The sequence below is a fragment of the Chaetodon auriga genome, chromosome 17, assembly GCF_051107435.1.
Source record: "Chaetodon auriga isolate fChaAug3 chromosome 17, fChaAug3.hap1, whole genome shotgun sequence".
NCBI lineage: Eukaryota > Metazoa > Chordata > Actinopteri > Chaetodontiformes > Chaetodontidae > Chaetodon > Chaetodon auriga.
This window is the reverse complement of record NC_135090.1, coordinates 12,835,074-12,907,162: the sequence shown is the minus strand read 5'-3', so window position 1 is coordinate 12,907,162 and position 72,089 is coordinate 12,835,074. Positions and strand designations below refer to the sequence as shown.

At 41.6% G+C, this 72,089-nt stretch overlaps 1 protein-coding gene across 2 annotated transcripts; it reads left to right on the top strand.

Moving 5' to 3' along the window:
- The first annotated feature begins 31,230 nt into the window (after window positions 1–31,230).
- triqk (triple QxxK/R motif containing) lies at window positions 31,231–51,192 on the top strand. 2 transcript variants are annotated; one of them, XM_076753776.1, is made up of 4 exons: window positions 31,231–31,414; window positions 33,926–34,000; window positions 42,438–42,523; window positions 49,128–51,192. In XM_076753776.1, the coding sequence occupies exons 2-4, from the start codon at window positions 33,940–33,942 to the stop codon at window positions 49,233–49,235; spliced, it is 255 nt and encodes an 84-aa protein (XP_076609891.1). In that variant the 5' UTR covers window positions 31,231–31,414; window positions 33,926–33,939; the 3' UTR covers window positions 49,236–51,192. The 2 variants fall into 2 exon arrangements, with proteins under 2 accessions (XP_076609891.1, XP_076609892.1); XM_076753777.1 differs by having other exon boundaries at window positions 31,237–31,418.
- Window positions 51,193–72,089: the final 20,897 nt, after the last annotated feature.

Genomic DNA, 72,089 nt, shown 5'->3' with positions numbered 1-72,089 from the left:
CGCTGCAGTGAAAGATAAAAAGTTTTGCCTTTCTGCACTGCTGAATTGAAGCCATGTGCTCAATCGATATGAGGTACCCAACTTTTCAAACTGTATTTCTGACTCTCCCATCATTCCTCCCTATAGACAAAATCTCTCTCCACTCTCTGGCTTTCAATCCACACTTTACCTGCCTCCCTGCACACAAACCTGAATTAATCTCCAAAGTCTTCCCCTCACCTCTTTGTATGAGTGCGCGTACTTTCACATTTTGGAGAATTGTGTTCTGGTGTTCGTGAGGGTGAGTGTGGTTGTGTGTGTGTGTGTGTGTGTGTGTGTGTGTGTGTGTGTGTGTGTGTGTGTGTGTTTGGAGGTGCACGTCTCCTCCTTTCCGCATTAGAGATTCACCGGCTCAACATGATATTGTTCCCCTGCCTGGAGCTCTGGGGCTTCAGGGGGGTTGGTGTTTGCATAGCAGAGGCTGTACTCTCACTCATGTAGCCCCCACGGGGACTTTCTTTGACACTGTCAGCCCTTTGAACCCACTGTGACATCAAGCATCAGGTCACTTGTATACAACCTCTGCACAAAGAGAACTCGCACTAATTGGCCCGCGTGCACCTGAGAGACAGTCGGGACATCAAAGTGATTCGCCGCCCAGTTGATAACAGCTTTGATGGGGTGACTTTGAGACTGTGGGTTTTTGGCTTGTACCGTAGAGAAGCAGTACACATTAGCTGTTAGCTGCTTGTTGTGTGATCGTCGGGAGGAATTAGTTATTTTGCCGTTCCATTTGCATGTGATTGTCTCTGCACTCTCTGGTAATCTAACGAATGCTATTACCAGGCACCTTGAAATCCAATACATTACTGCCTATAGCTGCATTTTGCTACCCTCCCTCGCTTTGCCCTGTGTCCTGTGCCTTTGTGTGGGTTTTAAGGAAACAATTTATTGTAAATATGTCATACAAACATGTAATTTATAAACAGACATAAATCAAAGAGAACAATTCCTAGTTTGTAAAAAAAAAGTGTGGAAAATCAATTTAGCTCAAAGCTTAGAGCACCCTGTCCGGATCTCATTTTGCCCTCCAGACTTATGGATGTCCGCTGTGTCTTTGTGTGACCCTTCATCCTCTGGAAGGTGGACAGGTGGCGGCCACTGGTGGGCCTGGAGGGCCCTGTCAACCCCATACAGTCCAGCAGCTGACCAAAGAGAAAGAGAAAGAGAGAGAGGGCAGGAGGAGTGGAGGGGAGACAAAGGAGATCAGAAAACAGAAAGAAACTTGAAGAGAAGTGACAGAGCTAGAGAGATCTGAACCAGAGAGTCCCGTGTCCGAGTCTGAGCGAGCTCTACTCGCTGTCATAGTTTCAACAGGAGGCTACGTCCCCTCTTGACTCTAACAGGCGTGGCAAAGCGATTGGTTTCGGTCCAGTATAATGGCCAGCTATGAATGCTGAGTGTGACTGCGGGGGACCATTAGGGCCACAATGGCCGACAAGACACTAAGCGCTCCCCAGAGGTCTGAGGGGCCCTTTCATGCCTGTCCTGGGGCTGGGAGGGCTGCTGAGAGCTGGTGGCCAGCTGGTTCTCCGGTCCCCATGCAGTCTAAGGCCATCAGCACTCTCCGCCAGCTTTGAGCTGCCGGGCGTATGGAGACACAGGGGTGTAAGGCCTGTGTGACACATGTGGGCACACACACACACACACACACACACACACACACACACACACACATGCACACATCCATGGCGGCACACGTTTTTAGTTTTAACCAGAGCAGTGGTGGATGAGCCTGATGCTGCAGCCTCATTTGCCAAGTGAAGTCAAAGACAGAAAGAAAGAGCAGATGTATGTATGTGCAACCATTTTTATTTTCAAAGTCAAACTATTACTATTAGTACTACTGCAACTAACTTACTAATTATTCTCTACTGTGCTAGTGTGGTTAAAATCTCACTTACTGCTCATGCCTGCGGTCCTTATGACTTGATTTCAGCTCTGAATGAAAGATTTTGACCTTTCCTTGTTCACATACCTGACTGAAATTAGTGGTGCAACACACAAATGGACAAAGACAGTAGTTCCAATTCTACAAGAGAATAACACTGATTTCAACCATTTGATTCAAACACAAGTTTAACAATTTATTTACCCCTTAATAGAAATTGATTTAGTCATCTAGCTGATTTAGCCATAAGTCATCAGTCTGTCTTCTGTAGAGAAAAGATGTTCATAGGTTATCTTCAGAGCACCGTATAGGAAAAAGAGCCTGTGATGCAAATGTTGTCACACCCAATTCAAGCCTTTTTGGATTCTGTGACTACTGCGTCTTCCCCCCTCTCAGGTCCTAAATAGCTCGCTACTGCCGGCAGAAAACTTGTTTTGTCGACAGCCTGTTTGAAAGGCAAGCGTAATAAAAGGCTTTTCTTTCTGTGCCGGGCGGTGGCAATTTCATAGACTTTTCAGAGCTGAAAGAGGGTTAGAGAAAGAAAAGTTTTACTAATTGACGTGGTAGCAGAAATTCAACCATGATTTCAGTCAGCCACGATGAAAAGCCTATTAAGGAACGTTTTGTCAATTACTTCTGCTCACTTCTATATGCTGAGGCTCTTTTTAGAGGAACTCATTTGTGTCTTATTTATTTCCTCTGCTGGCATGTTTTGCTGGCACCAACACAATGACAAATTAAAGCTTTAGTTTCATGGCAATGACATGGAAGGTCTCAGGCTGTATTATGGGCTTTGAAAGAATGCAAGGGAAGTCAACTCTTGATAGGTCGTCCTTGCTTCACTGCCTCAATTTTGTCGTGATGCACTGAAACAACCACAGAATTCTAACTCCAGACAAGGTTTTTTTTTTTTTTTTGCATGAGCTCGCTCTTTAGTTAGAGTCTTTAATGAATTACAGCCAAAACTAAAACGATACAACTCAAGGTGTCTGTTAATGCAATTCATCTAAACAAAACTAGTTATCTTCGACAATAAATTAAAGTCTTTTAAGGTAAAAAAAAAAAAGACTTATTTTGACAGAAACTTTCAGGAATAATTGCAGTTGTACACAGCAAGAGAAAAGGATGAAACATTTTACTCATATGGTGCTCTGTACAAGAGAAAATGTGTTAGCCTCGGTTTTGCCCATTCAAATGCAAATCCAGTTCAAAGGATAGCAGTCTTGTTCGAAGTTGTCAAATATGTGTCTTTGGTAGTTGCTTCTGACTAAGCGCCATGGAGATCAACAGTTTACTCGAAATAGTATCTTATTCCATCAACTTGATGATATATCTTCAGTTTCTCCTCTTGCTGGGTACTGAAACGATTATATGGCACCATTCTGTCAGAAACACTCCTCAGAGCTTTTATAGTGAGCCTGTCGCTTTGCCTTCGTCTGCATTGTGAAATCCATCCACTTTAAAAACACCTCAGTACGAATTTCCCTGCAATGAAATTTATGCCTTGCTCCCCTCAAAGCATTTGATCAATTACCTCTGAGAAAGGGTTTGATATTCACAGGTCTTGAATACACAAAATGGCTTCTCAGTGCGATACGTTTTTTGGGAGGAGACCTAAATCGAACGGCACTGGTGATGATGTTTTATAAAAAAAAGAAAAATGAGTTCATTCGGAGCAGGAAGCGCGCTACATGTGACAGCAAAAGCTTCGGCAGACAGAACTATCTGACAGAGGTCAGCTGATGTCGAGGTACATCAATTTTATGAACCTTCACTCCCTTCACGAGTTTGCTGCCACTCATGTGTTAAATGGGTCTTGTAGACAGAAGAGAATGTCTTTGTGCTGAAATAAATGGAGGGGAGAGAATGGGGTTAAGATGACTCCTCTCAGGTGCATCAACCTTCATCTGTTCATCCTCTTTCTTTTTTGCTCTTTTTTTACAACAGCAGGGTTTACCGAATCTGAAGGCCTTTCACCGATAAGACAATACAAATCATGTTTTCCACAAAGAACGCTATGTAAATTACTTTATTTATAGTTGCTTTTACGAGGCACCGTTGCCATGGCCACTTTCTTCCATCAAACTATCTGAGGCACATTCATGTGACTTCTTGATGGCGGAAAAAGAAAAACATCTTTGACATTAAACATTTAGACATGCGTCAAATTCAGATTTTCTTTATGTGTATACTGTATGTGTAAAATATCATTCCACTACAATAAAGCTGCCAAAATGGGAATATTTTTATTTTCTTTCCGCTAGAGACAGATCGACCTTAGAGCAGGCTGTTGTGACAGATGTTCAGCTCAGCTAAACAGGGACTCTAATAACATACACTTACAGAGACACACATATTATATAGACACATATGTACGCAAGTGTTTCAAAGCATGCGCTTGTACACACATTATGCAGTATGTACACACAAAAATACAACCACCTGCACACAAAAAGGCACACTCAACACCCTGAACAAACCCCCTAATTTAGCCCCTCAACACACATGCACACACGCACACACATACACAAGCAAGCACACACACACACACTGAGAAGAAGAAATTACTTTGAACTTGATGTCAGGCGGCGTGAATGCAGCTGGGAGCAACAGGGTCATGAAGCTCTTTGAGAGGTGAGATGAGGTCCAGCTTTTCCTCCGCTGTCTGTCTCCGCTCTGATGTGCTGATGGCTGACGGGGGTGGGGGGTTGCGGGACATGTTAGACTGTTGGGCCCAGCCATAAGGCTCCCTTTGTTACGGGTGGCACTTTGCCACTGCATAAGACTTTGATGCAGCCCACAGACCCCAGCTAACATCAGACAGTGGTAATTTTGGCATTGCCATGCTTCAAAACCAGAAGTATCTTCACTTACTGAGGATAAAATGAGGACAGAAAATTGTGTGGTGTGTAATATACAAACACAGAGGACATACATGTTTCACTTAGCTTCATGTATTATCACTGAACTATTAAATCTCAGCCTAACAATAATAATCATTCTGGCTAATGATTCATTGATCAGAAATATACTTGAATAATATTGAAACAATCGTACAAAGTGACACCATTTAATGAGGAAAGATGCAGCTGCCTCATATGGTGATGGTTCAGTCGCTTTTCTGGGACTTGCTATAAATTAACAAAGACTTCTAATTAAAGAACTATAATAAACAAAAACACAATCAAACTGATGACTTAATTGGTTCTAACTATGAGAAGTTGGGGTGTTTCATTCCAGGGTTGGTTAGCAGAGCTGGAACTGCTGCCAAGATGTTTAATCATGTTTAATAAATTGCAGCAGACAAGACTGTATCCAATCTATTAATAGGCCCATATCATTACATTGTGATTTGCATCTGGAAAGGATCCAACTGTGGACACACTCTTACTGAACTGAGCTGAGAGGAAGACGCTCACAGCTTCAGCTCATGCAGCGGTGGTACGTTACCTACCAGGGGACGGAGATGTTATTAAAAATAACTTTTCCTGAAATACTTTTCCTAATGCATTATCTTTTGTAAGAATAGTATTTTAAATAAACCCACACTGCCCCCTTTTATGCATATGCAAAACTGTAAGCATGCAAATAACTGATTTCATAGAACAATGTTGTCGAATAAAAACACAAGGCTGAAGATTAGCAGGGGCAAAACAAAGGGAGCGTCAATGAAAAGCGAGCATATGTGTTCATCGGCAACCCCCGAAACACACACACACACACACACACACACACACACACACACACACACACACTGATTAATTGTATTCTTCATTCATTGTGAGGCAGCCTGCTGCTAATTAGCTTAGGCATGGTTTTGCATATTGTATTTATTTAATTTCTTCATGGGATGCACCAAAAGAAGGTGTAATTTGGGATGAGAAAGGGGCCATTTCTTGTCATGGTTTATACACACAAAGAGCTGGAAGTGCTGGGCCTGATTGCTGTTACTACAAGGATGCTTTCTTTCTGCGCCAAATGTAAAACAAAACCTAATAACATCCCTCTGGTGTTTCGCTCTTGATTCTTGGCATAAAGACAATACTGTAAATCTAATGAACAGATTACATTTACAGTTCTCCTCTCAGCTGTTTGCTAGATTAATTTCAGCAGTGCTACAGTTTTATGTGGTTCATCCCGAGTATATTTTAGACATTGCAGGTCTCTTTGGAAGTGTATGAATTCAAAACAGTGGTAGGTGCAGCATCAGAAGATGGAACATTTTCTTGTAGATATGGAAAATCGCTCCTTAAAAGTTATTTCTGGCTGAAGTTGACAGTTTTGCAGAATCAAGAGAAGACACTTTCAGGTGATTGGGCGTCCAGCTGAGTTGGGCTGAAAACACATTCCATATGTATTGCATCTTATAGTGGAGAGCAACTCTCGGCTGCTCCTTTTTCTGTTAAATTGCAGACTTCAGACATCAAATCCCTGTTTTGGCTCTACTTTGCATCTATGTGTATTGTGTGTGTGCGCGTTCTTCTTTGTCTGCCATATTAAATAGAGTGTGCAAGCATGTCTGTGTGCGCATTGTATGCCTAGATATTTGCTAATGTCTAAATGTACATGTATCAGATGAAGGCATAGAATTGTCTCTGTGAAGCATCTAATCAGGAGCCATTTTTCCAACCATGCTCACATCCTGCTGCAAGCAAGCAACAGATGGTAGGACTGGGCACTGTGGCCGATTTAGTCCAGTTGTGTTTGCTAGGAAGTAATTGTGTTTTAACCTGGAGAGAAACTAAATATTACAGCCATGCAGACAAACAAATTATAGTCACCTCGCTGGCAGGTAGATGACTCTATTTGTCTCCTGTCCAGATGGAGTTCGAAGAAAAGAAATTAGCCCATGATGCTACATGAGTTGGATGCGCTTGTGTGCACAGTTTACTGTATGTGTGTGCATCTGACTGTTTGCTTGCCCGTCTGTTTGTCTATCTTTCTACCTGTCTGTCTATCTGTTTATCTCCACAACAGCTGCCTGTCTGCTTCCTCATATATCAGCCTGTCTGTTTTTGTATTGCAGCAGATGTTTCAATGCTTTAGGTCTTCATATCAGAAAGTACAACAGAGGAAAAAATATTCGAGTAGATGAGAGTGTTGGTACGTTTACCTTCGCATTGTGCCACAGACTGTCTTTTGATGCCAAACACTGCCCTGGGGGACAGAAATACTCACTAGAGATTGGTATGGTTTCATGAGAAGCATTCATTAACATGAACATCAACAAAAGATCTGCCATGCTGATCTCTACCCAAATTAAATCACTTTTTCTATTTCACGTCTCCCTGATTTTCAACACTCGCTGTTTATATAAAACATTCTTGAATGAAGTGTTCATTCACTGTCAATTCCTGTGCCATGTGCCAACTGTGTGCATCAGAAAATCCCCTGCAATCTTTGTTTTGGCTAGTGTGAGGCGGCAAGTGATTATCCGGAGTGCTTTCGGAAGTTAATGTTCATGGTCTGCACAGCGGGAGTCTAGGAGTGATGACAGTGGAAGTGCCTCAGGGTGAGCGTCTCTTCGCTGCCATCTCACTTTCACTGTTTCTGACAACGTGTTTACCCCAACAGATGGCTCCAATGCTCACACTGAGCCACTGTGAGGCTATGAAGAACTGCGTGGGCTGATACAACACAAAGATGTGCAGAGAATCCAAAACCAACCAGTGTGAATTAATATAAAATTAACTAATGGGATCTCAACAGTCAGTAATGTGTTGGAATAGCTTGGTCAAAAAGGCACTTTTATGTTTACTTTTAAGCGAAAGCATGGATCCACCATCTCTGGTTTATTATCCCATCAGTTTATTTCCTCTATAATCTGATTTTACGCACTTTTTAATTCAGCAAAATTTGGCTATTTAAAAGTTATCAGACATAAAACAGCAAATAAATAAATAAATAAATAGATAAATAAATAAATAAATAAATAAATAAATAGTTCAAGGAATGGATCCCACGTCATATAGTCATCAGCGGCCCATCATACACTAAAGCAGCAAGTGTTGTGAGGGTAAAAGTGTGTATTAGATCACAGTGTATGGGAAGAGTGTGTGCATGTAGGGAATATGACTCAACAACACCTCCCAAACTGCAGCTCATTCTGTCAAGTGATGCCTAAAGTGTTTTCTTTGCATATCAAAGAAGAAGAGTTCAGCTTTGCCTTCAGGCCTCTGAAATGACACACAGCACGGCGTCAGGATATGACTTACTGAGTAGTTCAGCAGGACGGAATAGTGTGTCTGTCAGATCCAATCATCGTACTGCATCCAGAATTCCCAAAAAGGCCATGTTGGAGAATTTTCAATTATAAAAAAAAAAAAAAAATCTTTTATGTCTGCTTAATTCAGTCCTAAAATTCACAAAATCAAACAAATGTGAAGAAGTATTTGATGTGGTTGTTTGTATTCCTATCGATGTGCATGCGAAAGAAACAGGAAACAGACCATACCCTCTGTGAGGGTACGTAGATCATTGTTTCTCTTGTTTTTTTTGTCTGTTACAACAAATTTGAAGACATCCTATATGGCTTTGAGTATATGTGATGAGCACATGATGTTTTTCACTGTTGACCCCAAATGTTGGTTAAATAATGGTTGCAGTGGTTGGATCTGGAAAATGAAAGGATTCTCATTATATGCATGTCATTTGTAATCTGTTGACAGTGGTATCCTCCTCCAACCACTCAGAAAGTGGTGTCTCCAAAGGGGGTAGGTCTTGTTTTGTAGTTTTTTACTCACACATAAATCTATTTACACAGTCACATTACGGGGACTCACTTTCCTTATGGGGACAAAACGCAAGCCACCATAAGTTGAATCATTAAATTTTAAGGTGACGTCTTGGAATAAGGTTAGACTAAGGGTTAGGGTTAAACAAGTAATGTTTATGGTCATTGCAATGTCCCCAAATTCGATGGATACAAGGCTGTGTGTGTGTGCGTGTGTGCATGCATGCAGGTGTGTATTTAAGTGTGAGAGTGTGTGGGCAGGTAAGTGGACATCCAGGTTATCGCCTTGTAGCAATGCCAGCTACAGTGCATCATTACCTGTGCACTTTGATGGGTGTGACATTCACCTCACACTCCACTGTGGTCATTCACCCACTCAAGGCACATACGCACACACACACACATGAACAGAGTCCCTCGGGCTCCCTTTCACACTAACCTGGCATCCTTTCACAGGGCCCAGTGGAGCGTGCTGGTGTGACTCTACTCTGAAGCTCTACTGATGGAGGAAACTGCTGCAGAGAGAGAAAGAGGTAGTGGGTGGTGGTGGTGTTAAAGGTTAGGGATTGCACATGCACAAGCACTGGCAGGATGATAATTGCCCAGTGGCATTTGTGTTTAGTTAGACATACTTTTATTTAGGAGTTTGATTCCAGTCTGCTCTTTTTCTGTATCGAGAAACATTAAGTTTTATTATTTGAAGTATATTGAGCAGGGTTAGTTTTGATGCCCTTAATGTAAAGATACAATACCGTCCAAAGTGATGCATTAAGCACAGGAGAATGTCAGTGCATGTTGATTAGATATTGCTCAATTACACAAGGCTAGAAAGAAAGTGCAAGTAATTATTTCACATGTGTTTCTTGTCTTGTGATCATGACGTAACTCGTTCATGAGCTTGACATAACAAACTCTATATTCTTAAGATTGTGAGAAAAGACTCAGACATTACATTAAGTAGACAAAATAACTATCCCATGACCACAAGTTTTGGCATCTTGGAATATCCAGACCATGAAATAATCACACAACTGTTTCAAATGATCATGAAGAAGTGATACTGTAATCTCAAGATAACAAGCTTTGTATGTTTATGTATGCAAAAATGAACAGGACATTAATTTATTCTTCAGTCCTTCCACTTCAGATTCAATTCGATAAGACATGACTCATGTTACATTGATCTACAGGATGACATGCAAGCAGACACAGGGATAATCAAACACTTGATCACTGCAAAGGACGCAGACGTGCATTTCAACGCAGCACCACAAAGGATCAGCAAACATGTGTAGATGTGTTTGCATTTATCTATATGTATGAGCATGTCGGGTGCATGCACGCTCATTTGCGGATCTTTTATGACTTCAGATTGTGAACTGAAAACTGTCCTTGAGCAGAGAAGAAGTCAGGGCCACAGAAAAGAAATCAATCATGTTATGTTTTTGCCAGAGCACACGGTGCAAAGAAAGAATGAGGAAGGGGCACCACGTACCACACAGCAAATGGATGTTCACAGTGAAATGCTTTGGCTTCAGCTGACTGTAATTATTCTCACGTGCCCTCTTGCTGTGTGCGGCTATCACAGAAGGGTCAGTGGCAGCTTAATTGTTGCACCTTGGCCCTTTGTTCTCAGTACCATTTCAGACCCTTATTGTTACTTTCTGTGGAAAAATTGTTTCCATCTCCATGGTTATCTGCAAAGTAGGTTCCCATTACATTACATATTGTGTTACCTTTGAGTAGTAACACATAAAAAAAGTCAGATTTAATGAGCTGCAGGGACACTGACTTAGACGATGTCATACATTATGTTAATGCTACTGTGTTTTTGTTCATTTTGCGACTCAGATAATTTATTTGCTCAGTTTTTAATATCTTATACACTGCACACACACAAACACACATATTTAAGATATTATATATATAAAAAAAATACATGTTAATAAATAAGGATAATAAAGCAATTCAGTGTGGCACCGGTGCTTGACTGTTTTCATTTTCAAATATGAGACGTTATCTTACACTGTGGTCAAATTCATGTTCTATTAGCTTCCTCATTCCTGCTTCTAGCATGACTGAACGAGCCTCTGTGTTGGTTAACTGGGCTGAAAACATTCCCCATTAAGGTAAACAAGATTGTACTTTCTCCTATCTCCCACATGACTCTGCCCCTAACCAAATTAAGACACTCATTTGCATAAGCGAGATGGATGAGATAGGAGGAAAATACTTTGCTCTCTGGAAAATAAGTGCACTGTTAGACGAAGTGGGAATCTCAGATGAGATGTCGCAGCCTATTAGAATGGCCATGCTTCATCATTTTTTCATACAACGTATTGCTGTAATAACTTTTAAGTGTGTGGCGCTTATGATAAAAAGCTCTGACTGAAAAAAAAAAAAGGCACAGAGTGTGATTGTAAAATGCAAGTTAGGAGAGTGCACTTTGTTTCATAATGGATTGTCCGTGAACAAACCGGAGCAGTATACAGTGCTTTATTTCACCACAAAATTACATCCGCCATGTGTTTGAATGTTGTAGTAATTACGTATGTATGAATAATTCATTTTGGAAATGTTTCTCTTACTTTCATTTACATTCACAAACGAAGGTTCACTACACCCACAATACAAAATAAAGTACTTTAAAACAATGTCACACGTTACTGATGCCGTTTACTGTCTTACCAAAAGCTTACCAAAAAACAGATGATGTGGAATACCTTACATTACAACCCTAAAATTGACCATGAGGCTCTTCTACCTCTCTTCTGTCCTCAACAAACCCGCTCAGTGAACGGAGCAGCCAGACACACAGTAAGGTTTGTTTGTGTACTAAAAACAGCACCACAATTTACTGCAATCAGACACTGTGTATAGGCCTGGGCACCTGGGGAGCTCTGTGTGTGCTCCTACCCTGTGGTGAAATTGCTGTCAACACTTTTCCCCTCCTTTCAGCATTGGTAGGCTCTGGTAAGCAGCCTTGCTCTGTCCACTATTCACCCCTCCCCCACTGAGAAGAACACCATGCTACATTCTCAACTCCACATTTACTACCTTTGGCTCTCCGACGCACACGGTGAAAATGGCTGTTGTTTTCTGTATATTGTGTGTTTCTTTCCATACCTTGCTGTCTTTAATTTCTGTTTTTATCACTGACACTTGGTTGGACTTGGCTGCACAAACCCAGGAGTCCGGGAGCAAATTGGTTTTCGAGCTTGCTTTAGTTTGGGGGTGAATTAGACAGAAGTGTCTGGTGAATATGAAATATGATTTCTTTGTTACTGTCTGTACTGCTGCAAAATGAAAAGTGCTCCTTTACTGCAGGCAGCTACATTAATATGATAAAAGAAAACAAATGTTGAAAGATGTCGAGCATTTACGTCAAATCAAATCAGTGTTTTGACCACAGTAATATTCAGCTTGTTTGAATTTCCATGCCACATTCTGCATCGTATTCTGCAGAGACAATCAATTTGCTGCTAACTTCGTCTCACCAACCTGTGCGATCCTGTCGCTCTGACATGTGTGAGTGTAAGAGTGACTCATTGACTCAGACCATTAGCGAGATAATGTAGACAGTTGCCAAGGAGAGAGAGCGATAGATAGATAAAGTAAGAGAGAGACATCCACACTTTGCATAAACCCCCCGGGAGAGTGTAGAAGTGGCGTCATGAATAATGCATTACCGCTTAATTTATGGCCAAACTTTAAATAGCGCTGAAACACAGGAGACGCCGCTGTATGAAAATCCATCTTGTTACATTATTTGCTTAGCGACTGTGCTTTGAAACCCACGATCTGAGGCAATGTAATTAAACAATATCCTGACAACGATAAACAGAATAATTTCGCATCTATTGTGTGTTCTTGTTTTGACAACTCATAATTGAGATATGTTTGTTTTTTTTTCTCCTGCATTTATTTTTGCTCTTATACACCATTTCCTGTTCACCAACGCGTGCACACACGCTATCCCAAATGACCTGCCTTGTTAAATACTGCAACATCCAACACAGAGTGCAGAGGAGTTGCTTTGCAGTCAGTGTCTGACAGTCTACCCCCAGGTCGTTAACGGCTGTACAGGCGACATCACAAAATCAATAATCCATAAGACTGACAGTAGACTTACAGAGCAGACATTTAAATCCAAGTCATTAGAGAAAAGAAGGTAATAACCCTAATAAATGACGATGGGCATATGAGTATAACATGACAAAGTACCATGGAGATAGTATTATAGCAGTAAAGAGAATATAGACATCAATGTAAAATCAATAGTAAGTCACTGACCTGCTGATTCAAGCTCATTACTCACACAACTATTGAAGCACTAAAAGTTTTTTATTTTCCTTGTCAGCTTGTGGTAACTTTTGGTAGTGGGGGCTACGGAGCATGCAGAAACTGAAACATGATATGCAGCGTGTTAAATAAAAAAACAGCAACAGGGAGCTGATTGCAGTTTGTGCAGCCTACCTTCACCCATCCTCTGCTCCTCTCCTCCATGGTAATGAGGCGATGAATGGCAGCATGTCTACAGGCAGGGGAAGCAGACGCGCCATGCAGCTGTGGACTCCTACGCGTGAGACACACATGTTTCTTCCCATCTCCTCAGGCTCCCACCTGAGGGCCTGGTACTTAAATGGCAGAGGGGTGGAGGTGGGTAGGATGGATTGGTGGAGACTCTGATATCCTACGGTGGTGGCAGGAAGGAAGAGGAAAGGAGAAGGAGGTGTGACCTGGGCGAGGGAGATAATGTGTTGTTGTCTTGCACCTCTTTTGTCTTCCTTACTGAGTAATAAAACAATGTATGTTCTATGTTCAGTTTGCAGTGTGTGCATAATACCTCACTGCATGATTATTTTCAATGTATGTGCGTATTTTTCTCAAGGAGCACGAGGAAGGTAGATACCCCGCCACCAAACCAGCATCCTGTTCCTTAATAAGACAGCATGGTCTTATTTACCTTACGCATGATCCAATTAAAATGATGGATGCTGTCAGAACTTCAATTAAATTCAGAGCCAGAAGACGAGAAAGGAGAAAGTTACAATCCTTTACCTTGCTGTCATTTGTCATTACATCAGGCTCTCCTGACAATTTGTTTTAATTGTTTGCCATAGAGACAAAGTGCTTTGAGTTCAGCCTTCTGAAGAGAATTGCCTTGAATATTGCTTTGATCCTTCACTGGATCCTCCACCTCCAACTTGCTGCAGCATCCAATGGAGAACATGGAGACACCTTGTGCTCTAGCTGCACTACCACGCAGCAGGAATCCTGTCACTGTCCTTTTGTATTTGCGTGGTTAGGTGGGGAATGAAGGCATGAGTGGGTTGCCAGCAGACAATTACTAAAAGGCCTTAACCTGGAGCGACAACAAAGAAAAAATTGAAAAGCGAGAATAAAGACACAAAGGACAGCGAAGGATCAGAGAGATAAAGAACAGCGAGTTTGAATGGTGGAATTATGGAACAAAAACATACAGCTCGCATATCATTCATTCACACAGCATGACGCCAGAACTGCTTATACTGCTCACATATTGTTAGGCTTTAGATAAGATAAGATAAGATAAGATAAGATAAGATAAGATAAGATAAGATAAGATAAGATAAGATAGATAAATAATACAAACAAGTCTTATAAATAGATAAGACTTTATTGATCCCACACTAGAGAAATTAAGTAATTTAGGAGAAATTTTACATTTGCATTGCAATTACTGCCATTTTTGGACATCAGAAATGAAGATATGGTTTATTATTACCCATATTTATGTTTGTTGTTAGTCTACGACCTCTAGCAGCTATAGTAAGTATGATGGGAGCAAAAGGGACGTGGCAAAATGAGCAGAAAAGTCCTCATATCGAGGATGTGGGGTAGATATATGCGCCAAGCAAAGGACTTCACTCAGGAGCCCTGTGTTTGTGTCCTGTGTGAAACCAAAGGTAAGAGGGATGCTTGAATAGAGCTAGTGAAGAGCTGTTGGGTACGACACACACCTTAAATCAATTCTAACTGTGACCGACAAACTACTGAAAAAGCAAACAATCAAAAACAAATGACTGTATGAAATGATTGGCATCCATTCTAAAGGCACGAGGAGTTATGTAATCAATGTGAGTTCAGACAGAACGGCGTTTTTATCGATTCACTATGCAATTGCTCTGCCTCTGAAATTTGCTTCCCATTCTTTCTGACTTCACACTCAGAAACTTGCAGGCATGTGCTGTGTATCGCATTGGCTTGGTTTTGAATGGATAGCTTGTTGTATCTATCAAATGTCTTTCTCCCAAAAGAGAAAGTTTCTCTCCACAATCTTACCGCAGTTGATAGCTCTGCTCCAAGAACATTGTACAGAGATCAAAAGTGTATCAATCAGCATTCTGGCATTGTCTCCCTGTCTTGCTCCTGCAGTGAGAGGGTGTCTGTGGAGGTTATACTTGTCTTGCCCTTTCTAATCCCAGGAGGATCTCATATGTTTTTGCCAGCTTGATCAATGTAACAGTATCAGCTAGTATGCAAGTCAACATCTACAGCACAAACCTTTTTTTGAGACAAAAGAAAAGCCAGGAGTTTTTCGGGCAATGAAAACTAGACAAACGTGACCGTGAAAAATTCCTCGTTCGAACTCATCTCACAAACATAATCAGCATAAACCTGTTGATTGTGAACCAGTGCGGATTTGAATGTAAAATCTTCCTTAATATTTATTTTTCAGTGAGAAGGGAAGCAAGGGATGAGCTGTACCTTCTTAAGACAAACAAGGCATAATCACTACAGCAGGGAGCGATAGGATGACAAGCAAATCAAAGGAACAGATGGAAACCTCACCGGTTCAACAATGAATACACTGATAACAGCACTGCATGACAAACCTGTCCATCAGAAAAAAAAAAAAAAGTCCTCTCTTCTTACAAGCACTCTTTTAGGTAAATATTGCATCAAAAGATACACCCACCATAAATCAAACATCTCAGGAGTCATCATATTTAATACACAGCTCTTTTTTCCGCCCCTCTGTCTCCCAGTGATGCATTAAAAACACAGGATTCTCTGAGGGGAAACCTGTGATCTCAAAGAAATATTTATTTTCGCATGCTGTGAAGCAGTTCATCTGAGATGCTTCAGAAAATTGCTCCTATTCCCCCTTAGTGAAAAATGTCTAAAAGACTGTATACAGCTTTGCTGCCTTTGAAAATGTATCCCCCGCGGGCTTTTTGGCCACTCCTAAAGCCCGTAGTTACTTTCATTGTTTGTGTTGGTGTTAATATTTCATAAGGATGTTTCAATATTTATTCATCTTTTTTCTCCACGTAGATAACCGTCTCACTAACTCCCTTGTATCATACATTTTAATGCACTGAGTGATCGCGTCCCGCAAGCGGTGTGCTCGAGTTTTTCGACCCCTCCCTCTGTAGTACAAGCATCTTCATTAATAAAACATACTGGATGACTGTGCCAAGAATCACGAGTGTACAATGTGCCTGGCATAAAAGCTCCTATCCATTCAAATGAAAAGGACATACATCTTGTGATCAAGCAATCCAACATTTAAATTTCATACTAAAAATGTTGAAAAGATCACCAGGTACATGAACTAGGCCACTGAATTGGATTTAAATGAAATGAAAATGCAAAAAGAAATGAGCGGCTGAGGAAATATTCAGAAAATGTGAGCGATGATATGTTATAGGATTATTAGCAGGCTGTCAATGCATTCGTGTGGAAAGCACCAATTTTAAACTGGAGCTGGTTGAGGTTGAGCCAAACTTAATTACTTTAAATAAATCTGGGTAGTTTAAATATATTTTCTAAGCTCATATTTTATCAAAGTATTGATTTGTAAACTAACTCAGAATGATTATTATAATCAGGTCAGTTTTATTCTCCGCCTTATTTGACATTAGTAATTATGCCAGTCTATCTCTGTTTTTATGCATTTTTAGCTATTTTTCATCATAAATTTTCTCTCCCTCCTCACATGTTTATTCTGTCTTCGTTTTAATGTGAAGCACTTGATGCATTTGATTTCTTTGTTGTAAAAGCATTTTGAGCTGCATTTCTTGTATGAAAGGTTCTATACAAATAAAGTTTATTATTAGTAGTATTACTATTATTATTAACATTAACAGATTTTATGGCCTATTGGGGCAGTTAAAAGTTGTATTTGCTGTTGTATTTCTGTGCTCCACACAAATACTGTAAGTCCAACATTCACTTCTTTTACCTCTGTTTTTATTCTCCACCAACTCATGAGGGAAATATATGTATTTGTCTATTACTGGCTAGCTGGGTGCAGGTTCTTCTTCTTCTTCTTCTTCTGCTGCTGCTGTGCCTGAAAGTAACACTACAGAGAGCAGTGAAAGTGAACCAAAACAGTAAAGTTGCGGCCAACACATTTAGCTGAAAGATGCTGAAGCTGCTGATCATTTCTGTTCATCATTATGAGCGTCATTTTTACATTACTCACAGACCTTTGAACCATCTTTACTATAAAACTATTGATTACAGCAGCTTAGTTACATTCCACCACTTATGTTAACAGTAAATTTGCAGGATTACATTCTCATCGAAATTCAAGCAATTACAAAAGTTGCCCTGTTCGTGGAGAATAATTCATAGTTGCTTATAACTCGACTTGAGCTTGTTTTGAGCCTGGAAGTTGTGTTTCAGAGATGATACAACATCGAGTTATTGGCTGCACCTGAAGTTGCCTGAGGGCGAGGCAGTTGGCTCGGGGCACAGCTGGGGGACTCAAACAGGGCTGATACTTGCACATTTGCACGCTTACGTCCTTCCTCTCTATCACACCTTCTCTGTTCGCCTTCCTGTGCGTCGATCCCAGCGTCACAGGAATTACGCGTTGTTATTGTTTTCTGATACACACCTGGCTGATGCTAAAAATCCTCTATTCCCCTTTGTTAAAACACAACCCAACACACATCGACTTCTTCAATATTTAACTTCTTCCCTTCATGCATGGCCTGTTGGAGCTGCATTTTTCATATGTGCTCAAAAGCCAAGAAGTGTCCGACACAGGTTTAAATGCAACTATAGCAGAACTCCAAGTTGTGTGGTAAATTATTGAAACCTTTTAATGCTAGAAAATTGGAGATGCATCTGAAATAGAGGCTTTCAGAGTCTCCTAGGAAATTACTTTTATATACAACTATGCAGCAACAACAAATACATTTTTACTTTTGTATTTACTTAATGAGATAAAGTTGTTAATTAACATACCTGGCAAATTGTACGTATTTAATTTATTTTCTGCAGAAACAGGCATACTTGCAATGCACAATCCACTCAGTGACTACAGCGCTATTCAGCTATTTTATGATTATGTTTGGGCACTGACAGCAACTGAATGTGAATGTTAACCTTAACTAAAGCGCTTCTCTTGCCTAAACCTTACTAGAGTCTGGATGCAAATCCTGCATTCTGATGTCAAAGTCCTGCACGTCGTACACCCACCATCCACTCAGACCCCCTCCGGTGCAGTACATAAAAAGTAGTGTTTCAGAAATGTTGACCCTGAACATAATCCAGGCAGAGATTACATCTGACAGCACAGTGTAATTCTGAATGCCTATTAGTCGTATATAAACAGAATTTCTAGATGATGGGCTTGCTCGAGGTGTTCTCCAATGTACATTTACTGAACATTTCTTTGCAAGGCTAAACTAAATTATTGTAAGATTAAATAATGGAATTTAGACAAATTTTAAATTAGGTCTTAATAGGTAAGGAGAAATACCTGCCTTGTCTAAATGAGCGGTTGTCAGCTTCACATAAGAAGCCCTTTGATCACTACACTTATTAAATCTCTAAAAAACTCCAAATCACAATGACAGGCATATTGTTAAGAATTAATCTTTTTAATACCTAAGCACTAGTCAGGCAGAAAACTTTTGACACAAATGGTTACTGGAGGACTGAAAGGGAGGCTGATTGTAAATTATCTGCGGCCCCTATGGCTTGAATCAAAAAGAAGCTCAATCACCAGTCTATTTGTGAAGCCAGCACTAACTCCTGCTTCTATGGCCATCAGTCCGAAAATACCCACTCTGACCTGCTCAACTCTGTGCAAAACTTCGGCAAACTGAAGTATGAACATTCAAGGTGAACGGGAGTTTTCTGCAACATGTCAGAGAAGGTTAGACAATCTCAGGACAGGCCCTCGAGCACTGGAGGCAGCAACGTTACCCCTGCCTCCTCCAGATAATCAGCTGACGAGGGATTACTTCAGTCTAGTGTATATTCTTCTCTCTCTCTCTCTCGCTCTCTCTCTCTATGTATGTATATTCATTTAACTTGCAGTTACAAAAGATAAGTCAATCTTTCCAAAACTGGCAGCACCAGTAAACCAACACCTACCAGCAGACACAGAGAGGAGAGAGAAAAGATGTGAAAAAAGCATAAAAAACACACAAACACACACCACGTCCTAAAAAACTATCAAGTAACAACTTTATTGTCTCTTTAAGTTATTAAAATGTCTTTTGGTTTGTGGACAACATTGAACCTCTCATGAATGCTCTTTTACATAGATTTGCATGTTCCCCATAAAATAATAATAAATGTATGATAGTAAAATGTATAATAATTTATTAATATCAGTCATAAAATATATGGGAATAAAGAACAGTTGCATATTAGATCCTTAACATTGCCAAGATTTTTTTTTTTTGAGTTGAAAAATGACTTTTCTTAATGTTATCTATACTCTGTTCTAATGATTGTGTGATATTTGGGGGGTGTCATTTTGGACAAAATATTCTGCTGCAACGTGCAATAAAATAAAAATGATTGGAAATAGCCACTGGTCTTTTCCTCCACGTGAGTCCATAATTAACCAAAGATCAAACAAATCAAACTGAGACCCAGTGGAAAAAAGGACATTAATATTTCAATTTTTCTCTTATTAATTTAATCACATTTCATATGCTGATTTGAATTGGCCACGCTCCTCCACTCAGAGTTGACTCTAATCCCAATCTAATTACTAATTATACGGTTGGAGGTTGATTGGACCAATCCTCCCAGCCAAGGCCAATTTGACTCCCTCTGATGTTGAGCACCTTTCATGTGCGATGTCTCCCAGGTTTTGAGGACACAGTGTGTGTGCATGTATGTGTTTTAATCAAATCATTATTCAGCACCCTCAGTCAAGAACAAATGAAAATGTTTTCCCACTGCTTTCAGTTGACAAAAAAGAAAGAAGGAAAAAAAAAAAATCACACAAAGCAAAAGATCTGACCCCCAGGTGGTTCCTATTAAAAGATCGGAAAACAAGCAGGTTGATGCTACCCAGGTTTTATGTTAAGAAATAATTAAAATAAATCCTCTAACAGAAATAACTGTGATGTATTGTGATTTTGATCATTATGGATCATTTTACTACTTTATTGGCACTGTAGCTAGCCTCCACATACAGTCTTTGTGAATTGTAGTTTTGACTGTTACGGATACAGACAATCCTCAAACCTCTAATAAGCAACCTGTAAATTAAATTAATAAGCTGATTAAAGTTAATATCAAAAATGGCCATTGTCATCTGTTACATTGCAGCTAAATCTTGAGAATAATGAAGTGGAATTCATGCGCTGTAAATAACATGCAGATGTGTGACAGTGTGTCCTCATGTTTGTTTGGGCCAATCTTCAACTTGATGCACATAATCCGTGCCGCGGTCAGGTCTCGTGGGCATGAACTGTTACAGCTCGTTAACACTCCGGTCACAGTGCCAGAGGAGTGTGATGACGTTCTGAGTCGGGCTTTGGGGTTTTGGATCATTTTTGGGATTGCCTGCAACAGACAAAGACATCAGGCAGCGGCACAGATGGGAAGACCATCGGGTCCTGACATCACTGACGGATGGAACAAATGATGCATTTCAGTATGTGTGTGTGTGTGTGTGCTGCTTAATTCACTGTCTGCAGGTGTGTCTTCCTTTCAAGATCGTTTCCACTGCTGATCATTCTCTTTCTGACACTCCCGAGGTCTTTGCAGTTGATGAGGACATGATGATTTGCTGGACAGGTTTGACGACACGCGCTGTATTTCAGTCTCCTTTAGTAAAGCTGGGCTTCACTTTTGAATCCTTTAACTGCTCTGCAATGATTGAAGTTCATTGAATGGAAACAGAAAAAAACACTGTTTAACTGTAATGATGTTTCACTGTGAGGTGCCTGCTAGAGAGCATTATGCTGCGCGATAAAGAAAATACCTGAGAAGTTAAATGTGGAGGAAGTTAAATGAGTTAGATAATTGATGGCAATACTGTTTGTTTAATGTTCTGGTGGCCTCTCCTGGTAACCCATCAAGTGTGGGTAGCGAGGGGATGTGCTCGATGACAAAACCTCGTTCTCTTTGCTTGTATTGCAAACTCGATATGCTTCCAACAGTGAAAGTGGCATCCCAAAATATGAGCGCAGAGGACGAAGATACATTTTGCAATGTTTTGACTGACTGAATATTCAGCTGTGTTTCTGTGAGCCGAAGAAATTCAGTGGAGAGAGGCCGAGGCTGTGGCTGCATTAGTCGTGCAACAGGATATGGCCAGCGGAGACCAGAACAGCAAACAACCACCGGTGGTGCCTTTGCTCAAATTGCTCTCCGTCGCCAACAAAAACAGAATCATTCTGCTGAAATGAATTTCAGTGTGGGCAGTTTTTGTTGGCTGCTGTCGCCGACACCAACCCCAAGAGAGCCTGCGTGTGCGTTATGCATGGAAGTTTTACTCCTCGTTGGACAGAGGGGTGCCGGAGACCCTCTTGAGAATCCCAAAGATAAACTGGAAAAGACAACCAAGACCAAGAAGAGGGCTGAGAGGGCTACGGTGGTGATACATGTGGGTGTCAGAAGCTTGCACACAATGCATCCTGGTACATGTAGGCACAACTGGCACGGCTCTGCTAGCAGGAGGACTCAGCTTTCTCTGTCAATATAGCACATGCTGATGCGAAATTTCCCTTTAATTATGGGTGAAATAGGAATTTCCTGCAAAGAACTCCATTTGAGTCCAAGCAAATGTTCATTCATTTATTTATAATAGTTAATTACTGAAGTATCTGTAGGTTGCACATGCAGTTAATGCACCAATTTAACATTTTCGCTATTTTCCTAGTGAGTGAAATTATGTATTTTCATGAAACATCTAAATGAAACGTTGGGAAATTATTCGGAAAACACTGATGTGGAAACATAAAGCATTACAATACGACACCCACACAACTATTTTTGTTACCTGTTCTGCAAATGAGAACACACTGGGTTGATTCTCATTAATGCAATCAATGAATTAGCAAGTTTGATCAATGTTCATTTAGAGTAGGACGTCATATATCATACAGTGAAAATTAAAATACAGAAAATTTTCTTCTCAGCACGAATTAATGTGGTATTACATATTGTAATCGTATAAGACGGATATGTGATGGGTGAGGCTTTGGAGGAGTATTTTTTTATTTTTTGGGGGGGATTTCTCAGTACATGACCAAAAGGCCGTCAAAGATAAAGAGAAATTCCAAAAGTTTCAAACGGAAGAAGAGTGTTCATTTGTTGAATGCAGAGGAAAATTACACGGACACTGCAGCACCAGGAGTCCACTCTGCCAGCATAACCTCTAACAAAGGTTTTATGTGGTTGTATGACTACACAGGGCTCCGTATGTGTGTGCATATGTGTGTGCATATGTGTGTGTGTGTGTGTGTGTGTGTGCGTGCGTGCATGGTTGTAACCACTCGCAGCTCTTAGCGGTGAGGGCAGTGTGTGTGTGTATTTGGAAATGTCATCTCAATTAGTTGTTGAGCCCGGAGTCGTGAGAGCTCTGACAGGGCAGTAATGAATGGCATCACACTGGGACAAAAATACACCCAGCAACTGCGAGGACTGACCAGAATATTCTATTTCCTCTTAACAACTTCTCTCTAGTGACTCTATGCAAGACAGAATGATAACCGTGTGGGCGGTTGCTGTGGATGTCACTGGGAAGCAGAGAGGAGTGCAGCTGTTGTTGCCATAAAAACATACATTACATCTTCATCATCTTTAATCTTAGCTGTTGTGTTTTGAGGTGCAGGAGGCAAGCTCGAAATCTATTGGAAATTTCTACCTTCAAATGGTCTGTGTTGTCATTGCTTGGGGCCCCGCAGGCAACGTTTACCTCACGTTTAATGGAAGCTTTAGCTACATATCAGCCATCAGACAAGAACGTCAGATTATCCTCATTCCCTGCCGATGATGGTATAGATTCAAGGTGGCCATAATGAAAGCTTTGCATGCAGACAATTAGGATCTTGTGTAATTAAACTGTCTTATATCTATCATAGTCATTAGATGGGCCACATCTGAAGACAGAATATGGACATTAGGCAAGTCACATTAAAATGTAATTGACTGGTAAATAAAGTAAACAAATAAATTATACTTCACAGCTGTGCACCTCTAGCCAAAGAATAAGTAAGATAAAGACTGTTGACATGGCCTTGACTGCAGATGCATTAGTGTTTGATTGAACTGTTGTTTTGAATCCAGCAGCACAGTTTACCTTCTTTTCTTTTCTTTTCAGCACTTCTTGTGAAAATTGCAATGATTACGATCACTTCTGTCTCTGCTTTTCTTTTTTCTTTCCTTTTTTTTTTTTTTTTTTTAACAGGACAAGTAGTTGAAACCACCAGTTAACTAATATAACTTTGTGCCTCAGCGTCTCTTGACTTCCGTCGCAGCAGTAACCAGTGGTGACGTCAGTGTGTGAAGCAAAGAGGTTGCCAGAGGAAACTGTCAGTAGTGACTTTTGACAGCCTGCGTGATGGAGGTTTCCAACAGAGTCATGGTCTTGTTAATGACAGCACCACACAATGGGCCTGATTTAAATGCACCAATCAACACTTATCTAAATATCAACCCTGATTATTAAGTAGCTCCATATCAGAAGCACTGATTAAATGAAAGACTTTTTTTTTATTATTAATTATTCCAATAATCCTAGCTCAGGGAGACATTGCCTTTCAAAATATCTGTTTTAAGAGTATGAAATTGTTGCGTGGAATTTAATTAAAGTTTGGTTAATTACCATTTGGCAATAGGGTCAAAAAAAAAAAAAAAAAAACCAGAAAAAAAACAGAAAACATCATCCGTTGGAGATTTGGGAACATTTATATTAGAGGTCTGTCTGTTGTGTGTAGGGTGGATAGGACGCAGTTTCTCCACAGTTTAGTTTTAGTTTTTTAGTTTTAAGTCACAACAATTTTGATCAAACAAAGATCATACCAAAAATCTTGAATGAGCTCCGTTAACCATTTATGATGTAAGATCTTAGGCAGACACAAAGTCCTCTGTTAAACCTTAAAGGTCCAGTATGAAGGATTTAGAGGGATCTAGTGGCATTGAATAAAGCCTGATATTCATAATCAGAGCGTAAAATCACTTGAAAATTTGAACCATTGCTTTTTTGTTACCTTGTAATGAGCTCTTTATATCTACATAGAGAGCACCGCCATGTTTCTACTGTAGCCCAAAACGGACGAACCAACACTGGCTCATGAGAGCGCCTCTTGCACTTCAGCAGCCGCCATAGGTTCACCTACACGATTGGAAAGAGAGGGGTGAGGCGAGGCATGTTCAGTTGGTTGCAATCTGCAACCTTGGCACTACATGCCACTAAATCCTGCACACACTGGTCCTTATGGCTGTTTCTTAATTGATGCTATTTATTATAACTATTTAAATAATTCTATCTAAAGCATTTTAACCTTGTTTTTGAAAGGTGCTCAATAAATATAATTTTTATTATTTACACTAAACAGGTCTATGAAAAGCACCAACCTGTGATGTTATTTTACGTTGACTCTCCCAGGTCTGGTGCAGCTGATGGAAACAGCATTGCTATCTGTGTATTATCCATCCCTCCCATCCCATGTGGTTGTTCTTTGCTCCTTCATACAGTGCTCGCCCCAGCAAAACTGATCTGACATCTCCAAATTGCGTGGCGATGAAACCATATCACAGTGTTCAGATTTCAATTCCACTCCTTGGGGAAATATTGTTTCAAGCCATTACTCTTCATCAAGGGGACGTCATACCCACTCTATGCAGCTATTGTCCTCCATGGTCCGTGTCGTCAGCTGTGCCCCTGAAACAATAGCATACGTGATGTACAAGCTGCTCAACGCCTGTCATGTAGCCACAATGGACCATATTGCAATGATCAAAATCCTTAAATGGTGCTTGCATAGAAATTTCATCATTATTTTGCAGAGTGAAATGCATCAAACACCATTCACTTAATGAGATGTTCATATGCTGAAATGGGTGTATCTTACAAAGTACTTATTAAGAAGCAGAGTGTCATGAATCACTTGGATACTGTGATCTTCCCTACTGTCTGCGTGGAATATGCTCGGTTTCAGTGTGACTGGCAGAGCACCAATGATCCATGCCCGTTCCCATTCATCTTTGCAGCTTGCTCTGTGTAAGGAACGCCACAAATTACAGCCCTGGTGGATCCATGCTGCTCTAATTCTCGGCAAAACTGTGAGGGGTTATATGGGGAACCCTGCCAGTTACCTTGGGGGGCGAATGATCTCTCCAACCTACCCCTACTAACCCCAGTGGTCGTACCGCAATGGGAAAAGATCTGTCTCTGCTTATTATTACTTCCACCTCCCACCAGTAGCACAGAAGATGAATCATACCTGTCAATCCTTATCCCTGGTGCAGGGAGGCCATGTTTGTTTATATTGATCGGCAGCATATGTGGCACAGCTGTTGCCGGCGGAGGCTGGTGCTGGCAGAGGTTTGTTCACGCTTTCCCTTGGCAACAGTACAGTTGGCAGGCAAGACAACAAGCGGTACGCACTCGACTAATCAATACAAACAATGAAGCAGCAAATCAACAATAATGTTGGAGCAGACAGAAATGGGGGAGACAATAAAGCTTTTGATTATTTGCTGCTCAGAAATAATTTTGTTTTTGGATCTAGTTAAATGTGTTTTTCATAATGCTTAACCATTCCTTTCTTTCTCTCTGTGTGTTTCAAGGAATACGAACAATACATGCATAGAAAATGATATTTACATCATTTATATATTTACAGTACATACAAACACCATATAGGTGTTTGTATAATGCTATGTGAAACAGTACGTGTGCAGGAAAAGATTGGTTAATAGTCTGTGCCAGGGCTCAACAAACCATAGAAATCCAGACTCATGTGACTGTGTGAAATTGTAAGTGCAAGTGGAGGAAGTGGGGCAAATTACTCAAGGTGCAGCATCTGGCAATGATTAGTGGCCATTAATTGGTGTTAACTGGTGCTACTAGTGTTTACAGAGTTGAAGGATAATTAGCTGGGGGTCAACTCAGGGCTGAAATTAACATGTCAGAACTCTGCAGCTGTCTCATGACAACTAGGTGAGGTAGTCGTGGGGTGTACCAAATTTTGTTGGCAGAGTAGTGTAGGATTATGTGGATGGTTTTGTGTGTGTGTGTGTGTGTGTGTGTGTGTGTGTGTGTGTGTGTGTGCATGTGTGAGAGAGAGATGTGGATTATTATGGGTACTTTACCCAGTGAGTCAGTCTGGGTCTGTATGTGAATGTGTTATGGATACATAGACAAAGAATGACTATTTATGTGTCTGTCCTGGTGTGAATCACCACATGAGTCAAAGTGACAAAAATTAAGCACCTCAAGAATAGCTCTCAGCAGGGCCCAGACTTGACTTGCCAGAGTAAACAGTGAAAAGAAATACTCTAGCCTAGTCAGCCAGACTGCAGTGTGTCCATGGGGGGACCTATAGCAGAGATCCAGCTGCAGCACCTGCATAAACACTAAAACTCAGCGTGGGCAGACACCACACACAGCTGGGGACAGAAGCGAGCACAGTGTTTGGGAGAATTAAGTAGACACTGTGCTCCGATTGGAGTTTGTTGTGGAAAGCCGATGCACCATCCGTATCCAAAAGGGCGAACATTGTCATTTAACTAACTATGAATGAGAGAGACAGGAATAGCAAGGCAGCATGTCATCCCTGGTGTTGGCAGCATCCTTCACAGCACATGTGGAGGTCTGAAGGACCACTTTGTGGAAGCTAATGGGGAGCCAAATAAAGTTTGACAAAACAAAGCTGAGTGTTACTGCCAAAGCAGAAGTCACATAAGATGTAGGTCCTCCATTAACCACTAGATGGTAGTTCCAAAATGACAGAATAATTGGAAATCCAAACCCAATCTATTCTGGAGTATTCATTGATGTTGCATGCTCAATAGTCAATTTCCCTTCCTCTAATCTGTCTTAATTCTGGTGACTGTAGAGATAAGTTACTATTGCCTTGCCACTCCTCATATGGCTAACCTTGTTCCTCTGCTCTGCGCATATTCATCATGCACTATCCCATTCCTTAAAGGAGCTATGCCACTCTTATGACCCCAGTAAAAGACAGAGGCTGAAACTGCGTGTCGTAGGTGAAGAATCTCCGTGTATTTTCACCGTTTTTGCTTTAATTCTTCATGTAGACTTTTGCCAAAACAGACAAACAGTATTTAAGTAACATTTTGTGTAATGATTGGTTCTGAGTATATGCTCAACTTTATTTCCTACCTGGAACTTCACTACATACTATTCTTGTCAGGCTGTAGATGACAAAGGAACATCTGCCGTGATAGTCCTGACACATCCAAACCCTCCCCACACACAGGAGGATAACTACCAGCCATCAGAGTCGCTATGCTCCGATGCAGGATAATGACTGGAGCGAAACGGGACTAAATCCATTGTACGATAACTTATCTCTCTAGGTCTGTGGGACTTTTTTTTTCATATATGAGGTCTTGCGTTTCATAAACCCCAAATTCATTTCACTCTGTATCTGCGCTGATACAGTTTCCCCGTCAATGAGAGGGAACTCTGGGGCTGGGAGATAGAGAGGAGGAGAGAATTCACCGCACACTGCAGGCATAGCGGGAAAACTGAGATAAGAATATTAAACAGGAGAAAGAATTGTGTCGTCTCCTCCAAACCAATAATGTGACTGAGGATAGAAATGAAAAGGGAACACTCATCTTCAGCCTCTAAGAATTCATATGACAAATTTTTGAGGGTAGGGTGTGTTTCTGTGTATAAGCATGCCTGTCGTAGGTCATTGAATTATAAAACATGCTCTATGGAATGATATTTTTATTTTATTTAGACCTCACACTGCAGTTTTTGCAGCTGAACTGAATATGTAAAGAAATGTTGCAGAACACACTGGCTGCATTTTTAAACATAAGAGTGGCGCAGATGTATCACAAGAGTTGTTGAAGCATCTCTGCATACACATTTTTTTCTACACATCAGTTCACTGGGAATTCATGTCATAATCTCACATGCTTGAAATGACACCGCACAGTCTGACAGAGATTGTTACTAAACTTTGTTGGATCTATTTCATGCAGTGTGACAGACAATAAAGCTGTAAGATCTCTGTTATTACACTGTGTGTGGGCTTTAAGCCCCTTATAAAAAAAAAAAAAGCTCTATTTTCTGCATTTAACAATGTCTTAAACAGGTAGATTAAGGTCTGTATCCATGGTGATTGTTGATCACTGCCTTGCTTTGAAACATTTAAAGAAAGACATAAAACCTGTAGAAAGACAGTCTTGGTGTTTACAACTGACACTCAGTCAGAAAATTAATCAGTCCCCCTGATGATGACTGCAAATTGCCCAAGATTATGTTGACACGTCTTCATTGTTGCATGTAGGAGGAGGCGATGGCAGCAGAGCTGCCATTTAGCCTGCCAATGGCCCCTGGGGATTCTTCTTCTCTAGCATTCTTTTTAATGTCTGGCAATTAAAGGCTGTCTAACTGCCTGAGAGAAGGAGAGATGGAGAGAGAGGAATAGAGGCAGTGTAAAAGAGTGAGATTCAAAGAGTGAGACGAGAAGGGAGAGACAGAGTCGAAATGACAGACCGGCACGCACACAAATAGATCTCAAAAACTACATGATCGTCAGGAAAACTGCCAAGTCTTAAATCTATTTCATACCGTCTCTGTGGTGTGGTCACTAAAAACAGCAGCCATTTGTACAGCTGAAATTCTATTCACTTTAACAGGAGTACTCAATTGTTGGTGAAAATTTTCACACCACACTAACAGGCCCTGATGGAAATCCTCTCATCTCCTCTAAAGTGTTATCTATGCATTACAGTGATGTGCACAGTCCATACACTACAACTGCTCATCGGGGAAATCCATCCTGCCTAGTTCTCATTCACACTGGCCGTTGATGCTAATGCTTTCCATATCTATCAATGTGACAGGCACAGCACGTTGGTTTGTTTCACTCAACGGGAGAAATTAATCACACACATTTAGTATAACAAGAGAACATTTGAGCTCTGCATTAACTACACTCATGCTGATTTTGATGGCCATATTAAGATAACCTTTTCAGGTTTCTTACTCAGGCTATTTGTTAACAGCTCTAACTTAGCTGTCATAGCAGCTTCTGGACTTGCACATATGTGAATCACATTCATTTACAGAGTATAAAATTATTGTGCGTAAAGTGCAGTCTACTTTCATGTAATTTCAGTGTCACATTTGTGAAAGCCTTTAATGTGCATGTACAGCATATATTCCTGTTTCCTGAGCAATTTTTCTGAAGTTAAAAATATCATCATTGACAAATGTCATTCAACTACTAGTCCTTCCATCAAGGGGTTGTATTAAAGTGCTCGCTGTCAATGAAAGCTTCACATAAAGTAAAGCATAATGCAGAGACATTATAAACAGATTACATCTATTAGTTACTGCTGTGCTGCATGCAAATGGCATGCCCATGGGAGAGCAGAAAATCATTTTAAACTTCAATAAGTTACAAGCGGTGGCAAGTCTACCCGTAATCTGCACAATGCCCCAGGCAGCAATGAGGCTGGATGCAATTAGGGAGGAAATAAAATTCTACACAGTAAACAAAGAAAAAATGTAAAAAGACTGATGAAAGAGAAATGAACGTCGCAGAGTGAGATTGCCTTGTCTTTGATGAGGTCGGCTGTTGCTTCCTTTAATTGTCACATCATTATGCTACTGTTTTCAACAAGGATAACTGTGCCATTTATTGTAATCTGACAAGGCAAGAATGACTTAAGGCCAACGTCTCAAACTAATATGACTTTTTAATTAATTAAAAGAACGTATGTCTTTGTCATTGGAAATGATAACGTTTCAATTTTGCGAAGATGTGAGGGTGCAGCCAGTCTCGCATGTAGCATTCAGGTGCGCACAAGATGTTTGTGATGATCTATTACAATGGTGGAAGAAGCATTCAAATCGTTCGTTTGAGAAAAAGCAACAATACCACATGATAAAAACAGTCAAAAAATGTACTTGAAGTATCAGAGGTAAAAGTACTCATTATGCAGAGTGGTCCCTGCCAGTGTTATTATATCATATTACATTATTAGATCATTAAAATTGATGTATTCATATGTACACAGTACCCGCATGTTGTGGTTGCTTCAGATTGCGCTAATTCTACTTTATGTTCTGCTGGTTGTTTGATTCTAACTATACATCATAATCATAACCTGATGAACTGTTTAGTATGCACTGTAAAATATTAATCTGCAAAGTAGTAACTTCAGTTGTTAGATAAATGTACTGCAGTAAACACTACAATACTTCCCTTGGAAATATACTGAAGGTGAGAACAAAGAGGCAATAATGGAAAATTACCTTACATTTGTATAGCATTGTATTATTATTGTAATATTGTATAGTATATGAGTAAATATACACATTTACTTAGGGGGAATGCACCACAGTTTTATAGCAATTTGCAGTACTGGAACATACATTTATCTGACAGTTTTCTGATAGACTGTAGGATTAAGTGTTCCTTCATGAGTTGAGAAAATTCTCCTTCTTCTTAAGATAAATTAACTGCTTAAAAACAGTCTTTGATGTGCTGAAAACAGGGCAGTTTTTGAGATAAGTGGTTCTTACAGGAAGGTGACACTACAAACATATGATGATCTTACAGAATATGATGCACTGCTGTAGATTAAACTTCCAAACAGTATATAAATTCCTTATAATTAGCTCAACTTTAGACAAATACAGCAGTAAAACACAACATACACATTGACAGAGCAGAAATATCAATCCAAAAACAGATATAACAGTGAAACATTTTTCTGCTGAATGGCTGCTTTTGCTTTTGATACTTTAAATAAATGGTGCTGATAATACATACTTTTACTTAAGTGTGTTTTTGAATGCAGGACTGTAACTTAGTCCAGTATTTTCACAGTGTTATTGTTACTTTGACTTCAATAAATGATCTGAATACATCTGCCACCACTGATTATGTATCATATTCTATATATTTGTTTTTTTTCCCACAATATATCTTAACTCCGCTGCAATCGTGTGAAATGAAAAGGAGTGTCCCGACTCCCAACTCGTCACGTGCTCCTCTAATGTTTTTATCACAACGCCCCACCCCCGTGCCCGCGCTATTGGTCAGCTCGACAAATACCCGTATCTGATAGGAAGACGAGGCTGTCGGTCACTAGTGTTGACGTGTAAACCAGGAACTCTGAATGGAAGAAGTGGTGTGTTGGCATTCTGGAGAAATTTGGCTCAAAGGGCAATAAAATTGTGAGTTCCTTCGTCCTGCGTGTCCACATACAGCAGCCAGACGTTTGGTAATGCAGAAACACCTCTGCTAAGCGACACAGTCTCTCGATAAACAAGAACAGTAAGTAAGTGTCTTCGTGAATGCGATGAATGAAGGCTGTCTGTAGTCCTTGACATCTCCACTGCGATGTTTATATCCACAGAATGATGTATTTGAGTCATATATCCCTTGTTCAAACGCTAACAAAGGAGAGGCTGCAAAGGTGCACGAGTCCTGCAAGCGTCGAAACTTTCTTCTGCACGTTCGGGGCTGCAGAGGAAAACAGCGCAAATGCATGCGTATAGCGGTCCTTTTAAATGAACTGGTTTGCTTAATACAATTAGAAATAGGCCTACGCAGTGCCCAAAAGCAGAAAGAGTGACATATGTTGGCACAGCTACTCACAGCCTCTAGTGACACCTTCACAGTGCTTTTGTCCAACCAAGAGTACAAAATACAAAATCATGAAAAAAAATATTAAACGGAAAACCACATTTGTGAAATGTTGAAGCATGAAAAAGTGACAAGAGATTTTGAAAATACTTGTGAATTAAATCTGTCAATCCATTAATCGACTAATCATTTCATCCGCATCTGCTGTTGAGTACTTTTAAGTGTGAGATGGCATAAAAAAGAAAAGGTGCAGGTAAAGAACAAGTTTTATTTTATTCAGTCCACCTAACTGAAGCTAAAGTAAAATCCTCCCTTAAAACTTAAGATAACTGGACACTGAGTACTTCATTTATATTCTGTGAATGCAGTCTGCTTCTTGGGTTTTTAGATATTTACAGTTTTTTCCTAGACTGGAATTCGTGGTGTAACCATGTGCAAAGAGCAAATAAAAAATGTGTTTGTCACTTACTTTTCTCAATTACCTGGCATGGAACGGTGCACCTGTACTGTGGGAAGCTTTACTGCACCAGGGATGAAACCTCAGCACGCCACAAGACATTACTAAAAAAAAAATACTTGCCAGACGTAGTTTAGGTCTCCAATAACTGAAGTTATGATAAATTCTATTAATGACCAGAATGTAATAGCAGCCTTGTCATCTATGCATATAAGGCGCAATAGTGGGCAAGAAATTATTTTATCAGAGCCAACAGTGCTCCAGTTACTATGCTCACATATTTTTTCTAGTAGTCAGCTATGACTTTATACCCCACTGCTGCAAATGTGAAATATACTGTAACACATCTGTAGAAATTTCAGACTGGAACGACCACAGGCGACGACAGAGGCTTCGTATGTGTTGCTTTTGGCAGTTTAGATGTACGTGATATTGTCATGTTACTGCACAGAACAACATAGCCGGAAAATCCGAGAGCCTGCCGTGTCCGACTGTAAACATTACACTTGGACAATTTCCTCTCTTCCTCTTGTCCTCCTCTCGCTTCCTTTAATTTGCTGACTCGGGTTTCCAGCAGCTAGGGAACAATAGCTGTGCATACATCCTCGTCCTGTGCTGGCACCAGCAGTGTTTGAAATGTACATAGCTGAAAACAGTGTTTTGAGTGTAAGGTAAAACTCAGGTCTCCCAAGGCGGCAGTCTCCCATGAGAAGGCATCAGTCAGCACAAGCAGCCAGCCACGCTCCTTGAACATGCTAATTCAGTCTCTTTCCTCTATTCCCCGGCTGCACCTCAAGACTCTTCACCACTCCTGTTCTTCTAGGATGCACGTAGATACTTTTTCCCTCTCTGTTCTCCCCTGTGCACACCTGCTTATACATTTCGTTCCCTGTCACACTTAAAAGTGCTTTTTAAAAAAAATTCTTATCATTACACCAGCAGGACGTGGTAGATATTGAGCATTATCTGTCAAAGCATATCGTGCATATCTTTCAAATCCCTCAGGCAGAGAACAGGCCTCTTCAGTATCATCAGAAAGCACAGGCCTGCCCCTCGACTCATACTTGCTTTTTCCACTATTTTAAACAGAAGGCTACGATATTGATTGATGCAGTGCGTTGTTAGGAAGCCTGTCTGGAATTTAGAGCAGAGTGCTCACTGAGAAACAAGTGTCTCGGATGGATGCAAGAAACACACACTGAGTTTTAGCTCTTTGTGAAGAAAAGTGTGACACACAGGTGGCTGTACAAGCCCTATAGACTGGCATTTATTCTGTTCCACAACCGCAGCGGCACACTTCGATACTTACAAGTTGAGCCTAAGGAAACTATTTGTATAATTCCTTGCTCTTTTTCTTCATATCTTCCATGTGAGCTGTCAGGGTAATCAAAGAGAGCTCATGGTGTGAAGGGAAATGGTGTTCGACTAAATGAGATGGATAGGAAGTGCACATACTGTGAAAGTAACACACATGGAAGGTGGTGAGAATTAATTTAATTATGTCTAGCAGATGTATGTGAAAGATAAACCATCTGCCTGATCAAAACTGACTACTCTTCGCCATATATGATTGTGTATTAACTTAAATCCTTCCTGCAGATTTCACACGTTATCTCAGGCTACAGTAACAGGAATGGAGCTATATCCGTATTTGATTAAACTAAATGATCAGGTGTAACATTGAGACGCAGCTGTAAAATTCTCTCGCTCAGAGGGCTGTTTTTCTGCTCGTTTCTCCTCAGGCTGAAGGAGGAGGATGGGGAAGAAGGATGCCAGTGCGACTGGATTACCGGTTGATCAGTACCGAAAACAGATTGGTGAGTCTTCATTCATCCAAGTGCTGCTTAATTAATTCATCGATCCACAATAAATCAGCTGAAATCAAGTGAAGTAACAATATCTAGCATTGTCAGTTGATTTGGTATTTTGACACTGGTTAGAAGCCGAGCAAAAGAAATGCTTAGATAAAATGCATTTACTTGACTCTCGGGGCTTTTTGAATGAATTAAGTGTTTTGTATACTAAATGATTGATAGCGTAATCAAAAACATAATCAATATATTAACTGACAGTTAAAACAATAAGTTCAGTAAATTGGTTCATGATGCTTTTTGACAGTTAAGATTGGTCTTTGGCTTGTTGTGTAACTCCATGTCAACCAAAATCATAACTCATTGCTTGATGGGGGGAAATTGTACCACAACACAGTAATCAGCTTTGTGTTCTTTCACATAAACAAGCTAATGTCACACCCAGTAAATCGCACATGATGCTTGTGTTGCAGTGAGCAGTTCTGGGATCATTTCACATACTAACAAACTGCAGACCAGCCCAACTCTTTGCAAGTAGAATCTCTTTGCACTGTCCTGGAAACATTTCCAGTTGGTCCTGGACTGAAAAGTAACCAGACTCACTGGATTAGAACCAGTGTACGAGCTGTGGAAGTAATTACATTTAGAGACGAACAAGCGGCGTCTAAGGTCACATTACCGACGGACAGTGATTCCACGCTTCATGTCAGAAGCTGTTCTGTCAAAGCTGAATACCACTCTAATCCTGCGGTATTTTGTTTCCCCATCTTTCCCCTTACATCACAAAGGCCTAACTAAGGCAATATGGTCGGTATCAATCAAAAGTTTGGTCCCCTTCAGCATGTCAGCTGTGGTTGCTTGAAGATCACAGCTCATATCATGTCTTTTTGTTTTTGTTTTCCTCTTGTGGAGCAAAACCAAAAGGTTGCCAATGGCAAAACTGAATAATTGCGAGAAGCTATGACTGATGGAAACACAAAGGGAAGCTCTGTTCTCCTCATAGGCTTAAAGATTTTACTTCAAACCCAAGGCTTATTGTGCACATGAAATGTGACTGAGTAGTCTTCTTAGACACAAAAGGCAGCCAAAGAAGAAGAAGAAAGAAGATTTTTGCACCAAATGGTGTGAGGCTCTTACTGAAGACCTGGTCTTGGTCTTGATCCAAGGGTATCTAGGAACATATGTGAGGGCTGAAATAAGTGAGACGAAGGAGAGAATGAGTTCCTTTGTAGAGATGGCAACAATCACAGCTGTCAAAGATGAGCTGAAGAGAGTGAGACAATCCAGAAGACGAGTTATAAAACTAGCAGGACACCCTGGAGTACCAGGTAAATCCATGGTGTCTCCACGCAGGAGACCTCTGGCGATGGGTCTAAGAACCAGGTTCTTTGCAGTAGTGGTCCTCTCATGTCTCATGATCGCGTCGACTTGCTCAGATCTTGTTGACTCAGTTGGCAGGAAGACGTTCAGTGCAGCCGTACCCGCTGGAATCAGGCCATTATAATTCATACTTTGGCTTAGACCACCTGTTTGACTTTGACTAAGATTTTTTCTGTCAGGAGAACAAGAGCAAATGATCCCGTCAGTCAGAACATGGTGATTCAGTGACAGCGTCCAGAGGAGTGCAGTTATAAAACTAGTAAGACAGCTTGGATTACGATGATTCCCGTTCACCCCGTTTCGAGTCTTTCATCACCTATATATTAATATATATATAGATGTGTCAACTATGGTGTTGTTCCTTCCTCCCTGTGGATGGTTGTTGCCACCTGCTGATTCACATCCTCTGGTTATTCCACATTTTATATTTCCTGGTATTGCTTTTATGTTAACAGGACTCATGGCATGGTCTCTGAAGCTAAATGTTAATTCTCCACGATGAAAATGTGACTCTGACAGCAATAACAATCCTTGTCTTTTCCAGGCACACGGTAGCCTGTTGCCATGTCTTGTTTACTTCACTTTGCTATAAGGGCTGGAGTCTCATAATGCAGCATGACAGTCATATATATTTTCATAGCGGTCAGAAGCATAGGATTATTTAGCCCACAGGTATCCTTTAACCATCGGCTATTGTAGAAAACCCTGTATGTTCAACAAATGAGAGACAGACATAACAAAGCTCATCTCCCACTGTCACATCCCCGACCAAGTCTTATTTTTTTCCCTTCCCATTTAACGTTTTGTTTCTCAGGACATCTCATCAATTCGAAAATATGTAAGACAGGTGTTGGGGACACTCTGGTCCTCTCTCTGCCTCCTTCCAACCCCTCAATTTCTACCGTTTTTCCTTCAGTTTGAAAAGAATGGCCATCGGGCATTTTCTGTAAACCACTGTTTAACAGAAAAGGTGGAAAACAGAGAGGGGGGAAAAGACATAGGAGAGGAAAATGAAATCTTCAGAGATAGCATGGGGCTGGGTCTTTTGAGAGCTGGAAAGGGCCACACATGGTAATTTGAATTCGTAATAGTGTTCCTTATTCATGGAACATCAGCAGTAGTCCAGGCTGGTTGTTGAGCTGTACCATCATCTCTGCTGGAGTGCTTTTGTCATGTCAGATGGCCATCAAAGGGCCACTGTTGACACTCTCTTTTAAATACCATTATTAAGCCTGTTATAATTGACTGTGCCAAGCTGCCCTCAGGAGAGGTAAAGCTATAGTGTTCTTACATGAAGTGCAAGTGGTCAAGTAATAATTGCTGTTGCAGTTGTCTCCTTGTGTAAAGACAACGAAAAATTACTGAGTTTTGAGGGCCTTATTTCAAGCCGTAAAGTAGATTAAACCTACAAAATCATACTCCCTTCAATTAAATGTGAGAAATTGATATCAAAGTATCATTTTCTTCTTCTCAAAATGGTCATTTAGTTGTCTTATATGCTTTTGCTGCACATCTCACATGGAGGGCTAGATTTTGCCTCCCCTCTCCTCGCCACACATGATGCAAAGGACAAGGCATGAATATCTCCCATGTGTCTGGCGTCAGCCCTCCAGTTCCACTGCCATGCACCCTGGCAGACGCCAGCGATCCGCACCATGCGGTCACTGACTATTTGGCCGCCGTGCCACATAGACACACAGAAGCAAAGCAAACTATGAGGAACTGTCAGACACGCTGTCAGTCTGTTGCCCGAGTTGTCCCAGAGCTCTCAGAGAGTTCTAGACCGCGGTCTGTCTGTCCAGATCGCTCTGCATGTCGTGCATATGCAGGACGCCACAGACACACACACACACACACACACACACACACACACACACACACACATACACACACACACACACACACACACGCACGCTAGATTTCTCAGGTGGGCTTGTGTTTCTCTTGATTCACTCGTGTGCTTGTTTGTTGCAATTTTGCCTTCATGACCGATGGTGTGTTGTAGCTTTTTAGACATTACAGTTCAGGCTGGATTTTATGTAGACTGACAGCGTTATTGCTCACATCTGTAAATGTTAATGCAGTATTTCTTTGCACAGTAAGGGGCTTTTTTCTTTAGAATAATACAGACCTCAAGTCGCATATCTGCATCCAGCAGAGAAGCACCAGCACCATCTTTTGCGATGCTTGAAACATGGCACAATATAAATAGAAGCCAATCAATGAAGACGTGGCATTAAAATTAATCACCACATTGTTTGCTCCTGTGAAATCATGTGGCTATTTCATTCAAACCTGCCGATTCACTGATTTTCAACGAGGGACGAAACTTAATGCGAACGCATGCCGTGTTAATGCTGCACGTGTTAGACCAATACAGCTAGAGGTGCTTCTGCAGTGTGTGGTGTACTGGGTTGGTAATGCAGCTTTGAGGAGCAGCTTGTTTTTGCGGTAGCTGATTTCAGAGTTGCACAATTGATTGACACATGGAAACATGGACAGAGATGTAAACAAGAAGGCACCAACTTGGAAAACAGCTAATACAACAGTGGGTGTCTCAGATGTGATTCTAGTGGGTCAGCTTTTTATTTACTGCTAATAGTGACATGTATTTTCATGTCACATGATGAAGCAGCAGTTTTTTTTTATGATGAGTGACTGAAATTTAAACGTGGTGAACAGCTGGATGAAATCAGTATCATGAGGTTACTTTTTTTTGTGTACGACAAATAAATGCATTTTTCTATACAAGAATCATGACGTGGCTCGAAGCGAGGGGCAGTTGTACCATGACACTGTCAAAGACGGTTTCCTGCCTGTCAAGCCCATCAGAATATTAACTTTGCGTAAAGGGTCTGTACAGAGTAACCCCTTCAAGCGGGATGTTTCTGCCACGAAATGAGGCAAAGGTGGTCCAGAACCTCAGCTGTGACTTAATGAACCCAGATCCCAAGTTCTATGTAGTTTCTTTTATATTGACAAAATATTTTCTGTCAGTGACACTTTTCCACACAACCAACACTCTAGAGCAGAATCAGATGGGTATTACGACAATAAGTAATTCATAAGGGTCACTAAATGTTATCTTCTGCTTTCAACATCTGTTCCACTCGTACTGAAAAAAGCCACTGAAGCATTCAGGCAAAAGTCAGTAGTTAACAGGGAAACTAGTTGGTCTGTAACAGTGGTACTCTTGACTCCATCATCTGTCTCCTCTGCCTGAAGCCGTTGTCCTTCACTGTGTTTTGTCTTCTTACTGCTTCCTGTTGGTACAGTCATGTACTATGAGTTTTGCGTGTAAGCTATTGTCCATGAAGCCTCGTCACTTTGCGCCCCTTTTGAGTATTCCACTGCTGCAGCTACATTAAGCAGGGATGCATTCAGTGCAGCCTCTTGACGTAGTTTTTATTATACTGATGTGGTCAGGCTTCGGTAAAGGTGGCACAGAATCAGTGAGTATATACGACAGGAATAAACAAGGTTTATTTTGTTTCTTTTCATTCAGACAAACTGCGATACTCTAAGATGTCTACCGCTCTTCAAGCTTCACTTTAATGGACAATTTGTGTGACACACAAATCACATACCTTTCACCCCCTCCTCCACTTGTGATTGAGCGCTCAGTCACACGTGGCTAATTTTAGCTAATACCCCCTACCTGTCTCGTTATGCTAAGCAGAACAATAGCTGAAGATAAAAACTCATTTCTCTGCAGTCATAATCAGACACCATTTGCAGGTAAGTGCAACAGCAAACGAGCGAGGAAAAAGCACCAAACGCACATCTAAGGGAATGTACAGTAAGTGGTGTGGAGGGGAGAGAGGGCCGCTTTCACTTTTCTCTTGTCCTCTTGACATGACATCAGTGATGACTTCAATGAAAGGCACACTTAGGGAAGCCTCTCAGCAGGGACTCTGGGCTGTCTTACAAGGGCTAATGTTGCTCAGAGTCTCAGCATTGTCGTTGCTGTACACGAGGACAGTGAAGCCTTTTCACTGTGGCAGGCAGAAGCAGGGAGTGATGGGAGGACGGCGTGCAGCCCAGCACAGGTAGATAATTGGTGACAGAAAGCGTCTACAGTGTTGGTGCTGCAAGGGGAACAGCAATGACAAATAGGAGTGCTCATAAGCCCAATGCAATATCGTCTGATTGTGTTTGTGTGTGTGCGCACGCACAGTCCACGCAAACAAACCACAGGAGAAATGCAGCTTGAGGCTTTAAGGACTACGCCACTGTAATACAGCATTACAATACCTTACCCAGCCTCGTGTAATTCTCTGGCATTTCTGCTTCTTGGTGTAATTATTTCGATTTTACTCCAGTTTAAGTATTGATTCTCACCAGATGGTCATGGGTGTATTGGGTTGTGATGGATTTTTGCATATAAATGTAATTTCTCCATGTGGACCTGGAGCAAGTTTAGCACCATGAATGAGAGAAGAAAAAAAAACAAAAAAAAACAGCACAGGTGCGTGTTTTGGTAGCGGTTTGTGGGAGACGTTGTAAATGCTGAAAAAAGTTCTGCCTTTACATTTAGACCCCAGTTTGAGGGGACACAGATAGCCAGACAAAGCGAAGTGGTATCAAAACAGGAAGTGCAGCTTGTGCAGTTGTGGCTTCAGTTTTAACTATAAGTGTGCAACGTTTTTCTTAACTGGGTACAGGACAGGAACAGGACATGGGAAACCTGGTTTGCACATTTGATTATTGTTACTGCAAATGAGGAATGCATTTCCCAGATATCCAGGATAAGAGGAAATGTTATGGTATATATAAATAAATGATGGTGATATTTAAAAGCATAAAGGCCCAGTCAAACAGGCCTATAAGACAGTGAAATGAGATAGGTTCAATGGAATTTCTGCAACCAGATTATCTCACAGGGCTGAAGCAAATCTGTGCAATTTTTACGTGTCAAGTTTAAATTAGCGGATGTTCGCCATCGATCGATAGCCAGTTAACTGTCAGTCAGAAAGCTCATTAGCTTGGAGAGCTTTTTTCCCCCCTCTCAGTGGCTCTTTATTGAATGGCATCATGTGCAGTCCTCAGAACAAAATGGGGGTAAACAGATCAGCACAGAGAAAATGGATGATTGTGACCTACTAGCACTAGCATGGCTGCTGTGTCTGTGGTTAGCTCGCCAGCTGCTGTAGTTTTGCTAACTAGCCCTGCTGTTACATGCAAGATAAGATAATTAGCATATGAATATTTCATTTTTTGCACATTTCACAGTCTATTTGGCCTTCTGTAATTGTTTTCCCTTTGATATGGGATTTGTAGCACGTGATGTAACTTCCTGTAGTCTTACATGATCACAACCAGCCGTTTGCAGTCTGAAAGTCCCCGCACAATTTTTCTGTGAATGGTGAGCAACCTGAGGTGCCCTCCAGTCAAATTTCCCCCTTCTCCACTTTCTGACAAGTGGAGGAGACATCCAGTGGCCCTCCTAATGAATTCCCACTAGCTCACTGTCTGCTACTGGCAACATGCTCCCCATTTCTATTAGCCCTCCACTGAGTCAGAGGGAGGTGGAGGAGGAGTGTGAGGCTAGGAGGGATGGAGAAAGAGAGCTGAGTGAAAAAGAAGAAGAGCGAGCGAACGGGTTGAAAAAGCGAAAGCCATGTTAATGATCATCTCCTCCCTCCTCCATGGCTGTCCCCAGAAGAGGAGAACCTCTTGCTCCCCACGAGGCACGACGCAGCTCTGTTTGTTTTCAGGATCACACCACACACACACACACACACACACACACACACACCTCCTTCCTCCTTTCTTTTCCTTTCTCACGAGCTCATTTTCACTCTTTTCTCTCCCACAACCTCTCCGGATGGATGTGGATGTTTTCTGTCCTCTCCTTGCTGCTTCTCTTGTTCTCTCTTTCGATGTAAATGAGGCTTAATTGGCTGGGAGTAAAAGCTCCAAGCGGCCTCTGCATGTCACATCACCAACAGAGAAAACCTTGAAGCTGACCCGGGGGCTTCGTACACACACACACACACACACACACACACACACACACACACACACACACACACACACACACACGTATTCCTCTATTGTACCTCTCTCCTTATGAGGACTGTCCATTTCTTCCCTAGCCAATAGCTGAAATGTTAACCATGTGACCTTCATGCCGAACCTCGACTCTCAATTTAAACTAATCCTAATCTTAAATTTGACCATGAACTACATTTCTGAAACAACATCTTTAAGGACTCATTATGTCTACAGTCCAAACTGGTTCTCACAGAGATGGAAGTACTGGGCCTCTCTCTCTCTCTCTCTCTCTCTCTCTCTCTCTCTCTCTCCCCCTCACACACACACAAACACACTGTTCAGCAAGCTGTTGCCTTTCCACCCTATTGTTAGCAAAGTTCTTTTTCCTGCAGTGTGTTGTTTCTAATTAGACCAAAACAGCCGGTTCTGCCTCATGTGAAGGGCGCACACACACACACACACACACAAACACACACACACATTAAAAACACACATGCTTTGCCAGGTGGCCGGTTTGCCCACAATACTCACCCATGAGAGCTGAACCCAAGGGACGTCAAACAAGCACAGGTGAGCTGTGTGCAGCTCAGGCCACTAAGGATTCTTTGTGTTTTGGATGCATGTAACGTGTGGCTAATTGAAATTGTAGAAATGGTTAAATTTCAATGATACATTTCACCTTTTTGTCTCACGTGTCTCATTTTGTCAACTGTGTGATCACTGTGACATTGCATTATACAGTAGAGGTCAGCAGTCACATGAGTTGTAGTAGGAACTGCAGCAGAACTGCAGACAAGCTTTGACATTTTGGGACAAATGCTCATTTGCTGTCTTGCAGAGAGTTAGATAAGGCGATCAATACCTCATATCTGTTACATACTGAACTATATGTTATGTATTGTTTGTTTAATCTTTGCAAAAACTGTGTAAAAGTGGAAAGTTGTGGTTTCCAGGGGCTCGAGATGGGGGCTCTGCTTACCTGGAAACAATGAATGAAACCTGTTGCTCAAAACGATGATTTTCCAGTCGTTTGATTGGTGTGCCCAACTTGTTTTCTCTCTTTCAGGTAAGCAGGACTATAAAAAGACAAAGTCAGTCCTAAAGGCCACGCGGCTGAAAGCTGAAGCAAAGAAGAATTCCTCTGGATTGAGGGTGAGACTGGCCTGGACCTCCTGTCTCTTCTATATCTACATGTCCTCCACTATTTCCTCTTGGCCCATCTGTGATTCTGCTTGTCTGTCTGCCTGCCAACCATCTTCTTTCCATTTGTCTGTCTGTCCGCCTGCCAGCCACCTTCTTTCCATTTGTCTGTCTGCCTGCCTATTTGAGAGCGTGTCTCACTAGATCACTTTTCATATCCCAGACTCGTAGCTCTCGTACAACTTACCATTGGTCTTTGGGGAATGCGATAATATCTATCGGCCTGAAATGAAGCGTTGAAAACCATCGTTAGGAAAAGGAAAGAATGGGAGAGTCTGTAGAATAAAGTTTACAATACTCCACCATGCATACAAAGAAGAGACGTAACAGTGATTCAACACAATTCCTGGAAGGATTTTAATGGTAAAGGAGCAATGAAAAGGGACAAAAGTGAGAGAGACGTGGGAAATATAACAAGCAGAGAGGAAAAATACAATGAAGCGATAAGGTAGAGTTGGGGAATGTGAAAATAAAGAGAAGTGAGGGTGTTGCTCCGATAGAAAAGTGCATCTCTCTCCTTTGCTTTGTCACACTGCAGCGATTAGGAGCTGTTGTGCAGGCAAAGATGGATGACTCCACGTTTATCACTCTGGCAAACGTGGCACCGCTGTTTATGCTTTTCCTCAATCAGTTGGCTTCCCAATAAACAGTTTTACTATTTCAAGGTTTCTCCATATAGAGTCAGCCCTTGCCAGTCAAATAGCTTGTGAATTCTACCGTCATAGGTTTTTTAAATCCCCTTTGAAATTTGAAATACCATCAGATGAAATCAGGTCCTCAGTGATTTTTATAGCTGTTAAAAATGTAAATTGGTTGTAAGAAAATGTTCAGCGTTTTCTCTCTTTTTTTTTTTTTTGCATGTTTATTTTCTTCCATTGCATTGAAAATTGGTTCTGTTTACACTACATCAAAAGCCAAAAGGATTCACTTCCTCATTAAGCTTCAGTTGGCACGTAGTACACAGAGATGAACAAATCATAGTGAGGATTAAACATTGGGTGAAATGGTCAGGTTTTAAAATATGCATCTCTTAGACACGCAAGGCCTCATTAAGCACGTCTTTAATCCAATTAGATTAGTCCATATCTTGAAATATTGATATTGCTTATGAATAATTCAGGTTTTTCACACCCAAGACGAGGGGAATTTTCAGAGGTCGGATTAAAAATACCTCTGGGACGAGCATATTAAACTGACTTAGACCCTTTGGCCCCTGAGTTCGATTGAAATTCAGCCTAAATGTAAAGGATATTTGGTCACGCTTCCTTTCCCATCGAGTCCTTTTAGCATTACATAAACTTGTGGTTTTTACACCGCTCTGTGATGACAGAAGAAAGCCCCCCATCTGCCTCTGAACCTGCGCTTTACAGCGATGATTTGGCTGCAGTTTTTGAAGGAATGTTGCTGTGTGAGGTGTCTCTTCCTCCTTTCTTTCTCTCCCTTCCTTGTTCTCTGTCCCTGGTTGAGATGCTGGTCTCAGATGCAGCTGGCATCTCAGAAGGGCCAGCAGACATGCGGGCACAGAGAATCTGGCAGCTGCCAGGGCAGGCTGTCTTGGGGCTGTCCTCGTAGCAGGGCAGTCTGGGTAAGTTGGCAGAGGGGAGGATGGAGAGGCTCAGAAAGAGAAAGTGAGAGAGGGAGAACTTCTGTTCCCACAGCAGCGATCAGTTGTCTGCACAAAACATTGACCTCAGCCACTTGTTGTGTCGCGTGCGCGTTCTCATACACGCGTCGAGTCACGGTGTGTTTACAGAAGTAGCTTGTTGCTGCCGGGATGCTCGTGCGGACATATTTCCTGTCCAGATGCTTCAAACTCTGGGTGGCATGGGGTGAAGACGGCAGAAATGAAGAGACTGGCAGGAAGTCGGCCGCGGTCTCTCCTCAGTTTGCCCAGAGAAGAAGAAGAGGCGCCTTCGAAGCAGCTCCAGTATACTTGCTTGCGGCACAGAAAATAAACCTGCTGCCTTGTCTAATTGGCACACTAGCCTTCTGTTCAGTTCTGCACTGTTTTCCCTCGGTCTTATTTAGCTGCTGAGCCTAGAAAGTTGGGAAAAAATTGCTTATGGAATTGGCGGAGGATGAAGGCTGCGCATAATGACGCTGGGTATCTTCCAGCTGTCATTTGTGGATGTATGTTGTGTGTATGTTTTTGCATTTATTTGGGGTCTTTTTGTAATTAATAATAATAAACTGTATTTATTAGCACCTTTCATACAAGAATTACAGCGTTTCAAAGAGCAGTTCTGATGAGCAGGTGCAGTAAATATCGAGCGCCGTCCAGAATCATTGCTAATAAACTCTTAAAAGTATAAACCGTGAAGAATGCTGGACTGAAAACCTGATTCCAAACTGTAGCAGACTTTTGGATGTGTTTTCGGTGCTGGCTGTTGATGGGGCTCACTCAGACTTTCGAGGTCGTTAGGAGCGTTGACAGAGCTAAAGCATGCAGAAGGGGGTTGTACCGTGTATAAAAAGAGCTTTAGCTCTAGTGTGTAGGTCAGTTTTGATCTCATATTTCCATATTGTGGTTGTCCTTTCATTGAGAAAATATACCAAACATTTGCTGGTTCCGTCTTTGAACAGGATTGTTTTTGCTTCTCTGTTTTATTGATTGTAACTGGAGCATCATCCCATTTTTTTTTTTTTACTGTTGGTCGGGTTGTTAATTTTTTCATTTCTGTTGTAAAGGTTTACAATTTTGTCCACTTATGATGTGATAAAAGGTTTGTTTCTGCACAAGACATGGTCAATACAACCTTAGCAAATGACCCCTGTTTTCCATTTTATTCCTTCTATTTCCTGTTAATTCCCATGAAAAAATTCCCCCTTGAATATTCCTGGAATTTTCGCAACCCTTAGTCAGACAGAGCAAGCAATTATAACCTTTCGCTGTGCAAGAATTCACTATTTTCTCAGACATAATGATGTAGCTGAAAAAAATAAATTGATTAATGAACGTCTGGAAAAAAGTAATTAATAATGACTGATGACTTGCAGCCCTGGAAGGATATAACACGGATGTGTGTGAAAGTATGAAGGATACAAGATGTGTTTGCTGATTCCTGGACAAGAAAGTATTATGATGTCACCACCAAGCAAAAAAAAAAAAAAAAAAAAAAAAATTAGCAACCTTTGTTTAACCCGTCGTGAACGGCTGGTTATTTGTCACTGTGACACTTGCTTTCCAACCGCAGCCCAAAATGCACCAACAGTTGTTTGTAGCTGGTGTCTAACTGCCACCCACATACAGCCACAAACACACTGCATCCCTCCTGCTTGGCACGCAGGCACATACAGACTGATGTACACGCACACACACACGCACACACAAACCCAGGAGGAGAATAAAAGGACCAGATGAGGGTACGTCTGCTGAGCTGTGGCTTGTCGCCAGGGTGACAGGGACCCAGCTCCCAGCATGCCGAGTGCACTGCAGCTGCCGCCGGTGCTGAGAGAGCCACATGATGAAGATGATGATGTGCTTGGGCCCTATCCAGGGGTCTCCATCAGAATGTGGGCAGAGAGGCTGCGTGTGTGTGTGTGTGTGTGGGCGCACACAAATGTGTTTGTGAGACAAGGCAAGAGTCAACGCAGTGGGCCACTCTTCTTGAAAACAATGATCTCAATCAAGTGCAGGTGCTTCGTGCAACTCAAGTGTTTTCACCAAAACCCCTCCAGCTTGTTTTCATAGACAAGTCGCTGTAACCAGCTGTTCTTTCTCTCTGAAACCTGAAGCAACGAAAGAGGGACGAAAAAAAAAAACAACCGGATTGCAGTGTTGTGGGTGCTTTTGTTTCAGCGAACGAAACGCTCACCTGCGTCACAAGCACCAAATTTTTCTTTGCGATATTGTCGGCAGAATTGCAAACACTTCTCTCATGTTTTTCAAAGCTGCGAGAGACCACAAGAAAAAGCGGGAAAACAATCAAGCGTCTGTGATTTGATAACGGTTCTCTTTTCTCAGAGGCACCGGCAAAATAGGGAGAGTAAATCAAGCGGTGGGAGCCTGGCGGTTAATATATGAAACTAAAGTGCATGAAATTTAAAAGTTTTCCAATTAAGCAAGGACTTAAAGCTGTTTGCAGGCTGCCGGGATGTAGATAAATGTGGGCTGAGGCTAATGAAGACCAATGCCGCTGATGACTAGGCACTACAACATGTACACAGATAGCTGTGGATGCTGTAACGCCTTTTAATTGTCAACCCCCCCCCCCCCCTTCGTCAGAGAGGAATTATTATTAGCCCGCCACCACCCCTCGTTTGCGCCGAGCCTTATCTCTCACTTGTTTTCCTTTTCGGTCTCACTCTTGTTTTTCATTTCTGTCTTTTTTCCCTCTGCAGTTTGGCCAGTGGGTTGAATTTGCAGTCCTCTTTGTGTGTGCGTGCTACGTATGGCAATGAACTGATGTTTTCTCAAATTGGCATTCATATTTTTCCCTTTGCTTCTGTTTTTGTGTATCTGTCATGGCTCTCTCTGTATACTCTTGTCTCATTTGTTGCTTTCCCATTTGTCACTTTCACTCACTTTAACCTTGCGTCACCTCAGCCTGTCACTCCTGAATATGTGGCATTATGGCACATTACAGGCTGATTTAGATCCACAAGGTTCAGATAATTTCGTCTTAAAGAATCCACAAAGAAGAATAAGATTATAGATATCTGCTAAAGCTGGAATCACCTGTTATGAGGGAGTTTTACAGTCATCTGTTTCGAATTCATTCGTCACGTCACCTTTGTTGTCGTGGCCCAGTTTGGATGTAAAAACTAATTTCCATGTTCAAATCAAATATTTCTTTTTGAATAACCCCCAATCAGACTGTACTCAGCTCTCTTTTAAAGCTCTCCAGTGTTGATTAGAAAGTTTGCTGCTAATGAGTTCTCTTGATAAAGAATAACTGGCATTGTTCAATACTCTGAGTGGCCCTAATGAAACTCCAGCTGATGAAGATTGTAATCGAGTGAGCACCACATAATGAACGAGCGCTCCAAATTCCCATTTTCAAGTTGAATGCCACTCCTCTGGAAAGCCTCAATTTGTTTGACAATTAACCAATAGAAAATCTAAAAAAAAACAACAAAAAAAAAAAACAAGGAAAAAATAGGCCAATTTTGTTGAAGAAAGTTTAACTTCTCGGTAAAAGTGGCGGCAGCGGCGTGGAGGCTCTGTGCAGATCGAGTGTAATCCTGCGGTCAGTGCTTGGTTTTTTGAAACGTGATGCATTTTGAAAGGTTGTTTTCTTGCGTGCAGTTTTACTTCACAGTATGTTTCTAATTATTCTCTTTGCATCAACAGAAAACCTGACACAAATCAATGATTCAGTCTTCAGTTGGAAGTGATGTGCTTTCACGCTTTCCAAACTATGCAAACCCTCGATAAACAGTCTATCCAACGCTCGCTAAACCTAATACAACACGACATTTATCCGATAATAATTCACGTAATTCTGCTGCGGCATGTTTACCGTCAGTGTCACCTGACTCCTACTTTCATTTCATCAGGTAACGATTTCCCACAGTGAGTCTTTCTGTCATTAATGTGCAAATGGCTCCATCAGTTAGAACACCTACTGTGGGAGATCTGGTTTACTTTTAAAGAGTCTGAAGCCATTTCCACACAAATGCAGGGAAATTTGAAAACACATCTGTTTGTCTGGTCTGGCCCTCCATCAGCACTAAGCGCGTGTTTTCAAGTGCTGTAAACAAAGCTTTAAAAAAAAAAATGCTCATCAGTATGGATAGCTTTAAAAACACCAGTGCTGGGCTGTTTTGTGGCTGTCTGTGCTTTTTCATGTATAATGCACAATATGCTAATTCCTCTGTCTCTGTAATGACTGCACGAGTATAATAATATTAGGATTTGATCAAAGTAGGATTGATCGAGGCCTCAATGCAGCAATTCAAGAATTACAATTACAGAATAGTCCGTATTTTTTACTGTGCACTCGTCAAACATGGGTCTGTGTGGTGAGATCAGCTGTAATGACGCACAAAACAAGTGATTGTAAATAAAGTTAGGTGCGAAAGAAAAGCGTATCCTCCAAACAACAAGCAGTGTCAGAAGAAATAAAGAATGTAACACAGTGTTTTCCTGTTCCTGCCGTACTGCGGAGCAGGCTTAATTTTATTTGAACAGTTTACATCTTTGTATAAAAACAGATTTTTACATAAATGGCTGAGATGAAAGCGTGATGATTGACAGCCCTGTAATTACATTTGTCTTTAAAAGCACATTCACAAATCACAGCTTAAATATTTAATATTTCGTTTCTTTTTTACTTTTCAAAACAAGCTAATAAACAACATGTTCTTGCACACGCAGTCGGGGCCGGTGAGACGTCCATTAGGAATGCATCGAATTTAGATGAAAAGAAAGACAATAGGGACTTGGCAAATATAGACATAACAACGCTGATAAATAAGCACAATAATTACAGAACCGTGCAAACAAGTTCAAACAAAGTGGAGCTGCTCCTGTGCGTGAAGACAGACGGGGGATGAGACGTATAGTTTTATAGACGAACGCGGTTCCTTAAAACCTTCTCTCGTTCCTCCTCAGGATGCGTTCCTGGTCATTGCAGCCATCCTCTTCTTTGTCCTCTGTGTTTACGCCTTCTTCTACCTCAACCTGAGCACCGAGATCAACCTGGATGTGGATGCCGATTAATAAGAGGAGGACGCTGTGTTGACATCGTTGTGGACTCTACGCTTCATGCAAGAATGAATGCAGCCAAGTGGCGTCGTCCTAGAAGCCCCATGTGTAGTTTGGGACTGACGCTTTTGCGATGATTAAGTGCCTCTTCAGGGGAAGTGACACGATGCATCAAATAACTCAAACATTCAGGCCATTTTTGAAATTTGCATCTACACATTAACGTTCCTCTTTCCCTTTATTTTCTGCACATGAGCACACAGTGAAAATGCAATCATTATAATACTGTCAATTATTACACTAATTTTATTTTCTTCTTTTTTTTTCCTCTGAGAGAGTAGCTTTGATTGCTGTTCACGGAAAAAGTCGGCGACCTCTTGTAAAACATTCTGAAAAGACAAAACAAAACAAAACAAAAAATCTACATCCAGCAAAGCAAATGAGCCTGTTTTCACACAAGTCTTCCAAACTACAGTGGAGACGGAGCCCTGTTAATCACATTCTGCGGAGTCACGTCCCGCTGTTGGCTCCACTAATAGAAAAATGTAAATCTCCCGCTGAACCTCTCGTCACATCGAGACAAACACTTGCCTCACATTCCAGTGCACAAACCTCTCCTGCCGGATATCTGGAGATCACAAAGTGTGAGATTAGAATCCACAAAGCCCTCGTCCTGATTGAACATGTGTGCAGAATACAGAACAACACATTGTACCTGCCGCACATACGTGCAGCGCGGAGGCAGACATCCACGGCATTAGCATCACAAATATGAGCCTCTGCTTTCATTTGAATGGAAATTACAGATCCGAACGATGACTGAATGGAGGTGAGCCTGCATGTTTCTCATAAGGAACACCTTGATAATCTTCCGTCTTGTAAGATGTATGCATTGTTGTGATGTGTCTTTGTAGAAAGGGATGGGAAGGATTGTCAAAGCCTCTTTATCCCACTGCTTAAATCTTTGTGCACTGGCACTGCTGGGTGGAAGGACTGACCTTCCATTAACCATTTCAGTCCAAGTGCTTCCACTGTTTGAGTGATTCTTTGTTAGCAAAGGAGTGTAGGAGTCAGGGGCTTTTATTTAGTCGGTTTTTGGTGTGAAATTGCACTTTTTGTCACATTTTCCATTCCATGTTTTTCTCGGCACACATCAGCCGTAACTCGCAATAGCAGCGCTGTTGTCTAAAAGGCTTGATGCATTGTTTTGGAGATGGCTCTTCTGTATTAGTGCAGTGCTATAAAAGGCCAATACCAAACACACAAGAGACCTTGTGACGTCTTTCAGTCTTAACATCTTTTTCCCTCTGAGCCTCTTTTACAAACAAGACTTGTGTCTGTCCCTCACTGTGTTTTCAGCGGCTGACATGATTCTGGAAATGTGAGACCGATTTTGAGGTTTTAGTTTCTCCCTTTTTTTTTTCCGCTTCTCTCCCATGACCTCCTGACCTCTTGTAAAAAGACTACATATCCGAGGAACCATTATGATAAGCACGCACCCGCAGCCTCGCCCAACGGCTTTTATTTGGCCTTGGTGCATCCAGACCCCCTCCTCCACCACTGTGAATCACTCACATGTGTAACAATAGATATCCCGAACTAAAAGACCTTCATACGTGACACCTGCTATCTAAAGGTCACCATTACCAACTACGAGAGCTCTGACATCAGCACAATGGAAAAGGATCAGGCAGCACAACCTCTTTATTCAGACCCATGTTTGGCAAATTGAGATGCAAGCCATTTTCCACAATAGTATGATGGTTAGTGCTATGATTGAACTGGCTTGTATGGTATACAAACATTTTTACAGTTTGCTTTGTCATTATGATTCAGTCATGAGATGCTGCGTGATGTGTTATGAATGACTTTTTTGTATTATTTTTGTTGACTTGCTCTTAAAATCATGTATCTTTTTGTAAGGAAGCATAAAGTATGCATAATGTGACTGAAGATTAAAGGACCGTTCGATAAATTTTTTTTGTGAATGAATGTTATTAAATCTGTGTTAAGCTTCTGGCTGCGTGACATCAGAGAAAATTAGTGTGTTGTATAAATTTCTGGGTTTTCACCTTTTAAAACTGAACCCTATAAACTAATAACTCCAATGCAGACAGAAAAGGTATCATGATTACCAACAGCCAGCTGTATCACATCATTAATGCTTCAGCGTTATTACTGTAACTGTAAATGTTGAGTAATATAAAGGGCTGCATGTCAAACAATGGGAGCTGAGCAGGCAGCGTATACTTTAAATAACACCTTGACATTATCTTTACCAGTAATGTTTTATACCTCTTCATCCCTGCAGGTTTATATTTAGCTGTTAAAAGCAGGTGTAGTCGTTACTTTGAGTCTTAAAAGTTAATGAATAAAAAATCCTAGCATCGGTTTACTTTTATGGGGTATAAGCTCGCCATTATTTCTTGTAGGTGTCGTCAATGCCAAACCATAAACAACAGTGCTCTATCAGTAATGGGTTATTAAACTGTAGTGACTACAGTAATGCCTTCGTTAGCCTACTTGTCATGGCCTTTCTTTAATCAGAGCGAGGCTGCTTGTGCGTAGACAAGTGCACCTGCGCGCGTGTTGACACAGGTTTGACACTGTGGTGAGATGCTACAGCAGATATTCACCGTTGCTCTGGGCTCATACATTCACGCTGCAGGCACAGGTGGGCTGACATGCCATAGTATGACACACTATCTTTTGTACATCAGGATCATGACCAGTTCAAACTGGAATCTGATATTGGACACATTTAAAAAAAAAAAAAACAATGCAAGCAGCCAAACCCCCCAAAAACCAGATCTAAGCATTAAATCAATATTGAGCGTTAAGGCTTGCCGTGTGAACGTAGACATGAGTGCGATGAGTACGTGTCATGTCTCTGTTAATAGACGCCGTTTCCCTGATTTCTCTGCGCTGCAAGTCAGACACCTGAAATTAATCAGGCAGTAGCGCTCACTGTATGAGCATTTAGCACGACCTTAACAGTTGAAGCGCTGAAGCCTTACCTACCATCCTGTGACAAATGAGCTAGACGCCACACGCCCAAATCCTGCTCATTAGTCATGTGAGGTATGCCACCAAGAGTAATTATACTTAGTCCAGAACTTGCATATGCAACAACACACACTCACCCACACACAATATGTAATGCTGCTTCACTTTCCCACACTTCAGGCAAATGTTCTCATACATGTACGGCATGAATCATAATTATGACTGCTGGTGAACCCGACACTGCACATTTAGAGCATGCTAGGCTTGGCTCTCATGGTATTTGCTTTAGACATAAACAAACACATGCATTTTGTAAGGTTTTCTGTCCCTGCCATGACGTCATGTGAACATAAATGTTCAGAGACCTCAGTGTATCTTCTGTTTTGTTTCTAAAATGGCGTTTAACTCTGTTTTGGTGCCATTTTTGTGTGTGTGTGAGCATACAGAGGGCTTGTGCAGCCACCTTTCTCCTGAGTGTGTTCGTTTGTGTGTGTGTGTGTGTGTGTGTGTGTGTGTGTGTGTGTGTGTGTTTTCAGTATTCAGCACTGTGCCTGTGGCCACGCTCCAGTGGAGCGCTCAGTCTCTCTGACGGACCGGTGAGAAGTGAGGAGGTCAGTCCCGCTAGGAGCTCATTTAGTCCCTATCTCTATCACACACACACACACACACACACACACACACACACACACACACACACTGTCTCTACAAGTCACTCTGACAGGGAGACTCATCGCTCCCTGTCTCTCTCCCTCTCTCACACGTGCACACGAACACACACTGCTGCGCTCCCATTAGGGAGATATAGTTAGAAGACAGGACTGATGATGCGTGTCACAAAGTACTACTGCTAGTCTCACACATAATGTCTCCTCCCTCTTTCTCTCCCCTCACCTTCCCCCACTCATTGATTTGCCACTTTACTGCATTTCTTTCACTGCTTCTACAGCTCTACTTAAAAATTAAAATATGTAGATTAATATCATGTAAGGGACTTTGGTGCATACATCCATAGTCAGAGGGTCTGAGCTAGAATTTCTGTTTATCTGTGAGCGTTATTTGAATCCTGTAACTCATTATCTACTAACTTTTAAGTGAGTGATGTAGAATATTGTGTCATACAAATCTGTGGTTGTTAGTTCTGCATTGGTTTTCATACTGTCTTTGTCCTACAAATGATCTTCCTACCTATCTGCCGCATTACCGGAATGCATGGAAAACAAACGTGACCATGTCAACGCTGAACTTGACAGTAATACTTTGGTGTTTAATTCTCTGCCGACCTCTGTTGCCTGTGTGTCTGATATGAATGCATTAGCAGGATTGCACTGTGCGATGGATTAGAAACTCCCCTGTGCTTTGTGAGGTGTGTGGTAATGCCAGACTTAGTGGATTCTGCTGCGAATCACATCCTCCCATCGCTGTCTTAATCCCTGATGCGCTGCCTAATGACACAGAGACCGAAGAACTCAGCGGGGGAGCAGAGAAAGGCAGAGGGAAAGTGACGGAAAAGTTGCAAAGACTCAGAAGTAGCTTGAGGTCTGGGAGACAAAGTATGACTGACTGACTGACACTGAAGCCATCACTGATATATCTCAGCTCTGTTACAATATTTGTGATTTGAAGGAGATGCGCATGTGCAAGTGGCTTTGTGTGTGTTTACAACTGCTGCATCCATAATCAGTGTGTCTTGAGCGGATAGGGCAGGTGCTCAACAGGTGTGCTCTCTGATACCATTCCCTCTCCATTTGCCTGTCTGTCCCTCCATGTTTGCACACGCTCATTGTGTTCTTCATAGAGGAACACCTGGGCTCTGCTGTACTTGGGCTTGTTGCCCAGTCCTCTGTCTGACAGCACACACACACACACACACACACACATGCACACACAGGAACATACTGGAACACAGCCAGTTCCTGTTACTGGCTAAAGCAGGAAGCAGCAGCTGACATCCTATCCTTCAGTTCCCAGGAGACTCAACACCCTGAGTAAACCATCCAAGTCGGACCCACTTGAGACTGGCTCACCTGAGAGTCAAGCCTCTTGTACACATCAGTTAAATGGAAAAGCAGACCACTGAGGACTCTGTTAGCTCATTGAGTTAATAAGTATCAGGTACTTCTGTTGAATTCTCTAAGCCTGATTGTTTTGGGCATCCATTTGTTTTGCCTTTCAAGTGTTGTTCATCATGCCAACAAAAGCTGCAGCATGCATCACAGATTTCTGAGCTAAATTTCGGTGAATAAGCCTCAGTGGCAGATGCCAAACGTGGATATGGGCTTGTCTGTTCTGTTTAGATCAGGGCACCTTTCCAGGCAACCACAAAAAATGAGCAAACCTTTGCTGACAATGTCTTATCTTTGAGACTTTAAAAGTGCCTTTAAATTGTCTGGTTTAAGTGTGGGAGACAAAGACGAGGTGATACCCAGCGAGCAAAGAGAAGCCTCCAAGAAACAGAGCGGTGCTGCCGTGTTTCTCACAGTGGTCTGCTTGGCCATGCACTGATGAGCGTGGGATTACCTGAGGGAATAACACTAGCAGGTTGTCTCCAGGTTCTTTTGTTTTTTTTTTTCTAGTTTTTATTGGAATGAGGAAGGAGATCTCAGCTCCCCCCTTCTCTCTCTTTGAGTCACTGTTCCGGAGAGTGGGCAAGCACTGATGAGTGCATTCAAGTAGCATCGTGGCTCTCATGATTGTTTCTCAACCATCAGGCTCTCCAATCACCACCCTGTTTAAAAAAAGTAGTCAATAAAGTCAGTAATTTAAGCATTGAAGTGATGCAGGTGGTGCCTTACTTAGTAAGTTATACCACTTTCATTGTCTGTAGAACTTTTAATGGTATATTATTTTCTGTGTACAGTTGTTAAAGCTGTAATGATTATTTTTTTTTAAACAACTTAAGGGAAGCAGAACAAGCTGTAAACACAATATTGGCATATTATCACCCTATAAAGTTGATGGATGATGTGTTAGCCACCTAATGTAGCTCCTATATTAACTCTCTTTTAGCTCTGTTTTTGGTCTCCATCAGCTCCAGAAGGAAATACCTGGCTCTCCACTACGTTCACCAACAAACGTTTGGGCCTGAGTAGGTATTATACAGTGGGTGTGTTAGAGCTTTTTCACTGAAAACAGCTGCCCGATGCAGCTGGAAACGAGTTTAATGAGATTGGCGAGACAGAACCAAAATAAGAAAATCATAAAATCAAAACACTGTGCTGAAGGACGCTGAAGCTCCATAGAGCACAGAGGGTGAAAATGTCCTGTGGGTTTATCACTACAGGTCTTCATGTCTTTGACTGTTAATATGAAGGTGTTTATTAGTGTAGCTTTAATTGAAATGCATAAATCTTATGCGGAAACATATTTCACCTGGTGTTTTTTTTCCTCGTCTAGCCAGCCATAACAGCCGATGAGGAAGAATTGACCATTATTCTGTCCTCACAGGCTCTGGCTTGACCTGGACAGGATACCAGACCCCATAGGAACAACACATTAGTTAGATTAGTGGCGTAACCCACATCATTAGCAGTGACATTTTAACGGGCTGAAGCAGCAGTCACTGTGTTTTGGCAACAGCGACAATGGCAGATGATACATGGTGCAAGAAGATGGTGGCTATCAATCTTTCTCTTCACCTTTTCATCTTGTTCACTTGTTCCCTCTTTGTGGGTGAGACAAACCCCAACAGATATCACATGACACAGGGGTAACGAGCCAGGACGCAGTCTCAGCATTTCAGGGACCGTGTGCATAGCAGCTGTATGTGTGTGTGTGTGTGTGTGTGTGTTTGTGTGTGTGTGTGTGTGTGTGTGTGTGTGTGTGTCGGTCCTTTCTAGTTTGTGATTACTTTCTGTCCTTTACCTGAGTGAGGACTCTCAATGAGTTGATCTCATGGAATCTTTAAGGGAATGCTTTCAGCGTGGTAAGAGGGTCCTTCAAAGATCATGGTTGTGGTTGATTTAAGAGTCAGGGCCACGGGACTTGTACCCCCCCGGGGGGGATTCGGGGCACCCACACACATGCGCCTTCTTCCTTTCTTTTCCTCTTCTCTTTCTGCATCCCACAAATGCACACACTGTCCACTCTCTCTCTTTCTTGTCCCCTTAAGCCAGAGGTCACTGCAGGTCAGGGCAGATATCGTTCAGTCACAGGGACGTCAGAGGAAGAAAGAGTGCCATTCAGAGAGAACTTTTCTCTTGTTTCATTTTTTTTTTTTAAACCTCTGCACTTCTGTCATTCTAGATATTTGGCCCCAGAAAATCCTCCATCAAAGGACACTGAGTCAGTGGTCAGTGATCAAAGATGTTTTCATTGCAGTCAGATGCTGGATTTATTGTGCCTGGATAAAGTTTTGACTTTGGGTTTTGTCTTGCCATTACACTGGGATATATTATGGCATTTTTGTGCTATCAGTATGGTTTGTGAATAGATCTTTTCTTTGAAATAGGCCTGTGATTGTAGCCTGTAGCTGTTGCAGGAAGTTCCATTATGTTTCAGCCGTCCTCGCATTGTGGCTGTGAACATGACTGTGTTGGTCAGTTGGTCCTGACTGAAATATTTCAGCAAATAGGCAAATCAAAATCCAGGAAGCGTAAGGCAAAGCTCGTGGTCAGGGACAAGCTAAGACATTTACTAGGGAACAGGAGAACAGGTGTAGTTGGAAACAGGCAGTTTTGAATGGGAGATCAGGCCATGAGGAATAGCATGCATGAGCACAATGACAGTCTGGAAAAGAGTGAGTGTGGCAGAGCAGCTTAAATACTGCACTGATTGTTATGAGTCTCAGGTGTGTGTTCAGGTGAGCAGGCAGGTAGGCGGGGCTGAGTAAGAGACTGCAGCAGGTAAGAGACTGAATATACTGTGACAGACATTGACTGAAAAGTCTCGAGAGCTACTGGATGGACAGCTGTGAAATTTGGTACAGACATGTACAGACCACTCGAATCATCACTTTGTGTTACATCTAGCCTTGTCATCAGGTCAACCATACTTTCTGTTTAGTGCTAATTGAGCAAATGTTAGCAAGCAAACACTAACGTAAGATGCTGAACATGGTGAGCATCATACCTGATAATCCCTTAGTCTGTTGGCATGTTGGCATGCTGACATTAACAGTTGAGAACATGAGTTGAAAAGGTTTTAAAATATAAGAGAAAGATTAGCATTTCTATGTGGACTTCATGTCTCATGAGCGCACATGGATGAAAAAGGGGGGAGAGTGGAAGGTAACAACAAAAAGAACTGGACACAACTGGACGCGTGAATGCCGCAAGGTGAAATTTCACTTAGCTCTCTGTCTGAACACATAGCCTTGATAAAAAGTCTGACTCATATGTATAAAATTGATTTTGAAATGCTTTCCTGTAATTATTTTTTCTGCCATTCTGTCATCTCAAAGCACCACTCACAATTGTTCCAAACACTAGTCTATTCATGTCCAATTGATTTATTCTGTGTAGTGCAGAGAACTGCCAGCCAAAGCATTATTCTGTGCTTAGCACACTGTAAGGCCTTGTAATGTTGATCTGTGGTTTTTCAGACCCCTTTGTGATGCTTTAAACCACCTCAGCAAAAAAAACAAAACAAACAAAAGCATCATAGCAGCTCCAGTGGAGTAACATTATTATTATAGCATTAAGAGTTTATTGTCATCCTTCAGAGATTATAAATCCAGAAATATCACTGGCGGAACACTTGGGGCCCCAATGGAGCTAAACCCTACAAAGCTGCTTATATCATCAAGATGTGCCTTGAAGTCATTGTGTACAAAAAGCTTGAAGTTATCACAGAATCAACATCACCTGACAGGCGGCTGTCGGGGCTGTCTGCACACGCAGTGGCACACCGAGTGACATGGCAGTTTACACAGGTGTCCACTCTCCAAAGGAGCGAAAAAAAAAACTTCCTGTGATATTTGCATTTGACTTCTAAATATCCTCCCCCGAAACACACCCAACCACCCACCCACCCACACACACACACACCCACACACACATACACCTACACACACACTCCTTTTGAGTGAGTGAGAGAGAGAGAGACAGCGAGCTGACAGGCCTTGGGGCTAAAGTGGCATTTACACAGACAGGCCTAAAACCAATACCTTTCTGAAGGACACCTCTTACACCACAGTGGGTATGTGTCATTAAATTTAATACACATCAGAGGGCAATGTGTGAGTGAGCGAGCGTGTGTGTGTGTGCGCGCATGAATGTGTATGCGACACCTATCTGTACCAGACCTGTTTTTAATGATGGGATTATAGAGCACACACCTGAGGCCTTTGCATTATTTACACACACACACACACACACACACACACACACACACACACACACACACGTACACACACACCCCTATGGCTGGCCGTTGAGCTGATCCTGTGTTTTGTCTCCACACTGTCCATCCTCCTCTTCAGACGCTCCACTCCGCCTGACTTCAGCGCGCCAACACCACAGAATTGTTGCTCACGTTCACATATGCATGACCACACACCATATGTCTGGATGGGTCTTTTTCAGCGGCTGAAACTACAGCATGCAAACTATTTGGTTAGCTCCCATACTGACTCATCTTAATTGTCTTTCTACCAAGAATAAGGCAACTGGCCCTCAAAAGACTGAGACTATCCCTGAATCCCAGTATGGCATTATGTTTGGGAAAATAATGTGCTTGATTTAAGTATTAGCTCTTCTCAAAACTAGTAATTGTTTGTATTTGAAAGCCTCTGAAGAAAGAACTACTCACACTGTGAATCACGTTCGCCTTGATTTTCAGACTGAACTTGCTTTTTTCCTTCCAGCCAATGGTTTCCATTATTTATATGATATGAAACTCATCTGATCTGAGAAAGGAAGCTTCCTTGAACCAAGCAGTGAACTTATCCCTTTTTATTTAAACCGCAAAAACAATTAAAAAAACAATTGAAATGAAAAACAACAAGCAAACATGACTGTCAATAATAAGAAAATGTGGGTTTGACAGCTCTGTGAATTAAGACTAGTTTTTGTTTGACAGTTGTTGAGATCAGTTGGATTGTCAATTGGCCAAAAAGAAAGTGTTCACCGTTCGTTGTCTTTTCAGCTTTAGCAGTTTTTGTTGTAGCTTCAACATTTACATATAAACATTCCCTGTGTGTGTAGAAAATCCCAGGAAAAGTATTTTCACATACACATATTACACTTTTGAATATATAGTCCAAAAAAAAACATAGAGGTTTTATCACTTAGGAGATTATTGCGAGCTTTTTCAGTCGGCTTTCCAACAATTGCTTTTAACTTATCCTTCCACACTTGGTTTGCTAATGTAACCATATGTAAATTCTCCTCACCATGATCTTGCAGGCTGAAGCAGAGCGTACTGAATATTTTCCTCCAAACCAGCTCCCAGCTTTCATTGTCTCACCTCCACTCCACCTCCCAAAAATAAACAAAGCTGCTCAGACTCTTATAAATCACTATGTTGGAGCCGACCACTGTTTTCAGATTGAACATGAAATGTGTCCCTCACTGAACCCCCACCCCTTGACTACACACGTCTAAGCTGTGGATAAAGACTGGCCTTCCTCACACCTTGTCTTCATCATTCCATCACCTTGAGCAGAGAGAAATAAAGAGTGAAGAGGTCCCTGCAAATCATTTACAGGTGCTGACTAGGTGTTTAAATGGACTTGGCTAGTGTGTGTGTGTGTGTGTGTGTGTGTGTGTGTGTGTGTGTGTGTGTGTGTGCCACCTGTGACTTATTAAGGCAGAAGCTTGTGGTTTTGTTTTTTTTCTTTATGTCTGTTACAGCTTCAGTCGGAGTTCCAGGTCATCTCTCCTGCCTCGGCCCTGCCCCTGTTACACACACACACACCGTTTACCATCATATTCTGTATCCCTCCAAGCGGACCCCACCCCACACCCCCCAGTCCTAACACTAACTGCCCTGAATGCACACAAAGGCACACACACACACACACACACACACACACACACACACACACACACACACACACACACACCTAGCCCTGACCCAACCTCTCCTCCCTCAACCTCAGATAGTGTAAAATGGGGGTGAGCCAGATGGATCCCAGGCCCCGACACAAGCCAGTACCAGGGTGAATCAGGGAGCATCCCCTGCATACTTGCCCCCTAACTCACCCTCAAGCCTGGGGTGAGCTCATCCAGCTCCCTCTCCCGTGTCTCCCACGCACCCCGTCCCTCCTCGCTCGCTCGTCTGTCTCACCTGCTATTGAACCTCTCTCTGCTTTTTCCCTTTTGTTTTTCTCTTCACCGTCCTTGTTTTCAGCCATTTACCTGGTTTCCCCAGTTAACACAACACACTGCAACCTTTCATGTTTATTTTTTTCATCAAATCTTTTATTTTTTGCTTGTGTATTTTTCAGACTTTTTTTTCAATGGATGTCTTTTTGTCATAAATGATTTTCAGACACAAAATGTTAATATCAGAACATATGGAGGAGTATTTTAATTAGGACACACAGCTAATTTGCACATTTGACACTTTTTTTTTATCATAGCCATCTTTGTAGTGTCACCTTACCTGTATAGAATTAACAGCACACACTTCACAAAATAACCACTGTGTTAGACAGTCTTTTGGTCTTTGGTCTCAGTATTTTAAAACACCTCTAAACAAATACAAATATTCTACTCATTTTTCAGTGCAAACCTCTTTTCAGCTCGCCCAACACGGATTTGTAAAGACAGTCGAGCTGCTAAGCTGACCATGTCATGTCCAATCAGGCACACCCCTTTGTTGCTCTGATTGATGGTAACTGGCAATTTTGGCAACAGTAGTGGTGGAAAAACAAAGAGCAGACAGTGGATAGTTTGATGCTTTCCTTTCATGGATGTCTTTCTAGATAAAGCCAGTTTATTGCCATTCAAACTATGTTGTTTTGTGTTATTTGTATTTAAAGGATATGTGACTCATGATGAAGTAAAATAATACAAAGTAATAGCACACAAGTACTACACTGTGATTCTATGACCTGTTAGCATAAAGCATAAAAGTCTCCATTTAAACCAGGAAGCATACTGCGTTTGGAAAAGTAGCAACTGATACTGCATTGCTTCATTTCCTCTAGACCATGACCTGTTTTTGAAGCATTGACAGTGTAAAGAACAAATAACTCAAGCTTGGTTGTTCATGTTGACTCCAATTTGCAGAGGAGGATGTTGCTATGATAACAAAATCTGAGCACCACACACAGATAAATGGGATTCATGTAGTGCTCCAATGGTTTCTTTGCAGAGCTATGATCCAATTCATCCTCCGCCCATGGCTATTGTGTTGGGAAAGCATCAGCTGAATATGAAAAGATTCTCTGAATTTGCCTCTTTGTTAAAAAATACAAGTGCAAACTAGGGAAGGTAAGATGGAGAAGGAGAATATAAACCATTTTTACCCAGTTGCGGTTCGGTATTCAACTGGAGCCATGTGCTGCCCTCCGCTACAAATTTTCTGTGGTGCAATTGATGGCCTATTCATCTCATTTAATGTTGTTACTTGAAAGGCTGAATTGCATTTGTGAAAAGGAATGGATTATGAGGTATTCACACATGTTGCACAGACACAAAGAGCACTTAAGAGGACCCCTGGAACTGCCGCTGGAGGAAAAGGCAAAACGATTACACCCACTGTTCCCATTATTTCTCTATGACCCACGCTTGAGAGTCTGACACCCAGATTACTTCTTACAAATCAGTTTAATCTGCAGTCACAGTAACATAGATTCTGTGGGAGAATATGTACAGATGTTGCCATCACTGTTGCTTAACTACTAATGGCATTCACTTGCACATTGTTGCTCACAAAGGAACTGGTAGATCAACCTTTGCCCATTCAGGCGTCACATGAAAAAGAAAATAGACCCGGAAATGACTCAGAGGCAAATTCACTTTCCTGCACTGAAACAGCATGAACTGTACAGCTGCTGCAACATTAGAATAGAACCGAGATACATGATAACTTCCACTCTATGTCAGGTTTGGAAATACAGGAGAACTGCAGGGAGCCATGGGGAGTCTGGCTGCCCTGAAAGAGACATGAGTTCCCCAGACAGCTTTATTTGAGAAAGGGGAGCTCTAACTTATCATAATTTTAGGTAGCACATTTTTGCACGTATGGGGGGAGCACATGCACATGCATACATGCATACAAAAAGCCAAGGTGTAATTCGAACACTGCTCTGTATTGGTGTTCACTGTTTGAAAGAACATGCTTTAAATTATGTTGCCTCGTATTTTATTATCTCTAAAAGTGCATAACATCTACCAGCGTACTGTTTATTCTAAGACAGTCAGGTGTGGTCGACTGAAACATGCAAGGAGTTTCACAAAGGACTGACTGTAATTGGTGGTGTTTCTTGGTGTGAAGCAGTTTGGTTGATGTTAAGGCGGCAAGCTAAATCAGGTAGTAAGATATTCAGTTGTCATGCATCCCATGATCTTGCCCTGTCCCCTCATGTCTTGGGGAGAGTCAGCCGAATGGGCAGAGCCCTTGTTAAACATATGCTTCAGGCAGAGAGGGAGGCGAGTTGAAGCAAAGCTGTAAGGCTGCGGAGGAGTCTCAGGTCCTTTATGGATGTGCCTGCTGACTTTTCTGTGAGGGTGGGTTTGGCATTGTGCCTTTTGTGTGTGTGTGTTGTTTGAAAGGAGGGAAATTGCGATTGTATGATGTGTATTAACTGCAGACAAGCGCTAGGCACTATGTGGGTACTGTACCTGCAAGTACTGTACACCATCTTTCATAGGTGTCCTTGCAGACGTGCTGATGTGAAGTGATGGTGTTTAAACACTCCTGTGTCTGTGTGTTTGTGTAACTCTGTGTGCATGTGTGGCTCTGCTACATTGCCAAATATAATTACGACTTCCCAGGGCCACTTCCCACTGTCTGGGCTGGCTCTCCCAGCAGGGGTAGATTGGGAGAAAATAAGGGCTTATTCACTGGACTATAAAAAGAGCTGTAAACAATCCCACATTGTAACTACTGGGAAGAAGCAGAGAGCTGGCAGCATGAAGGAGACACTCGGCTGCATTGGCTGGCTGACTGGCTGGTTGGCTCAGAGGTCGGCTACTTGACTGACTATCTGGTTAGTTGGGTTGTTGGGGAGTTGGCTCACAGTTTGGTTGTCCACTACTCCCTACATGCCTCTGGCCAGCCCTGCCAGGCATTGAGACACTTGTGAGAGGGAGTTTAGGAAAGAGACCCAAACAGAGAGAGACTGTCTGTAATTGATTCGACCATCAAAACCTCAAACCTGCTCCAACAAAACACAGCTTTCCCAGCATGCCAGTGTTCAGGGAAAATAAAAACATATGTAATTTGAAAGTGATCCTCTTTGATTTAGCAGTTGTTGTTCAGACTGAGGTTCACATGTTGTATAGCTGCTGCACAAAGACGCTTTTAGCTTCATTTGTTTGAAAATGGTCAACTCAGGCCAAGTTAAGACCTGTGATTGTTTCTTCGAAGCATATGGAATCGTTTTGCCTGGTTTTGTTTCTTGTTGAATAGAAGTGCTGATTTCATGACATTGTTAAAGTCACAGTGGGCTAAATAAGTTTATGTGCTTACGGAACTGACACATAGAGTGGGAGGATACTTTAATACCTTGTATACTGATGTAAACTTGATGGACAATGCTCGGGAAGTCCATTTCATTTCAGGTGAGTCACCACGGAAACTCAGCAGCAAGGCAGATGACAAATGTTGGCAGTAACATAGTTTTTTTTTTTTTACCATCAGCATACATGACAAAGCCTGACAACCTTTGAGGGCACACACACTCACACATGCACACACACTCAGGACAGGTGCTGCTGTATGGGACTTAAGTAGGGTATGCAAGGGGAAGTAGAGGGTGACCTAGCTTGGGGTCACAGCTTGTTAGAAATGGCTTTTAATTCATTACTTGAATGTATTTTTTTGAATGTATTTTAGGGATGCACAGACACCAATACCACTATTGGGTATGGGGACCGATGCTGTGCTCATGTACTCATAATAGTGCTCATAAAATTACTCCGATACTACGGCACCCAATACCACTTTACAGGAACATGGTAAATTGTGCTCTCTGCTCTGCTAAATTGTCAAGATCAGTGCTCAAAAGCTCCTTTAACAGTTAATTTGATAAAACAATATAACAATACAGACAGTACAATGCTAAGTTCAAGGACTCTGCAGCAAACAGAAGAGAAGCGAAAGAAAACATCCACAGACAACGGGTGGTAAAAGTAACAGAAGCTCTTACCCAGTACTGCACACTTGATGACCAGCTCTTGTCAGTTGTAGATAATACGGATTCCATCGTCTTCTTAGTATACTGCAGCCGAGGTATGAGATTCCCAGCCGTCACCACATCACATAAACCTTATTACCAAACAGAGTCTCATCGAGGAGAAGTGGGCTCTGGGAATATTTGGGTCCAAATATGAGCTCCCACCCCGACAATCTCAGCGCACACCAGTGGACACTTCTGGAAAAGAGCGTCTGGCTGATGCTTAGGCATCAGATGTGATTCCTGTTGTAACCGTTTGACCAAAGAAGCAGACGAGGCTATCAAGAGACGCTTCACTTGCAAAGAAAAAAACACTCAACTACAACTGTACTCAATCCAAGGTAAATTGTAGTATGTGTGTGTGTGTGTGTGGACATGCATTACTCATGTTGTGGGGACATAAATCTGCTAGCACAGTCACATTTTGAGGACTTGTTTTCCTCGTTCCTCGTTTCCCCATTATGGAAATCATTGAATTTCAGGATGAAGACTTAGCTTAAGGTTTGGGTTAGTGTTAGGCAAGATGTGGTAATGGTCATGTCAATGGTTAGGGTATGTCTCCAGGAAATGAATGTAAGTCTATGTAATATGCTGATGTGTGTGTTGATCATGTTAGTACTGTAATGGTATTATTAAGTGCTGGTATTGGTGCTTGGTACTTGGTTTCAACAAGCACCCAAATGTAAGCCCTCGGACTTGTACTTCTTCTGAAAAAAGTGGTATCAGTGCATTCCTAATTAACTTGCATGTATTTGCAAGTTGTTCAAGTAGTTGATCAAGAATTCTAATTTCAGAATGAGACCGTGAGAAATGTTTCAGAGGATCCTCATATTGCTTATTGCAGTTGTCTAATCCCGGTATTAACATCTTCTTTTAGTTAAGTGGAAATAGCCAGGCCTGCTCAGCATCAACAATGGTTTAATAGTATACAATCCTCCTCAGTTTAACTGTTTAATTATGTAGCTGATGACCCTGACATTTTTTGCTGTGATTTCACTGAATCATTTGAACATATACAATAATGTTCATATAGCTGTTTGGTCAGTGCTGCCCAGAGTGACTTAAAATGAGAGAACAAGACAGCATTTGTAGATGTTGCTTGTATATATGTCTATATGAATATATATTTACCGCATTTGAGCATCATCACTTCCCTGCAGCACATAACACCATCACCTGCCCATCATCGGCCAGTGAGGTAATAAGTCTGTATCGCTGCATCAATATGCATGCGCAGTATGAATGGGACATTTATATAATGGCTTGTAGCCACGTCCGGCACGTAATAATTACACAAAAGGCATTTGCCTGGTAATGGCACATAATTTCCCCCATCAAGATTCCTCTCAGAGGTGTCCCATTCCGTGGCATATTGATTCAGCTCTAATGAGAGTCTGGGTAGCAAGAAGTTTCACAAAGGTTACAGGCAGTGTTGTGTGTGTACTATCCATGCATCTGTAATGATGAGAAAATAAATGCCTGTTTTTTATGCAATTAAGTTTGTTAACATTTCTGCAAACACCTATCTATCTATCTATCTATCTATCTATCTATCTATCTATCTATCTATCTATCTATCTATCTATCTATCTTTTTCCGCCCACTCACTGAAGCTATGTACACTAAAAGTCTTGGTTGCATTTGTGTGACAGTGTAAGTTTTTCGGATACACACACACTAGGCACCAACCCAATGGAAAGCAGCTCATTAAAACAACCTGTGTGTTTTTGCCAGGTCCTCTCAGCTTCGGGGACATGATTCTGCGCTGCACACCTCTATGTGGGAGCAGGGGGATATCGTTTACCATTGCACAACTCTGAGGAGCCACTTATGCGTGAAAGGCAGATGTGTTTGTACTGTAAACAAGAGAGGGGAGATGGAGAGTGGTGCAGAGCCATGCCAAGACATCCTTTCTGTCTGTCAGGGGGCTGCAATGCTACACGTCGTGAAAGATATGGACAGGAACAACGCTTTGCATGAAAGAACAACATGTTAATGTAATTCTTTGCCAGTATTTGCCAGAAATCATATCACAGTATGTTCACTAATTTTTAAAGCAGCAAACACATCATTTACAGTAAGTTTTAAGCATCAGTCCTGTCTTCAAACTGGTGAAAATCTAATAATGTTGGAGGAATCCTCTCCTTTCGTCAGCTTTCCAAGGCACTTGACTTCAACTGTGTCCATAAGAAGAATTCATTTGCTCCCACAACACAAATTATGTCAATCATAAATCATTCCACAGCATCAGTGTATGGACCTATAGACAAGACTAGACCTAGTTATTGCTCTACACAATTCAAAATGTGGTTAATCGCATCTCTTCTCAAGCTATTTCCTTCTTTCCTGGCCTGTATTATTCCAATGTCTCCCACATCCACCCTTTTCCTTTGGATGATTTGTGATGCACATTGCTTCATCAGCAATATGGAGGCAAAGTGGCCGCACTGGCTCGGTCCATCACTGCAGATTTTGTCTGACCTCTTCATTTTTCCAGCAGCAGGGACACAATATACAGCCCACTTAATTTGTGGCAATGTAAAATATTACATCATTTTTCCAAGCTGTACCAATTTACTTGTCACTGGAAAGAATAGATCGCTTTTCTGTCTGAGTGCATTCTCAGGAGTGCCGGGAGACAAGGGATATGCTGGCCGGCTCTGGAGGCCCGCATAGTGGCACAGGGAAGATATGGAGCTGCCTACCATGTGTGTGGACCACATGAGAGTGACCCCCACTCAGAGTATGAAACATGATTGTTGTCTGCTTTGTGCTCCACAATATCGCAATCCTGAGAAAAGTGGTTCCCAACAATCATTGTGGGGATCATTGTGTAAGGACTGGACCCATTGGATCAATTATCCAAGATGGTTGCAAAGAATACTTGTACTAGCAATCAAAATGTTCCACAATGAGAGAAAATCACAAGCCAGGCATTCGTTTTTTATGGGCAGACCCCGAGAAATAAAGTCTTTTTTTCAGACTGTTTAATGCAACAACAAATTGCATTGAACAGTTTAGTTTTATGCAGATTTATACAACCCAGATTCTAAAATTTGGGACCCTGTGTAAAGTATAAATAAAGACAGAATGCAATCAAACAAACTGTTTACTGTCAGCAGTTTTACGAAGTGTTCCTGAGTCTATGAAGTAATATCCTTGATAAAATCATGTGTTCACAAAGTGGTGAACCTTGCTCCATCCTTGTTTGTGAACGGCTGAGCCTTTCCAGGATGCCCCTTTCACACCCAATCATGATACTCCCACCTGTTACCAATGAACCTGTTTACCTGTGGAATGTTCCAAACAGGTGTTTCTGGAGCATTCCTCAACTTTCCCAGTCTGTTGTTGCTCCTCTCCCAACATATTGCTGCCATCAAATTCAGAATAAGCATATATTTACATTAAATATATTGTCTTTGTACTATCTGAGGCCTTGGTCAGTTATTAGTGCAAAACAAAGTCATTGAAACCTCGACATCGTGGCAGTTACACAACCAGCATGGACAGCACATCAAACAGGCAAGACTACAACAGCATGCAGCTCAAGGGACACTTTATCCTTCCCTCTCATGTATCTGTTACTTGATATTGGCAAACATGGAGAAAAAGACCCAATATTTTTATCCACCTAAAAGCTGGAAGACAATTCAGGAAAATACACAAAAATGATACGACTAATTTGATTGTGGCCTACTTACCACACGTCAGTGGCTCAGGCTAGATCTAATAAAGCTGCAGCCGTGGTTTCCCAGATGAATGGAATCTCCTCAGTAAACTGTCTTTCCACTCTGTCTGGCATTTCTTGGTTAGCTCCTTCTCAAAGCAAGTCGAATTAAATGAGCCAAACTGGAAAACGATCGAGGAGCACCTGTTTGAGTTTATCCATCCCGAGGTCACCCGGAATAATATCTTTCAGTTCTCCAAGATGAGGGCTGCTGACAGATGCTGCCATCCAGTTCCGAGGTAGGTGCTGGTGGTGAAAGTGGTGGTGATGGTGGTGGAGGAGATTATTTTAGTTTTTGTCTTTATTGTACTGTACATGATGAATACCAAAGGATTTTTTTCAATACATGCTGGACTATATTAACAAATAAACATCCATATGTTGCGTCACTCCCGGTCTCTCTGCTGGCTGATTTTCCTCCTTTTGTCATTGATCTTCTGTAGACAGACTTGAAAGTCTCTACATCCTGAGTTAACAGAAGAACTTAAATGATTTTCTGAGCTTTGTGTTTTTTTGTGCGTCAGTCAACACTCACTCGCTCACCCTCTCAGACTGAAACCACAGGTGTCAGTCTGAGAGGGTCCTTGAGCAGTTTTGCTCACCATGGGCAGCCAAGCACACAATAAGCAGAGATTTGAGCAGCATTCAGCAGGTATTTTATAAAAGATGAACATCCAAGCCAACTCTGACCAATGTTTTATGAAGCTATTTCTTGCTCTGTGTGTCCTCTTGTTTAAACGCGAAGAGCTGAAATTGGTCTGTTTATATATAAAAAGATGTTTTTCTTTATGTCACTTATAGGTATTGACATAAAGAGTGAAAATGCACACATAACATCCTGGTTTCATATCTGCCATGCTTACATTCTGTATTAAGGATTATATTTCAATAGCATTTTGCTCTCAAACTATCGTAAAATTAAGGAGGTACTTATGCATTCAGTCCGGTGCCGATTTCCTGGCAGGCTTTCCCTTTTACTTTATTTATTAATAAAGCAATTATTTGTCCTTTTTTTTGCAACTAAGTGTTTGAAATACCCATAAATTTCAATTAATAAGTGCTGCTCAGTGGCCATGAACTTCACAGCAGGGTCCTGACAGGTAGTTATTGCCATTATGGATAATTGGATTTGATATTTGACCCCACAAGTCTGTTTAGGAATATTGTGTTTGTGCATTTGTCTTAATTGCTCAAACTTGGCACAAAGAAGTCAGGTCGCTGAAGCCAGAAATAACTTTCAAGGAATCGCTTCAGTCCTTGTTGGATATAAAACTCTTGTTTTCCTCACTTTTCTGAGTGAATACCCCACTGCTCTCTTCTAAAAGAGGTCTGTATTCTATAACAGAGATGGATAACTTGGCTCAGTAGGTGCAAACTTAATTGATAGTCTCATCATAATGTTCCAATACATTCTTGGTGAAAAGCTGGATCTGATGATGTTTGTGTGGGATTTTCAGCGTGTGTGTTTTTGCTTGTGTGTGTGTGTGTGTGTGTGTCCGCATGCTAGTGTGCACAATCCCTCGAGTCCGCATTCATTTCTGTGTGTATGTGTGCATATGTGACACTGCATGATAATGAGCGAGGGCAATTGGTAGAGGTGTGTGTTTGTCAGAGGGGGAATGTATAAACTGCTAGCAACATGCATTAAGAGAGAAGTGTGGTGTGAATGGTGATTGTGTGTGTGCGTGTGTGTTCTGAGCTCTGTATACAAGAATGTACGTGTGGGAGTAAGCGCAGTGCGTGCATGTAGCGTTAATGAGGCCGCACACTTGCTTGTGTTTGTGTGTGTGTGTGTGTGTGTGTGTGTGTCTGTATATGAGCGTATGTGTGTGTACACACATCTCATCTGCATGGCGCCATGCCCCATCGCTTCCATTGGGGTGTGTGAGAACAAAGACTTTCCATTTCCAGCGCTGCTGTGCCTGCAGGGAAAAGCCTGATCATAATTAGCTGAATGATGAGCCTCCGCCATGCACCGCACAGCAGGCCTGTGGCTGCCTCTCTGCAGCACCCCTCTCTTTCTCTCTCACTCCTCTCTCCATTTTCTCTACTTCTTCCTCTTTTTCTATTTCTGGCATTTTCTTTCTATTCATTATCTTTCACGTGCTGTGTATTGCTCACCATCCATCTTCTCTTCTCCTCTCTCAGCCTGACTCTGCCTCCCTCTCTTTCTCTCTTCCTTTATCACTCTGTCTCTTTATTTAATTCCTTGGATCTGACTCACTCTATTTTTCCTCTCTGTCTTCTTCTCTCTCTCTCTCTCTGTCTCTGCTCCTCTGACACACTCGCCTTTTTTAATCTTCCATTTCCTCTGAAGCTGGAAAAAGTAGGGATGGGACAAGATTGACTTTAAACTGTCTTGTGCAGAAGATCAGACCCAGACATGGATTTGCATACTCAACCGCCAATATGCCACAGTCCTGGATTAGAAATGTGTGATGACGCTCACAATAATTTCTGAATCATCATTCAACAATTAATTGTAATATCTTCAGGGGACAATATTTTTAGTATCAGTGGGTAAGAGAATATGTGCTCTGGTTGTAAATTCCAGTTTTGAAGATATGTTTAAGACAGCAGTGGCTGTGTAATAATTACAGCCGACATTTTGGACTATATCGTTTTGCTTCACAGCTACAAGCTCTGTGTGTCTATTTTGTTAACCTAACTAGATTTTACTATTTATTATAGCTATGTCAAAGGCTTATTGAAGATTTTCCATGTGCTATAAAACACTTAATATACTCTCATAAATAGTGTTATTAATAATAAAAAAAAGTTCCATTATCTTCCAAACCGCTGAAATTAAACTGCTTCATATTGCTTAAAAACATTTCACCAACTAGGATGAACAAAAATAAAAAATTACACCAGTCTTCACAAGCACTTCTTTGAGATTTAGCCCACATCAAGAGATAAGACTCTTTCAATTTGTTTTTCCACTCCTCCCTCGATCTTATCACTTAATTCAGTCTGGCAGTAATTCCCGACATTGTAATATGATTTTTTCCCCGTGTTTACGACTCAAGCAGCGCCATTTTCCTGCTCACCTCCAGGGTGAGTGTTTCCATGTTTGTTGACTGTATCATGACTGAGGGATCAGCGGCATTTCATTATGTTGGGGATTATTAATGACATCTGTTCTGAACCAAACAGCGCAGCCCTTCCTCCATCACAGAGTGGCCTGAAAGGCAGCAAAGGCTCTGCTCGCTAACAGATGAAAGGGATACTGTAAAATAATCTACGTTGTGTTTGATTCAAGTGGAAATCCCTGCATCTGGTGAGCATCTGTATGGAGAGACCAGAAATGTGTTCGCTCCGCAAGGTGTTGATGTTTGATGCAATAATCTGTTAAATCATTACCAGGGCACACTTTAGATTCCTCCTGTTTAATCTGAAAACAGGTGAGCTGTTATGAGTTAGCATGTGTGGCAATGTGATGACACATTGACTGAATAGCAAGCAGCCAGTAAAGATGATTTGTTGAATACACTGTTGCTGTCTGCACTTCCTTTCATGATTCAGTGTGTGTGTTTGTGCCACATCGGCTGAGAGGGTCTTATAGCAAACTGATGGACCACCAGAACAATATTCAGCGAGTTGGCCTCTGGGCCACTCGGTCATTCACTGTGCCACCCCACCACTCACGCTGACACACACACACACACGCTCTTTCTCTCTCTTTTCCTCTCTCTCTCTGTATACGACAACAGGCCGGGCAGATGGCAGCCCCTCGGCCCGCCGTGCCAGGAAAAGCATGTGAATTAAAGGTTATACCCAGCAGGTTTGAAGAGCTGCCAGCACCGTCGCGGTGTGGCAGAGGGGGGCCCTGGCCCACCTGCCTCCCAGG

What these genes read in the sequence shown, in the direction of transcription:
- triqk (XM_076753776.1), top strand. Translation starts at nt 33,940, where the DNA reads ATGGGGAAGAAGGATGCCAGTGCGACTGGATTACCGGTTGATCAGTAC. An exon ending in TCAGTACCGAAAACAGATTG is followed by an intron (nt 34,001 to 42,437) that starts GTGAGTCTTCAT and finishes TCTCTCTTTCAG; the next exon opens with GTAAGCAGGACTATAAAAAG. An exon ending in AGAATTCCTCTGGATTGAGG is followed by an intron (nt 42,524 to 49,127) that starts GTGAGACTGGCC and finishes GTTCCTCCTCAG; the next exon opens with GATGCGTTCCTGGTCATTGC.